Here is a 72089-nt window from a genome sequence, read left to right as displayed (position 1 = left end):
CGGTTAGGCAAGTGAAAAACCCTAGGGGGTGGTAACCCTAGGTCATAGGGGGTAGTAACCCTATGCGGAAAGTCTTGGCGGGTCGAGAACTTCAGGCAAAAGTTCTAGGGGGTAACCCTAGGTGGAAAGTCCTGGTGTCGCGAACCAGGTGAAAGACTGGACTAGCCGGGAAGCGGAAGTCCAATAGAAAGTCCGGAAGCTTCGAACGCTGAGCAAAAGTCCAGTCGATCTGGAGGATCGCACTAGCAATAGGTAAATCTTCTGAGTGGAGTAAGTGAGGATGTGTTCCCCGTAGAGGGAACAGTAGGCGTCGGGTCAACCTAGGGTTTCCGGTTGGAAATCCGAAGTCAGACCCGGACAGTCCGGTGACTGTCACTTATATCTATCATATTGTATCTATGCTAACTTTTTTTTGTAGGGTTTGTGTTTGGGACTAACACATTTTGCAAGAATAAAGAAGCACACTTAGCCTCGGATGAATAGTGTCTGAGGCGCCTCCATGGGGCTTGGAGGTGCCTCGAGTGCTAGCCGAAGCCAGCTGTCTAGAGAAGCTGGAGGTGCCTCGGAGGAAGCTGGAGGCGCCTTGGAGCAGCTTGGAGGCGCCTTCAATGGGATAAGGTGCGACCGGATCAGAGCTGATCCACACGTGCGACTCAGCGGCCTGGAGGCGCCTCGGACAGGCTTGGAGGCGCCTCCATCACAATTTATAAGGAGGGTTCGAGTAGCACAAAATTCAAGAATTCACAAGCGATCCTTCTGCGTTCAACTGCTAACAAGTTCATCCCAAAGTACTGCAGCAACCTTCCGACGACCCGGAGCTCCACTGTTTTAGAATCTGTCATTCGGTATGATTTACATTCTTTCACTCATTTTAAATCTTAATTTGTACTATTGTTTCGAGCTTATAGTTGTTGCCCACCGGAAGTGATCAACGATCGCGGGCCTTGGAGTAGGAGTCGCCACAGGCTCCGAACCAAGTAACTCCTCATGTCCTTGTGTATTGTTTTGTCCCCTTTTTCTTTATTCCGCTGCTTAAACTCGTACAATTTACGAATTCGAAAATAGTGAAAGCCACGAGCGCTATTCACCCCCCCCCCTCTAGCGCTTTCGATCCAACAGATGTTTGATAAGTAAGTGGAGATAAGAATTGGAAGAGAGATCTAGTGAGGGTACATTCCTAGTTGGGAGAACAATAGGTGTCGGTCCGACCTAGGATTTCAGTGAAACCTAAAGTCAGGACAGAACAGTCCTGCAACCGTTAAAATATTAATACTTAATTTTCATATTATTGCTTGTTGTGCTAACTTTGTGGTGTAGGAAAGTGAAAGCTGAAAAAAGGGCTTCTAGACACCCAGGTAGAGTCCAGGCGTCCAGAGGTCCGAGCACTCCAAGTGGGTCTAAGCGCCTGGATTGGCCCGAAGCCAACCACTTGTATAGATGAGCTGGCACATTCAGATTGGCCGACACACGTCTGCGTCTAGGTGCCCAGGAGTGGTCTACATACCTGGGAGTGGATAGAGGTTACTGGATAAATGTTCACAAAGGTGCAGCCACATCAGCGATCCAGGCACTCGAAGATGGTCTAGGCACCTAGAGATGGTCCAGCTGCTCGAAGGTAGATAATCTGAATGAAGTAGGATTGAATAGACCTTAGTCCAAATGCTCGGGAGAGGTCGAGGTGCCCGAAAATGCCTAGCAAGATCTTCGGACAATAGCCTCAGACAACAATTTCTACTATGCTTCAAGCTCCGTTACGCTTCCAAAATGATGATACTCTGTCACATTCAAGCCTCAACGATGCAAGGATGACACGACGCCACTTCATACTCAAATGAGCCTAGACTTGAGTAATATATAGTTATTATTTTATATTACACTCACTTTCTTTCTACATATTATATTATAAGGCTGGTAGTCTTGTTACCAACCTATCTTTTATAAAGAAGTAATTTGATAGTGAATTACTCATTAGAAAGGTCCAAAAGACCTGAGTCTTAGAGTAAGAGTTACCAAAAGCTCCAAACTAAGTAAAATTGAACATGTGTTATTTTCTTTCTTATTCTATTTTCTTTCGCTACACATTTGTTTTTAAAAGTTTGAAAAAAGATATGTTTTTAAAATCACGTGATTCACCCTCCTCTCACGTGCCTATGATCCTTTAGTTTAAAAAAAGAAATTCTCTAAAAAATGTTACAATTGTGACTGAGTTAGTCATAAATATTCGAAGTGTAAAAAGTCAAAGAATAAGCAAGAGGCTAACCTAAATGAGGAACCATACATGGACCTCTGTGTCGTGGTCTCTGAAGTAAACCTGATAGGTTCAAACCGGTAATGGAGGATTGATACTGGTGCCACTAGATATGCTTTCTATAATAAGAAGCTGCCCTAAAGCTTTGAAGAAGTCAAAGATGAAGACAAGCTATTCATGGGGAATTAAGTAGCCTCAGAGATAAAGGGCCAAGGAAAAGTGGTGTTGAAGATGACCTCAGGCAAAGAGCTAACTTTGAACAAGGTGTTGTATGAGATTCGAATGAATCTGATATCTTGATCGCTTCTTAGTAATCATGGATTCTAGATTGTTTTTGAGTCAAATAGGATTATGTTGTCTAAATATTGAATGTTTATAGGAATAGACTATGTAAATAACCTTAATGTGAAGGTCAATTGGCCTAAGATAAATAAAATTGAAAGCTCTTCTATGTATAGCTTGAGTCTTCTAGGTTATGGCATGGTAGACTAGAAATGTTAACTATGATATATTGTGTTGGTGCAATAGACTCCAGGATTTTGATGTTTATTTAACAATATATTTAATGGAATCTAGTCAATTCAAGGTTGACCAGATGACTAGCAGGAGTGAGAAGTCTACCAAGGGAAGTCCTAATTATGATTAGGCAAGGGAAGTCATAGTTATAGCTAGGCAAGGGAAATCTATGCAAATCGTGGAAACCATGTAGGAATTGATAGGTCAGGAGGGCCCGATGCTGAATCCCTAGTAGGCCAATTCGATTCTGAGTCTTGGTGAGTGAAGCCAGGTGGTGAAAACCCTAGGAGGAGGTAACCCTAGGTCCTGGTGAGTGATACCAGGTCGTGAAAATTCTAGGGGAAAGTAACCCTAGGTCTTGGTGAGTAAAGCTAGGTGGAGAAAACCCAAGAGGGAGGTAACCTTAGGTAACGAGAAGTCTTGGAGGAGTAAACTCTAAGCAAGGTTGATCGAAAGATTTTCGGATGACCGTGTGTGGTTGACCTGACCAACGGATCTTGGTAAATCTAATTTTATTTTTACCATAGTATTTTGCATTACTATTTTTGTTGTTGGATAATTTAGTATTGCAGGAAAAGTCTTAGTGGATCAGGTGATCAGACATTGAGCAAAGAAAGTCCAAACAGGTCTGGAGGACCAAATGTTTAGTAGGTAAGTTGAGGTAAGCAACTGAAGTGGAGTGACAGGGAGATCATGTTCCCCTGAAAAGAGACAAACCCTAGGTCACTGATCCAACCGAAGAAACTGAAAGGTTTCAAGTTGAGATCAAGACAGATCCTACTATCTTTTCTTACTCATGCAGCATTATACTACTGTGCCAACTTTGTGTTGTAGGGATATTTTTTTACTGTGGAACTAACTTTGTTTTACAGAAACTAAAGGGATTGGTCAACCGAACCAAGCTGATGTGGCAGGGTTCAGATCCACAAAGAAAAGATAGAATTCAAGTGGATTGATTGACCGAACTTAGGGATTAATCGACTGAACCTATTTTGGTATATATAGTGGTAGATTCGGATCACAACAAAGAAGGAAGTTTCAGGGATCGATCGACTGATCAAGTGATCAATCGACCGAACATTAAATGGCATTAATGACATGAAGATTGGATCTCGGTGATGAAGGAAAGCTGGTGGATCAGTCAATCAATAGATGGATCAGTCGATCGAATAACTTTTTGGTCGACCGAACATGGCTTATAAAAGGACCTTAAGATCTGAGCCGATAATAACTTTTTCTAAGCAACATTCTCATTCTCTCTATTCGTGCTACTACTATGCTTTAACTACATGTGCAAGTAAATCTTTTTGTCTCGTACTTATTTTTATGAATTGCGATTTTGTTTATTAAAGTATTTTTCTAATCTAAAGTCAGAACTTCAGGAAAGGGTATATTTGTATTTTTAGGGCAATTCACCCAATCTTGCTAGCCATACAGGACCAACAAGTGGTATCAAAGTGAGGACGCTTCAGAAGGACTAATCGTCGACCGAAGTAAAGAAATGGATGGCCAGACCAAACCTTAATCCGCCAAAATTCAAGGGAGAGTTCATACACTAAAAACGCCGAGTGAAGGTATTTCTAAGAACAGATTTTGAAATTCTTTTAATAATGAAGTACAATTTTGTAATTCCTAAGGATCAACAAGGAGAAGAGAAAGAAGAAAATCAATGGAGGAAGAAGGAACAAAGTAATTTTGTAGCCAACAGCATAGCAGAATACTGCTTGCTAAGTGTATTGCTACCTCAAGAAGTCAACCGCATCAGAAGTTACACCTCGACTAAAGAACTCCAGGAGAAATTCTTAGAACTCTATGAAGGTACATCTGAAGTAAAACTTGCGCGGTGAAATATTCTTCGGAGTAAGCTAACAAACCTCTGTTTAAAAAAACCTGAGATGGTGGTTCAACTACACACAAAGATCAAGGAGCTAATCACTAGACTGATCAACCTCAGTGAAACAGTAACCAACAGGACTTGGTCTACTACGCACTCAACGCCTTGTGGACCTCGATCTTAGAAGCCTAATACGTCTCTAAGGACTTGGAGCTAAGTACCTTAGAAGAACTTTTTTCAACCTTAGAATTACATGAATCCAGATTGCAGGTATAAGAAAAGAGTCAAGCCAAAACCTAGCACTAAGAGCCACCAAGATGGACGAACCCGAGTCAGACTCAGATATTAATACAGACCAAGAAGCTTATATGGTAAAAAAGTTTTAAAAAATTTAAATCAAATAAGTTTAAAGAAATACATACCAAAAAAATCTAAGAAACAAAAGAAAGGTTTGATGCTACAATTGTCAAAAAGAATGGCACATAAAGGAGGATTGTCCAGAGCTTAAAAAGGAGAAACACAAAGGGTCAAGGCGAACCAAGCACAAGAATCTAAACTCCACTTGGGATGAAAGTTCTATTAGATCGTGAGCACATAAGAGGGGGGTGAATCACGTATTTTTTTAATTTTAAAAAACTTCTCTTTTTATTTTGAAAAGTGAGTACACCGCAAAATTAAAATACAGGAACAAAAAGTTAAAACACAAGTATACAAGTGGTTTACTTGGTTCGGAGCCTTTATCGACTTCTACTCTAAGACTTAGGTCCCACGAACCTATCAATGTGTAATTTACTAAAGACCTCTTCCAAAACTGTTGGAAGAGGGAGTCGAGTACAATAGAAACAGGACAAGTGTTACATGCTACACTTTCCTTTTTAATAGAAATTAAGTACAGAACTTAAATTATCGTTACCTAACACTTTTCGAGGATGATTGGTGTAGGCTTGGTGTTGAATGTCTCTTTAGCAGTAGTCGGACGTAGCAACTTCGTAGTGGAGCGATAGGGGAAGTCAGAATAGTCAGAACTTCAAACGGACGCGTAGAATCTTGTAGAAGAGTTGATGATGAAGTCTTGGTCGAGCAGCTCCTTTATAAAGTGTGGAAGGGGCCTTCCATAGTGCTGAATGCACCTTCAATGTATAAATCTAATCCTAAATAGTTCGCACCTTATCATCGACGAAGTCTTACTTTAGCTAATGGAAGACGTCTTCCATAAATATTCAAGGCACCTTCAAAACTCCCGAAGGCGCCTCGAGTACTGTTCACCCGAGGCACTTAGTGCTCCTTTTGCCCTATTAAATGTGTTGGTCCAACACAAAAATATTTAACTTGCCAAACAAAGTTAGCACAACAATAATAAGTAGTAATAATTACTTTCTGTCCTTCCACGACCAAGAACTAGTCAATGTCTCAGTTTAAGGATCCAAAATAGATCAAAACTAAACTAGTGCCCTCTCTCCTCGAGTGACTAACTTTCACTTACCAACTTGCAGTCTATTGACTTGCCTCTCGACCCACCAGGTCTTTGTGCTAGTTGTCAGGTCTGTAGACCCAATTAGACTCAGCCAGCTATCAGGCCCTGTGGACCCAATTGACAATTGAACTTCCTGCTAGATATCAGGTTGGCCCTTTGACCTATCTGGGTTTTACACCAACTATCGAATTCTCAAACCTAATTGGGTTTCATCCTAGTGTCAGGTCCCCTAGATCCGGCAATCCCTGCACACTCGATAAATGCATTAGATTATAAAAATATCTAACTTAACTCATTTATCATTCATCAAAATTTGAGTTAAACCATTAGTGTAAATTACACCAACAATCTCCCTCTTTTTTATACAATGACAACCTAAGTTAAAGTTAGGAAACACAAATGTATAAAAATATAGTTAGAGAAAAACAATGCATAGAATAACTTGATATGCATAAGTCTATTCTTTGTTTCTTCTCTTGATCATCTATTCTTTTTCACATTCTTTTTCTAACTTAATCCCCTACTCTCCCCCTTTGGCATTCATCAAAAAAATAAAATGCATAAACAAAATAAGTAAGAAATTTTTCTAAGTGTGCATAAATAAACTTGCAGGTTAATTATAGGGAGGAGTTAAGAAAAATTGCCAATGTATTTTGAAAGAGATTTCAAAATTTTTAGATGGTTTCAAAATTTTGAAAATTGAATTTTGCAAAGCTAAATTATGAATGAAGTTGAGAAACTTATTTTCAAGATAGTTTTCAAAACATGTTCTTTTAAAAAAAATATTGCAAGAATTTTGTAAAACATTTTAAAGTGTTTTCAAAGTGAAAGGATAATTTTTGCAAGAGTTTTCTAAAATTTTCAAAGAATTTTCAAAGTATTTTTAAAAATATCTTTCAAAGTATTTTGAGGCAACTTTCAAGACACTTACATTTGATTTTTCAAATCAGATATTTGAAAAAGTATAACAATTTTCACAAAACAAGTTTTAAAAGGTATTTTTGACAGTATTTTACAAAATATTTTTCACAAAGATTAAGTAAAGTGATTTTAGAGTTTGTTTGTCAATGCAACTTTTGAAAGTAAATGTTTCAAAGCAAATGTTGAAATATCTAACCAAAACATATTTTTTTAAAAAAAAATAAGTTTCAAAATTCTCTTTTTTTTAGTTTTCAAAAAGTAGTAAGAAAGAAAATAAATTATTTTGAAAGTAGTTTTCAAATATCCTCCTCCTGAACCTAACATATTTTAAAAATAATATTCATCTAAAAATTATTTTTAAATATCTAATTGTTAGTTACTAAACTAACTATCAGAAGATAGAGCAGTATTCACTTGGTTAGTCAAGTTAAGTACTAATGTCTAGTAAGAAATTACTTAAAAAGGACTTAACTTGATCAATATGCTATTAGTACCCCAAGGTAGTTTGATGTGATCAACCAAGTCAGATTAGGTCTTGTTATTTTATAACCCCTGTGTCTAAGTGTGCAGGAACTTAGGAGCATAGAAAGTCAAGCAAAAGACGCAACTAGCGAGAAGGACAACATGGAAGAGAGCTGACAGGCTCAGTGCGTCTGAGGGACGAGATGCTGCGGAAGAGTATGCAGGCAGATGAGAAGGAGGTGTGTCATGTTTCCAAGGGATGAGAAGTCGGAACGGAAGATTGCTCGAAGGCCGGAAGTTGGGTTCGGGTGAGCCCTATTCTGGATGGTCGAGATCACCCAAGCGAGAGGAGTCAGAGCGAAAGCCCTAGACCAAGGCGAGCAGAACCTTAGCGGAAGACCGAGATCAAAAGTCAATAGGATATTGACTTTCTTGGTCCGGGTGCCTGGAGCCCTTCTGGGCACCCGGACCAGGATTTTTATCCAGAATGCGTCAAACGAGATCCGTTGCAATAGGGATAAAGTTTTATCCCCCTCCAGGCACCCTGACCAGGGCTATAAATATAGCCCTAGTCCTAGAAGCTATAAACAACACTTGTAATTGATTACTTTTGAGTTTAGCTTTCTATTTGTGAGATTTAATTACTGTAAGAGGTTTCTCCGTCCAGAGTAGATTTTTACTGAGCTTTTCATCTTCCTTGGATTAACAACCTCCCTGGTTGTAACCAAGTAATTCTTTCTGAGCCTCTTCCTTTTTTTAATCTTTTAATACTTTTTATACGAGTGTTTATTTTGATAAAGATATAAGTCGAGGAAGGTCTTTTCGTTTTATTGTGCAAGTTATTCACCCTCCCACTAACCGATTGCCAAGGGACCAACAAGTGGTATCAGAGCCCAACAACTTCAGAAAGACTAACCGTCGAACGAAGCACTCGAGATGGCCAGACCCAGCATCTTCCCACTAAAGTTCAAGGGGGAATTCATGAGCTGGAAGAAAAGGATGGAGGTATTCTTTAAGGCAGATTTTGATTTACTCTTAATAATGGAATTTGGTTTTGTAGCACCCGAAGGAAAAGAAAACTACCAATGGACTAAGAAGGAACAAGTCAACTTCATGGCAAATAGCAAAGCAGAGGTCCATCTGCTAAGCGTCTTACCGCCATAAGAAGTCAACCGGATCGGAGCCTATGAGTCTGCTAAGGAGCTCTAAGAGAAATTCCTAGAAATACACGAAGGAACTTCGAAGGCGAAACTCATGAGATGGGATCTACTCAAAAACCATATCAGCAACATTAAACTATAAGAAGGTGAAACTATTGCACGCCTTCACTCAAGGTTTAAGGAGCTCATCACCAGACTCACGAATCTCAAAGAAAAGGTAAGCAACCAAGATTCGCTAATGTACGCGCTTAACGCATTCCCTAGAAGTACTGAATGGGCATCATTAGTAGATGCTTATTATATATCTAAGGATTTAGAATAACTACTTTAGAAGAATTATTTTCAATATTTGAAGTTCATGAAACAAGATGTGCAGATCTGAAGAAGGAGCAAAGCTCAACATTGTCTTAAAGGTAAAGATGGATGAATGAGATTCTGAATCGTCTCTCGATGATGATGAAACACATGGTAAGAAAATTTTAAAAAATATTTAAATCTAATAAATTTAATCAGGTGTAGGGTAAAAAAAAGGAAAGTAAGATGCTACCACTGCAATGAAGAAGGACATGTTAAATATAATTGCCCAAAGTTGAAGAGTAAGGACAAGGACAAGGACAAGGAAAAGAACAAGAAGCCAGTCCAACCAAAGTTTAATCTAAAGACAACGTGGGATGACACGTCATCCAAATCGGAGATAGAAGCCCTTGCCAGACTTGCGCTAGTAGCAAGTCACCAAGAAGATGAAGACGAAGCAAGCTCGTCTGAAATGAGCATTGAAAGCATCGATGAAAGGGAAGCGACATCGAAAGAAAGTAGTACTTCAGGGGGAGCTTCAGATTATGGAATCGACAAGGTAAGTCAGGTATGATCTCTACCTCAAGATAAAATGTTTGTATTTATAAAATTGATATGGGTTATAAGGAGCGGATCCCATGCAATAATGTGAAAAGGGATATAAGGAGAAGAAAGAAGAAATAGGGAGGCTTAGAAAAAATAAATACGCTTGGTAAGCAAATCCCGGCCGAGCATGGAGTACCGGTCGAACCGAAATAGGTGAAGTATTAACACGCGCACATATGCCCAGCAGGCAAGCCTCGGTCGAGCATGAAATCCCGACCGAGAATATAAGCTCGGTCGAGAATATAAGCTCGACTGAACTAAAACAGACAAAGTACTAGCACGTTTAGATGCGCTCAGTAGTCGAGTTCTGACCGAGCATAAAGTGTTGGTCCCTTTGGAGGCCGGCAAGAGGGGAGGGGTGAATTTCCCTACAAAAATAAACCACAAACCTTTCTCGGATATTCAATTAATTAACAGACACTTGTAATAATAAAAAGAAGAGACTAAATGAAAAGAGCAGACACAAGAGATTTACTTGGTTTGCAATCAGGGGATTACTAATCCAAGAAAAGTAAGCGCACTATTTGATGATCTCCTTCGGGCGGAATAGCCTCTTTACAGCGTTGACAGCACAAATAAAAAGAACAGAAATGAAAGTACAGAGAAAACTGATTACAAGTGAGTTGATTTAACTGTGCAGATCAGTGTTATATTTATAGCACTAGTCGGGGCGCCCCGAAGGGGTTCCGGGCACCCTAGGGGGGATAAAATTTTATCTCCCAATGATCAGATCCCGTTTGACGCAATCCTGGTCAAAATCCAGGTCCGGGCGCCCGGAATGGTTCCGGGCGCCCAGACCAGGAAAGTCAACAGAGTTGACTTTTCTCGGTCCGGGACCTCTGCTCTGGTTCAGCTCGTCTCAGTTCGGGTCTTTCGCTCCAGCTCCGCTAGCTTGGGTGATCTCGGCCATCCGGAATAGGGCTCACCCGAACCCAAGTTCTGGCCTTCTCCTCGAGCAGCCTTCCTTCCCGATTTCTCGTCCCTCGAACGCCGCGCACGTTCTTCTCATCCACCGGTGTACTATTCCGCTGTCACCTCGTCCCTCGGACGCACCGAGCCCGTCGGCTCTCTCCCGTGCTGTCCTTCTCGCTAGTCGTGTCTTCCGCTCGACTTCCTGTATTCCTAAGCTCCTACACACTTAGACACAAGGGTTAGACAACGCAGGACCTAACTTAGCTTGTTTGATCACATCAAAACACCTTGGGGTTCCAACAATCTCTCCCTTTTTGATGTGAACAACCCAAGTTAAGTTAGGGAAAACATATGCAATAAAAACAATTTATTTGCAATTAAGTCCAAAGATATTTTAATTTAAAAAATTATATACCTCCCCCTAGACTTAACATCTGTCTCCTGTTGGGTTTTTCGGGCCGCGAAAACCGCTTTTCGCGTCGCAGAAACCCCGAATCACCCAAGCCACGGATCTCGTGCAAGGTAAAATTTTCGAAAACACAAGTACGAGTTATAAACAACGATCTACAGTAGATCTACAAAGGGAAAAACCATTTTACCTTCGAAGCGTGCCCTCGCAAATCCCGCTTGTCCAAGGTACGCCGGATCTCGAGAGTGTCAACGTAGACACTCCTCTAATGATATCCACACGAATAAGGAGTGTCTCCTACACTCAAAGGATGGAGAAGAGAGACCCCAAGTGTGCTAGCACTCTCTCTAGGGCTCTCGGATGGGAAATAGAAAGGAAGGAAAAAGAGGAGATGCAAAAGAATCTCATACACTTACTAGTGGTAACCTCCTTTGTGACCTTCACCCTTCCTTTTTGTTGGAACCCACTCAAAACATCTTCTCCTCACCATGGATGTCACGGCAACCTCAAGAGGGAGAGGAGGAAGAAGCAAGGAGAGGAAGATGGAATGAATGCACACCAAATCAAAAAACCCCCTTCACTAATGTGTGGCCCCGGCCACACAATGTAACCCCCACATTTAATGTGGCCGGCCACATTAAGTGGTATGAGTGTGTAACCTCCATGAGGTGGCACACCATTATGAGGTGGTGATGATGTGGCAAGGATGTGTCATGCCATGTAAGATGAGTCAACCTACATGATGTGGCAATGCATCAAGTCAAACTTGATGTTTCAACTTCCATTTGGTCAAGTCAAAATTGAGCAATTTCTTCCTTGTTGAGTTAAATCCAACCTTTGATTCAAGTCAATTTCAATTTAATGAATCTCAATTCATTAATATAAATTGACTCAATGAATCAAATTTAAATTAGACTCATTCAACAATTGAATCTAATTGAGTCTAACTCAATAAGTCTAATTCAAATCCAATCTTTGGTGCATCATATGAACCTAATCCAATTGGTTCATCATATGAACCCAATCTCCATCCACTTGTTCTTTGTGTGTGACCCAATAGGTTCTTGTAACGTTGGCAATGTTTCTAAACTCCTTTAGAAACATAAGCAATGAGCGGCATCTAGTAATACATCATTGCTACCCAAGTTACAAGAAATGTTGAGATCCAACATCACCTTGTGACTACTAATTGTGACTCCTCACAATATATGACAAGTGCCCTTCTATCCTAGACATCTAGATTGATCAATGTGAGGCATAGACCGTGTCATCCTCTGACCAATCTAAATCTTGAACTCCAAGTAGACTCACTCAATCAAATGAGCTCAATATCTCATATTGACTCATTTGGGTATGGCCATACACTTCGTGGTCTTACTCTATCAAGAATATCGATGTCGCTCCCATCATATGGGAGGGATAGATCCCATCTACATCACTCACATCCCTCTGCATAATTCGTTACATACCCAGTAATCGCCTTTATAGTCCACCCAGTTACGGGTGACGTTTGACGAAACCAAAGTACATGACTCCTTATGTAGGGATCCATGGTGACTTCAGGTCTAAGGACTAATAGTCATACTAATAGCCACATGAGAAAGTATATGACACTCATATAACGATCCATGATACTTTCTCATGGCGGGTCATTCAGTATACATTCTCTAATGCATACCCATGTGTCAGCTTGATATCTCTATATCCATGACTTGTGAGATCAAGTCATCGAGCTGACCTACATGCTAGTCTTATTGTATTAACATTGTCCCTGAATGTTAATACTCGACTAGGAATGATTTAGAGCAGTGTTCCCTATATCATCTCACTATCAATTCAACTAATCGATTGATATAGGTATGAACCTTTCTACTCAAGGACGCTATTATACTTAGTCTATTTGGCACTAATACAAATAAGTATAATAACCAAACAAATGCCTGTATTAATATACAAGAATATTATATACATGAGTCCATACAATCATCAAATGATTGGCTCTAGGGCTCTAACTAACATCTCCCCCTTTGATCACATAAAAAATCGGGTTTCTTTTAACAAGTCTAAGGTAAATTCTAACTTAAAAAAATCTTAAGTGTGAAAAAGTTTAAGCAAAATGTCTAAGTAAAGACACTCTTCAGAATTTTTCTTTCGAGAAAAATTTAAGTAAAACATTTTTCAGAAAAAATAATCATAAGTGTTAACAAAAATTTCTTAAAATTTAAGTTTGAAACTTATTTCAACATTTCCTTAAAAAAAATTCCATAAGAAAAAAATTCTAAGGCAATTTTTTTAAAAAAAAAAATCTAAGGCAATAATTAAAAAAAATTCTAAGATAAAAACATGAAAAAAAAATTAATTTCTAAAACAAACATTTTCGAAGTTTAAACAAAATTTTCAAAATAAATGTTTAACAACTTTTAAGCATTATTTAATTCTTACTTTAATATTTTTTCCAGAAAGTTAATTAAACATTTGATTTCAGTATTTTGACTTTCAGGTCGTGGCGAGGCACTAGACCTTCTTGGTTATTGGAGCAACAACCACTTCCTTAGACAAAGTCTCATAAAGAAATTATCTGTTTAACTTTCTTGCTGAAAGATGCTAAGTTTAATTTAAAATTCAAGTTAAACATGTTTTCGGAACCCAAAAGAGGTTCCTACCTACAGGATTAACCAAGTATTTCATAGGTATATAGACTTTTGATATATTTCTAATTTGACTTTGATGAAATCTATAATACCAATTTAAACCTCTATAATTTCTAAAAGTATAAATATTTGAACCATTAGATTTTTTCAATCTTTCTATTTCTTCTTTTAGTTTTTCATTTTCAATTTTCAATTTATCAAAATCCTCTATAAGACATGATTTTGCCAAGATTCTTTTTGTTTCTAAAATTTCATTTTCTAATTTGGTATTTTTATTTTCTAATTTATACATGGATTTAGTCATTGCCTTAATACCAAAGTAAAGTTGATCAGAGGGTAAGAGGCATACCTCACTTACCATATCAGACTTGAAGCCTTAATCTCCCCCTGCTTCGCTACTTTCATCTGAGGTTGCTCCCCCTTCATCGATGTTGGGTTCTGATGTACTTTGTCCTTCGTAGCTTGCCATCAGTGCTATCCCGGCATATTCTTGAATCTCGGACTCAAATGAAGAAGTGTCATCCCAAGTAGCTTTTAGGTTCTTGTGCTTCTTGGGAATCTTGCCTTTGTCCTTCTTTAGTTCTGGGCAATCTTCTTTTAGGTGTCCTTCCTTTTGACACTGGTAGCAATGCATCCTTCTTCTATTTCTTGGATTCTTTTTACTCTGCATTTCTTTAAATTTATTAGATCTAAAAAACTTTTTAAAGTTTCTTACCATGTACGCTTCCTGATCATCTTCTGAGTCTGACTCGGGTTCATCCCTTTTGGTTGCATTTAGTGAGATCATCTGGCTTGACTCCTTTGTTCCTGTACACCTAGTTTCATGCAATTCAAGAGTGGAGAACAGTTCTTCTAAAGTACTTACCTCCAAGTCTTTCGAAATGTAGTAGGCGTCGACGATTAATGTCCATTCTGAAGTTCTGGGAAATGCGTTGAGTGCGTAGCGTATTGTGTCCCGATTTGTTACCGTTTCTCCGAGGTTCTCGAGACTAGTAATTAGTTCTTTTACCTTAGCGTGTAAATTGGCTACCTTCTCACCTTTTTCTAGACGTATGTTCATCAGCTTATTCCGGAGGATGTCTCTTCTAGCGAGCTTCGCTTCGGACATGCCTTCGTGGAGTTCCAGGTGTTGGAGCAATCCCGATGGTCCACGGGACCATGTGTTTTGGTGTTTGGGCAAAGGGTTTAAGTTAGGTTCACCCTTGTATTTGATATGTGTATTTGAGTTGTGCAGGTTTGCAGGATACACATGTTACTCAGGTTGATGGCTTCGGGTCCGGTGAAGGATGGAGCATCCGAGGGACCGTGGACAAGACAGCGAGGACAAGAGCCAAGGGAAGCGACTTCGAGGCATACGCGAAGGATGGCATTGGGGACGAGCCGCGGGCTTGAATGCATCCGAGGGACGAGAGCCAAAGGAAGTAGGCTTGAAGGCAAAAGGTCAAAGCTGCAAAGGAAGAATCAAGTGAGTCATAAGGGTGAGGGTACGAGTGCACGAGAGATTGTACTCGGAGTAAAATCCTAGTTTTTAGGGTTTTACTGTAGCAGTACTGTAGCGCTACTGTAGCAGTACTGTAGCAGTCGACTGCATGTTTTAGCAGTCGACTGCTGCAGTCAAGTTTTAGCAGTCGAATGGAATCGAGCCGTTGGGATGTAACGGTCGAATTTCCACAGAGGGCAGTCGACTGGTAGGCGGGGTTTTCCAACCCGTGGCCTATAAAACCAAAGCTTGGGAGCTTGGTTTGAGTTGACGAAATTAGTGGTGGGTAACCTCTAATTAGTAGTCAACTAGTGCCCTAGCAATCCAAGTGCTCTTGATCGAGTTGTGGTGAGGTTTCTCCACCGACAAGGAGGATTGTGCTAGCCGGAGTTTCCGGGGATTAATCCACCGACGGATTGAGGGATCGTCCACCTTACGGACAGCCGTGGAGTAGGAGCTTTATCTCCGAACCACGTAAATCGACGTGTGTTGGTTTGTTTGCTCTTTCTTATTCTTGTCTTTAGTTTAGCTTGTTTGTTTTGTATTTCCGCTGCGCAAGCTAACATCGTAGGAGAAGCGAGTATTTGGGGGCGCCGTCTATCCAACCCCCCTTCAAGCCGGCCACCGATCCCCTACAAGTGGTATCAGAGCAAGGGCGCACTTCATCGGACTAACCACCGAGAAGAGCAACGCATAAGAAGATGGCCGGGTTGATTGTCCCTCCAAAGTTTGAAGGAGGAAGCCTTGTGGACATCACATTTTGGATGATGAAGATGGAAGTCTTCTTCAACACGGATTGGGACACCATGATGGTGGTAAAAGAGTCATTCAAAGTCCCAAAGGACAAGAAAGAAAAGAAGCTCCGAACACGACATTGGACGGAGGAGCAAACCTCACGATCGGAGGCAAACTCAAAGGTAATAGCAATTTTAATTGATTTATTGCCTCCTAATGTGATAAGTGGTGTAGGTAAATATGAGAATGCCCATGAATTGTGGAGCAAAGTGAAGAAATTACCATGGGAGGAATTTTTGCCTACACAAGAAGATGAAAAATCCGAAGAAAGTGATGAAGTGGTCCAAGAGGAGAAGAAGGACCAATCGGATGTGGAGAGCAATTCAACATCAAAAGAAGAAGAACCCAAGGAGATGGGTTTAATTGCTCAAGTTGAGGAGGAGGAAAATGAAGATGAGGCATTATCTACATCCTCAAGAATTGAAGAAAATTCCAAGGCAAGTGAAGAAGAAGAAGAGGTCTTGGAAGTGGTCAATCTAGCCAGCACCTCCACCGAAGTGAAGTCAAAGGACCACATAATTTGCTTCGGGTGTAATAAGAAGGGACACTACAAGAGTAGATGTCCTTTGGGTAAGAAAGAGGTAACTCCTAAACTCAATTCAATTCATTTTGAATCTAATTTGAGTTGTAGGAAGAAGAACGAGAAGAAGCACATTAGATGCTTCACTTGTGGTGAAATAGGGCACTACCACACCAAATGCCCAAGGAAGAGAGAGCTCAAAAGGTTGGGGCATTTAAGGATGTGGGAAAAGAAGTGGAGGAAGAATGGAGGCTCATGTCAAGGGGGAGCTCCAAAGGTAAAGGGTAAGGTAAACCCTAATTTAAATTTGAAGTCAAATTTAAATTCTTCCATGCATGTTAGGAAAAATAATGTTAATCATTATATACCCATGCAAAATTTTGGTTTTAAATATCATGATAGGAGTAGGGTAATTGTAGATCAAACCCTTAGGAGACCCTTTCATGATAAACCTAGAAATGGTAGACCTAAGGAGACCCAAGGCATTAATCCCAAGAAGGGGAGACACATGCCTAAAAAGGGTAGGTCTAGGAATGTCCAAGGTGGACATGTTGACTCTAGGATTAGGAACTTAGAAAGGGAAAATCAAGCTTTGAAGTCAAAGCTTGATAATTTGGAGAAATTCCTTAAGAGATTCACTATTGGATCTAAGGGATTAAATATGGTGTTGGGTAGTCAAAGACCCAACAATGATAGATCGGGCTTGGGATACCGATCTAGTCCCTCCAAGGTTAAAAGAAGACCATGTGCTAGGGTGGCACATGATAAGTGCAAGGGAGAGTCATCCAAGGCCAATAAAAATAAATATGCTAGGGTTGCATATGATTATGGCAAGGATGATATGTCCAAGGTCAAGAAGATAAGGAGATCTTCTAAGGGACATCATTGTGGTTTGGTCACAATAGATGAGTCACCTAGGGAGGTGACTAAGGTAAAGAGCTCTAGGGGGAGCTCCAAGAGTCAATTTGGGACCCATGGCCAATGGATCTCAGGTGGGTTCTACTTGGGGGTCTAGAGGAGCCATGGAGTGTGCCAAGTGGTTTAGAGACGGACTTGAGTCTCAAACCTGGGGAATTGGCACACATGGTTTGTATTTCATGCAAGAAATATGACAATTGGGGTCATATAGCATGATAATTGGTTTTGATGTATAGATGCCATATAAATCAATGCTAGGGATGCATTATGGGTTAGTATGGGCAAATACATCAAGAGGAAGTCAAAACTAGGACTTTAGGTCAAGGTTCAATTGAACTTTTTAGCTAGTTTTGTGTTTTGTGTCAATCTTGGGATTGGTGATAGATATATTTTTATATATATTTTTCCCAAGTAGATATTGATAAAATAGACCTCTCCACAAAATTTGGGGATTTTTGGAGGTCTGTGGAATTTCTGGCGCATTTCTGAAGTTGGCTAGAAAAGGCTGATTTTTTCATGAATAGTGTACCAGTCGACTGGTACAGTTACCAGTCGACTGGTAACACTGTTCACGAGCACAGAATGTCTCTGTAAGCTCGTTTTCATGGGGGCAGTCGACTGGTACTTCTTGCAGTCGACTGATACCAGTCTGAAAGTGTTTTCAGCACTAGATTTTGACCGGGTCAGCTCATATAGATGTATGGGATCCATGAGTGATACATACATGAGTTTAGGGTCATTTGGATGACAAGTTTTCAATAATTGGGATATTGTTGGAGAACTTTTTGGATGTTAGGCAAAGGGGGAGAAGTAAGGTTTAGTTAGGAAAACCTGAAAGTACCTTTGTGTAGGGGGAGCCTTGGGATAGGTTCTTAAAAAGCCCGTTGTAAAAATCCTAGCTCAATGGAGAGCTTAGGTAAAGGGGGAGCCTTGGGATAGGTCCTTCAAAAGCCTTATGTGGAAAATCCTAGCTCAATGGGAGCTTAGGTGTAGGGGGAGCCTTGGGATAGGTTCTTAAAAAGCCCTGTGCATTGTTTCGGCGGTTGCCAAGTGTGTAGCCTTGGCAACGTAAGTCCATTCGGCATTGTAAGTCCAAGTGTGTAGCCTTGGCATCGTAAGTCCATTCGGCAGTGTAAGTCCAAGTGTGTAGCTTTGGCAACGTAAGTCCATTCGGCGGAGTAAGTCCAAGTGTGTAGCCTTGGCATCGTAAGTCCATTGTATTAGCATGTTTACTTGCTATTTGTTTTTCCTAACTTAAACGTATTGCCAAACACCAAAAAGGGGGAGATTGTTGGAGCAATCCCGATGGTCCACGGGACCATGTGTTTTGGTGTTTGGGCAAAGGGTTTAAGTTAGGTTCACCCTTGTATTTGATATGTGTATTTGAGTTGTGCAGGTTTGCAGGATACACATGTTACTCAGGTTGATGGCTTCGGGTCCGGTGAAGGATGGAGCATCCGAGGGACCGTGGACAAGACAGCGAGGACAAGAGCCAAGGGAAGCGACTTCGAGGCATACGCGAAGGATGGCATTGGGGACGAGCCACGGGCTTGAATGCATCCGAGGGACGAGAGCCAAAGGAAGTAGGCTTGAAGGCAAAAGGTCAAAGCTGCAAAGGAAGAATCAAGTGAGTCATAAGGGTGAGGGTACGAGTGCACGAGAGATTGTACTCGGAGTAAAATCCTAGTTTTTAGGGTTTACTGTAGCAGTACTGTAGCGCTACTGTAGCAGTACTGTAGCAGTCGACTGCATGTTTTAGCAGTCGACTGGTGCAGTCGACTGCCCCAGTCGACTGGCAGCGAACAGAATGTGTGGAATCGAGCCGTTGGGATGTAACGGTCGAATTTCCACAGAGGGCAGTCGACTGCATGTTTTAGCAGTCGACTGGTAGGCGGGGTTTTCCAACCCGTGGCCTATAAAACCAAAGCTTGGGAGCTTGGTTTGAGTTGACGAAATTAGTGGTGGGTAACCTCTAATTAGTAGTCAACTAGTGCCCTAGCAATCCAAGTGCTCTTGATCGAGTTGTGGTGAGGTTTCTCCACCGACAAGGAGGATTGTGCTAGCCGGAGTTTCCGGGGATTAATCCACCGACGGATTGAGGGATCGTCCACCTTACGGACAGCCGTGGAGTAGGAGCTTTATCTCCGAACCACGTAAATCGACGTGTGTTGGTTTGTTTGCTCTTTCTTATTCTTGTCTTTAGTTTAGCTTGTTTGTTTTGTATTTCCGCTGCGCAAGCTAACATCGTAGGAGAAGCGAGTATTTGGGGGCGCCGTCTATCCAACCCCCCTTCAAGCCGGCCACCGATCCCCTACACCAGGAACTTCTCCCAGAGTTCTTTAGTAGATGAATAGCTTTCGATGCGGTTGACCTCTTGAGGTGGCAATACTCTCAGCAGGTGATATTCCGCACGGCTGTTTGTTACAGATTCATTCTGCTCCTTCTTTGTCCAATGACTTTCTTCTTTTTCTTCTCCATCTTGATTCATCGGAGCTACAAAACCATACTTCATAATAAACTAAATTTTGAAATCAGTTTTTAGGAATACCTCCATATGTCGCTTCCAGTCTGCGAAGTCCCCCTCGAATTTTGGTGGAACGATGTTTGGTCCGGCCATCTTGCTGCTTCGATCGGCGATTAGTCCTCCTGAAGCGCCTTGCTCTGATACCACTTGTTGGACCCTTTGGAGGCCGGCAAGAGGGGAGGGGTGAATTGCCCTACAAAAATAAAACCACAAACCTTTCTCGGATATTCAACTAATTAACAGACACTTGTAATAATAAAAAGAAGAGACTAAATGAAAAGAGCAGACACAAGAGATTTACTTGGTTTACAATCAGGGGATTGCTAATCCAAGGAAAGTAAGCGTACTATCTGATGATCTCCTTCGGGCAGAGTAGCCTCTTTACAGCGTTGACAGCACAAATAAAAAGAACAGAAATGAAAGCACAGAGAAAATTGATTACAAGTGAGTTGATTTAATTGTGCAGATCAGTGCAATATTTATAGCACTAGTCGAGGCACCCCGAAGGGGTTTCGGGCGCCCTGGGGGGGATAAAATTTTATCCCCCAATGATCAGATCGCGTTTGACGTGATCCTAGTCAAAATCTGGGTTCGGGCGCCCAAAATGGTTCCGGGCGCCCGGAATGGTTCCAGGCTCCCGGACCAAGAAAGTCAACAGAGTTGACTTTTCTCGGTCCGGGACCTCTGCTCTGGTTCAGCTCGTCTCGATCTGGGTCTTTCGCTCCAGCTCCACTAGCTTGGGTGATCTCGGCCATCCGGAATAGGGCTCACCCGAACCCAAGTTCCGGCCTTCTCCTCAAGCAGCCTTCCTTCCCAATTTCTTGTCCCTCGAACGCCGCGCACGTTCTTCTCGTCCACCGGTGTAATCTTCCGCGGTCACCTCGTCCCTCGGACACACCGAGCCTGTCGGCTCTCTCCCGTACCATCCTTCTCACTAGCCGCGTCTTCCGCTCGACTTCCTGTGTTCCTAAGCTCCTGCACACTTAGACACAAGGGTTAGACAACGCAGGACCTAACTTAGCTTGTTTGATCACATCAAAACACCTTGGGGTTCCAACATAAAGTACTGGTCCAACTAAAGCAACATAGTGCCAATGAACCTAGGAGCGCTTGGCAGGCCAAGCTTGGCCGAGCTTAAAAGGCATTTAGGCTTAAGTAATCTCTAGCATATAATCGACTAAATGAAGGCTGACTGAACATAACAAGGCTCAAACATGCTGGGCAGGCAAAGCCCGGTTGAGTATAAATACAATATAAATATAACACACTTGGTAGTAGAAGCCTGGCCGATCATGAACATAACGCACTTGGTAATATAACTTCGAGCGGGTGAGCAGACATATAACTTACTAAGGTTATCAGAATGGGCTTGGCTTGGAAATATCCGTCCGAGCATAGGCATAATACGCTCGATAATAGAATCCTGGGCCGACATATAGACACGCACTTTTCTAAGGCTATTAGTATAAGATCGACCTGGCAAAACCTGGGTGGGCATAAACAACCTTGTTACATCCTTTACATATACCTAACCAAAATTAGCTTAACAGAAAATATTCTTAGTATACAAATACATCTGTTATATTAATGATATATGAACAATATGTGATTATATGATAGCCTATTTCATTTGGCAGGAAATATTCTCTAGAGACTTCTGTAGGTGAACTAAATGACAAAGAAGGTACATCTAGGGTACAAAAAAGATTCCTTGAACTATTATTGCAGATGACATCATCTTCTAACAAACTCTAATGAATCGAGGTCCACCTCATGACTATGGAGGTTATATGAGGTGGTATAAAAAGGAAAATTCTCTCCAAGGGCAAGGCATCTCACAGGATCATCGAGGGATCAGTAAGAAAACTCTAGAAAAAAACTCTCTTACTGTTCTTCTTCTTCTTTTATCTTTCAAGGAGAGAACTGAATGGAGCGTCGGAGGGCCTAGCCAGGGATTTCCACCCCGGTCCTAGGCCACTAACGCTTTGTTGGCGGGTCTCATGGTGTGCAGGCGAGGTCTCCTCTAGCAGATCTACTTCGTCAGAGTTCTTCTTCATCGGATTTACTTCGCCAGACTTCATCTTCTTCAAATCTACTTCATTGGAGGTTTCATTCTTCAAATCCACAGCATTGGGATCTTCCTCATCAGTCGTCCTAGTCACCCCTCGGCGTCTCGCCGGAGATCCACTACACCAGAGCTTCTTTAGATTCTCGAGACTCATCTTCTTCACCCTCTTCATCCACTGGAACACCAGCGCTTCATCTCATCGAATTTAAACAGGATAAAAAACTATTATAAAAAAATTATTGTAAATTAGAGAAAGAAAATAAGGATTTAAAATCAACCTTAGTTGGTTCTTGTCAATTAGAAGATTTTGATAAAGTAAACTTAGAAAATGAAAAATTGAAAAAGGAAATAGAAAATTTGAAAAGTCATACATGCTCAAACTTTATTCCTTCTAATTTTAGAAATTATTCAAGACTTAATTGGTATCTCAAAAATCATAATGGTCAAATTAGAAAATTATCTAGAAAGTATATTCTTTGAAAAATTTTAATTAACCCAGTAGAAAGGAACATATATTGGATACCAAAAACATACTTAAGTTGATTATTTTTTGGACTTAGGGCTTTCAGAGAGCAAATTAAATATCTAATTTCTTTAAAAGAATTTATCTAGAAAGTGGTTGTTGTTCCACTATCCAAGAAGACCTAGTATCTCGCCACAGCCTGAAAGTTAATTATTGAAATAAGTATTTAATTGACTAATGTTAAGCATTTAGTAGTTATAAAAATACTTTAAATTGTTTGTCAAAATTTTTGATCCTTAAAAATTTACTTAATAAAAATCATACTTGTTAGATTTACTTTAGCAAATTTTTTTTTATATGAAATCTTATCTAAACATTTTTTCCTTTTAAAAATTTTCCGTTAGAAAACCTTTTCAAAAAGCAAAATTCTTGAAATTTTACTTAAGAGTTTTTTATTTCCCTTAGACTTTAAATTTAGATTTTTTTTCCATAATCATTTTAAAAGTATCCTATTTAATGTGATCAAAGGGGGAGAAGGGAAGATTAAATCTAGGGGAAGGGTAATTTAATTTTTTTGCAAATCTTATGTTGTAAATTTATTATCTTCTTATTTCTTTATGTTTATTTGCCCTAACTTAACTTGGGTTTAATCACATCAAAAAGGGAGAGATTGTTAGTATCCCAAGATAGTTTTGATATGATCAACCAAGTCAGGTTAGGTCATGTTGGTTTTTAACCCCTGTGTCTAAGTGTGCAAGAACTTAGAAGTACAGGAAGTCAAGCAAAAGACGTAGCTAGCAAGAAGAATGACACGGAAGAGAGCTAACGGGCTCGATGTGTCTGAGTGACGAGGTGCTACGGAAGAGAACGTGAGCGGACAAGAAGGAGGCACTCAGCATTTCTAAGGGACGAGAAGCCAGAGCGAAAGATTGCTCGAAGGCCGGAAGTTGGATTCGGGTGAGCCCTATTCCGGATGGCCGAGATTAACCAAGTGAGCGGAGACAGAGCGAAAGACCCAAACCAAGGCGAGCGAAACCGGAACGAAAGATCGGGACTGAAAGTCAATAGGATGTTGACTTTCTTGGTACGAGCACTCGAACCTAGTCTGGGTGCCCAGACTCGCCGGACTCCGGGCGCCCGGCCCTTCCGAGTGCCCGGACTAGGATTTTTATCTGGAACGCATCAAACGCGATTCGTTACGACCGGGATAAAGTTTTATCCCCTTTCAGGCTCCTAGAACCCTTTCAGGCGCCCCCAACCAGGGCTTTAAATACAGCCCTGATCCTAGAAGCTATAAACAACACTTATAATCGATTACTTTTGAGTTTAACTTTCTAGCTGTGAGATTTAATTGTTGTAAGAGGATTCTCTGCCCAAAGGAGATTTTTACTAAGTTTTTCATCTTCCTTGGATTAACAACCTCCCTGGTTGTAACCAAGTAATTCTTTCTAAGCCTCTTCCTTTTTTTAGTCTTTTAATAATTTTTATGTGAGTGTTTATTTTGATAAAGCTATAAGTCGAGGAAGGTCTTTTCATTTTATTGTGCAGGCTATTCGCCCTCCCTCTAGTCGATCGCCAAGGGACCAACATATACTATTGTATTTATCACCTAGACTTATGTTGATGCACTGATATAAGCATCTGAAGTCCAGGTAAAAGGCCCATGCATCTCACATCATTCTAGATTTGTTAAATACACAATCAAAGTAGACTTAATGTGTTTGTGAGATGCTCGTTACCTAGATCTATAGGATCATGCTTTTTAGGGGATTATCCTAGACTAAGTCCAAAATAAATTTTGAAATACTAGGGAAATAGGAATTTTTAGAAAACATAATGAATTTTCCTAGAATTTGTAAACCATTTGAAGATTGTTTTAAGGAAAACTATATGCTACTCTAAAAAGTAATTTTCTAGATTATCCAAATAAAGTGGTCAAAAAGTAGCTGAATATATAGATCAAGTCAAGCAGATACACAATAATAATTTTATTTTATTAAGTAGATGAATTTTAAGTTAATTTATTTTATTTTATTTTATTTTATTTTAATTGAACTTGTTTTAATTTATTTTAATTTGATTTGATTTGATTTATTTTAATTTATTTTAATTATTTTATTTTATTTTAATTTAATCTGTATTCATCTCATCCGATCTATATTTTCAATTAGAGAATCCTGTAATTTTGTGAAATAAGTTAATTTAAATATCAGGGTTTAGTTTAAGTTGTGTTAGATTAAAATTTAGCTTTAGGTTCAACAAGCAGACATTCTTTGGATAAACGTCTAAGCTGTGGTAAGTCACCTGGACATCATTAAAGTAACCATGCTTTCAAAAAATTTTAAATAGTCCTGTTCACTGAACTTACTATAAAACTTTAGTCTAATCAGGTAGGATTAATAAGGGGTAGTTTCAGTTAGTTCCACTAAGCCAATGCACCAGGTCAGAACTATATCTTCCTATATGCATAAACAAAGCTTTCTTAACCTACTATTATCCAAAACTTCTCTAATACTATTTGTCAAGTTAAGTTTTTCTCCCTAATTAAGATAGTCCTAATTAACCAGTTAGGTAAATTATTGTTACATTTGGAGGTGCCAACTAATTTGGAGTATCCCCTGAATTATTGAACTTTGGATTTTAAGTTTTAGGTTTATGTCAATTTACTTTATAGTTTTAATCGACTTGATTATATTTTGAGTTTAGATTAATTTCGTATTTATTTAGTTTAAGTTTAGTTTTTGATTTATTTGAATTATTTTTATTTTTTAGGTTTGAATTTAGTTTTGAATGTTGAATTTTTTAGATTAAGGTTGAGTTATTTAGTTTCTTCTGATTTGATTAGGTAGTATATTTTATTTTTAGATACATAATATTGATTTGGTCCTACTTGCGTGGTTAGGCACACTTTCATAACCTAGTCTTTGGTTTAATTTTTATTTTGGGTGACTAAGACATAAAGGTTTTGTTAGTCGAGCTAGGCTTGTCTCCAAGTCAAGACTTATTGTACATAACTCTTTATGATCCAAATATCATATCAAGGTACTTGGATCTAATTGTAAATTTTTCTAGAAGTTATTTTAGTTCAATTACTTCGCCTTTGAATCTAGAATTGTCCTCCTCAAGTTTTGTAACTTTAGTTGGGATTCTAACTTGAATCAGCTCAGTCATTGAGGTTAATTTTAGTTGTTCGTTAAGTGTTTTTATTTTCTATACTTAGTTCATTTATTTAATTTTTAGAAATAGTAAATTTCCTATGTAAACATGCAATTATTTTAAAAAACTTGTTGCTTAAAATAGATTGTACCTCATGGCAACCTTCGGAAATGAGTACGAACTCGTGGCTTGATTCGGATTCGGACTCATCTTCCGATTCACTTTTTGATTCTGGTCCATATGCCATTAGCGCGAGATAGTTGGTGTGCTTCAGTTTGTTATTGTCCGATTCTTCAATAGACAATTTGACCCAAGTCACCTTGAGAGATTTCTTCTTTTTGAGATTTGAGCAATCGTGCTTGTAGTGTTTCTTCTTGTTGCATCCAAAGTACGTGGCATTTGCCTTATTATTGGGAGTGGACTTGATCTTCTGCAGATCCTTTTTGGTGAAGTCTTTATTTCTCCTAGTGAATATTTTTCTTACCAAATTCACTAGGTGTTCATCATCATCTGAGTCTGGGTCAGACTCATCTTCTGGTTTAGTTTTGGACTTTTCTTTGGACGATCCTGCAATGAGAGCAATAACCTTCTCGACTAGTTTGGCGTTAGTTTGTTCATGTAGTTCTAGTTCACAGAAAAGTTCATCTAATTTTAATTTAAATAGATTCCTCAAAATTTTATAGGCATCCATGATGAATGCCCACAGTGTATTTCAAGGAAATGCGTTTAGAGCATACCTTATTAGATCTCGGTTCTCCATCTGGTGGTCGATTGTGTGGAGCCAGTTGAGGAATCCCTTGATCCTTGCGTGCAATTGATTTGCAATCTCTCCTTCCTGTATTTTGATATTAAATAGCCTATTTAAAAATAGGTCTCTTTTAGTTACCTTTACGTCGTTGGTCCCTTCATGTAGTTCTATGAGCTTGTCTCACAAATCCTTTGTGTTCTTGTATAGTTCGACACGGTTCAGCTCCTCCTTCATTAGACCACATTGAATTGTGTTCAGGGCCTTAAAGTTGATCTGGGCTTTCTTCTTCATCTCTGAATTCCAATTTTCCATATCAATTAGAGTTTCAGTATTGTAGTCGACTGGCACCTTGTATCCTTTAGTGACGTTGAATCACTGGTCGAAGCCGGTCTTTAGGTATATTTCCATTTATCTCTTCTAGTAAGGGAAGTCGTCTCCTTTAAATAGCAGGGGACAAACGGTGCTAGATCCCTCGGTTTGGGCCATTAATTTTCTAAAAGGAGAACTTAAGATAAATATCAAGACTTGGTCTTGGGGTAAGTAGTGTGGGGAAAAGATAGAGATTGTAGGGGGGGGGATCACGTTTTTTTTTTTAAAGAAACTTCTCTTTTTATTTCGAAAAGTGAGTACACAGCGAAATTAAAATATAGAAACAAAAAGTCAAAATACAAGTACGCAAGTGGTTTACTTGGTTCGGAGTCTTCAACAACTCCTACTCCAAGACCCAGGTCCCATGAACCTATCGATGGGTAATTCACTAAAGACCTCTTCTGGAATCACTGGAAGAGGGAGTCGAGTACAAAAAAAATAGGACAAGTGTTATGCTACACTTTCCTTTTTAGCAGAAATTAAGTACAGAATTTAAATTATCGTTACCCAACACTTTTCGAGGATGATTGAAAAAAACTTCTCTTTTTGTTTTGAAAATTGAGTACGCAACGAAATTAAAATATAGAAACAAAAAGTCAAAACACAAGTACGTAAGTGGTTTGCTTGGTTCAGAGTCTTTGACGACTCCTACTCCAAGACCTAGGGCCCGTGAACCTATCGATGGGTAATTCACTAAAGACCTCTTCCGGAACCACCGGAAGAGGGAGTCGAGTATAAAAAAAACAGGACAAGTGTTACATGCTACACTTTCTTTTTCAACAGAAATTAAGTACAGAATTTAAATTATCATTACCCAACACTTTTTTAGGATGATTGGCTTAGGCTCAGTGTTGAATGACTCTTCACTAGTAGTCGGACACAGCAACATCATAGCAGAGCAATAGCGGGAAGCCAGAGTAGTTAGAACTTCAAATGGACACGTAGAAGCTTGTAGAAGAGTTGATGATGAAGCCTTGGTTGAACAGCTCCTTTATAGAGTGTAGAAGGAGCCTTCTATTACGCTGAAGGTGCCTTCAATGCATAAATTCTAATCCTGAACAATTCGCACCTTATCGTCGATGAAGTCTAATTTTATCTTATGGAAGGCTCCTTCCAATCCTTCGAAGATGCCTTCCATAAACAATATTCAAGGCACCTTCAAAGCTCCTGAAGATGCCTCGGATACTGTTCACCCAAGGTACTTTGTGCTCCTTTTGCCCTGCAAAATGTGTTAGTTCAACATAAAAATATCTAACCTACAAAACAAAGTTAGCACAATAATAATAAGCAGTAATAATTACTTCCTGTCCTTCCAGAACCAAGAACTAGTTAAGGTCTTAGTTTAGGGATCCAAAATAGATCTAAATTGGACCAACGCCTAAAGTCCAAACTTGGACTCATCCTCATCGAAACTCTCTCCTCCGGTGACTTGCCTTCACTTACCAACTTATAGTCTATTGATTAGCCTCTCAATCCACCAGGTCTTCGTGCCAGTTGTCAGGTCCACAGACCTAACTGAACTTCAGCCAACTGTCAGGCCCCGCAAACCAGCCAGACTTCCCGCTCTAGGATCGAAAGCGCTAGAGGGGGGTGAATAGAGCTTGTGGCTTTCACGTCATTTTTTAAAAAAACTATCGAGTAATATGTAGCGGAAATAAAAGAAACAATGCAAACATCAAGATTTACTTGGTTCGGAGCCTATGATGACTCTTACTCCAAGGCCCACGATTGTTAATCGCTTTCGGTGGGCAATCACTATAAGTTCATAAATTCTTTACAATTTGAAGTACAATATTTAAACAGTCATAAAAATTATACCGACAATGGAAAATAGTAAACTTGAAGCTTCTGGTCGTCGAAGTCTTTTTACAGCTTTGTCGGATCATTCTTTGAGCAGAGCATGGAAGGAAGATTGCGATTTCGAGTTGTCTCCTTGCTGCTGCTCGAACCAACCTTAAGTAGGTCATTGAGGGTGCCTCTAACAGCATGGAGGGCACCTCCAAGGCCCGGGTCAGTCGCGTGTGGATGAGCTCCGCACTGCTCGCAGCTTATCCGCCTGAGGGCGACTCCAACCTCCAAGGAGGGTGCCTCCAGCTCAGTGTCCAGGGCACCTCCAAGCTCCATGGAGGGTGCCCTCCATCCAGTGTCCAAGGCTCCTCCAAGCTCCATGGAGGGTGCCCTCGGCTTGCTTCCTGTGCTGCTTCGGCCAAGACACCTGAGGCGCCTCCGAGCTCCATGGAGGGCGCCTCGGACACTGTTCATCCGGGCTTTTAGTTCTTTTTCACTCCTTGCAAGATACGTTAGTACAAAATACAAAACATATCCTACAAAAAAGAGTTAAGCACAATAAAATAAGATTAAGATAAATATTTGACAGTCACTGGACTGTCCGGTTTTGACTTTGGATTTCCATCCGGAAACCTTAGGTCGAACCAACGTCTACTATTCCCTCACTGGGGAATGCATCCTCACCTACTCCACTCAGGAGAGTTTACCTGTTGTCAGTCCGGTCCTCCAGACCAACTGGACTTTTGCTTAGCACCCGAGGCTTTCGGTTTTCATGTTGGATGTCCACTCCACGACCTGCCCAGACTTCCACCCGGTCTGCGACCACCAAGATTTCAACCTAGAGTCCCCAACTCTAGGATTTTTACCCCAATCACTCGACCTGCCAAGACTTTCCACCTAGGATTACCACCCTCTAGTACCTAGGGTTACTGCCCCTAGGAGTTTCCACCTGCCTAATCGCAGCTAGGACTTTTCTTCACTTAGGGTTACCACCTCTAGGGTTTTCCACCTGCCTAGAATCCACTAGAACTTTTGCCTAAGACAACTTAGAACTTTCCCGCGAGCTCAATCAAACTTGTTAGATCATAAGACAACTTAATTTTGAACTCTTTGGCATAATCAAAACTCAAGTTCAATTATCTGGTGCTCCCTGCACCAACACCTGCCAGATATCAGGTTGGTCCTTTGACCTATCTAGGCTTCACGCCAACTATCGGATACTCAGACCTAGTTGAATTTCATCCTGGTGTCACGTTCCCTAGACCCGTCAATCCCTACATGCTCGGTGAATACATTAGCTTATAAAATATCTAACTTAATTTCCTTGTCATTCATCAAGACCTGAGTTAGACTGTTGTGCAAATTGCATCAATAAGTTCGTCATTCGAGTCCAAAATAGAAGCGTATGCTAGACTAGTACTAATGGCTAATCACGATGAACTAAGCAACTCGGAAGCAAGCATCGATGAAGAGGGAACCACATTAAAAGAAAGCAACTGTGAAGAAGAAGAATCCAACTTTATATCAGATGTGGTAGGTGATGTATGTCTCTTACCTCCTGATCAATTAGACTTTGGAATAAAATTCATGTCTAAGTCTATGTGTAAATTGAAAATAAAAAAGCAAAAATTGGAAAAAAAGAATATCAAGAAATAAAAATAATTTTTGAAAAATCATGTTTATTAGAGGACCTCGATAAATTGAAAATTGAAAAATGCTAAGTTGAAAGAACAAATAGAAAATTTTAAAAATTTTACATGTTCAAATTTTACTACTTAAAATTTAAGAAATTATCAAGGACTAAATTGGTATTATAGATTTTATAAGGGTCAAATCAGAAAAGTAAAAAGAAAATGCATTCTAAGAAAATTTCTAATTAATTCAGTAGGTAGGAACCTATATTGAGTTCCAAAATCATACTTGGATTAAATCTTTATGCATGTTTTAATTTTAATTTATTTTAAATATTTTCGTTGCATGTTGAAAATTATCTAACTTTTTTAAATAAATTGTTTCATATTTCTTCTGTTTGAAATTAATTAGATCATAATTTTTCTGAAAAAGGATTTTATTATTTATCTATTAAAAAATTAGAATTTTTTTACCTTTAATTAATTTTCTATGAATTTTTTTTACCAAAATTTTAATTTTTAATATTAAAATTATCAAAAATTCAATCTTCAAAAATTTAATTTTTTTAAAGATATAATTTCTATTTTATGTATAAAAATAATTACAAGAAATTTTGAGCTCAAAATATATTTATTAATATTTTTTAAAATACATCTCTATGTATAGAATAATTTATTACTACTTATATTAATATTTTTATTCATGAATATTTTATTACTATTTTGAATAACTATGTTTAATCATTATAAAAATTTTCAAAATCTTTCAATGATTAAAATTATTTCTTTTCAAACTGACTTTTAAATCACAAAAAAATCAATTTTTCAAAAAATAATTCTCATGATTTTTCTAAGTGTTAGTCACTAATTGTGTAACCCTTAGTATTTTTACCCCTATTTTTAATATAATCAAGAGGGGAGAATTATAGCTTAACTCTAAGGGGGGTTCATTTTACTTTGCATATTTAACGATTTAGATTGCATATTCATTTACTTTACTATTTTACTTTACCCTAACTTAACTTGGGTTGATTCACATCGAAAAGGAAGAGATTGTAAGTACCCCGTGGTAGTTTTGGTATAATCAACAAAGTTATGTCCTGCGTATTTGATCCTTGTGTCAAAGTGTGTACACTACTAAAAAAAGCCCTTTAACGATAGGATTTTCCGTCGTTAAAGGGGCAATTCCCGTCGTTAAAATTCATTAACGACGGGATTAAATACCATAGGAAGTTGTAGCTAAAAGTACCCGTCGGGAATTGATTAGCGATGGGAAACAAAATACCGTCGTTAATATCTTTTAACAACGGTATTCACTACCGTCGTTAATAATAGTAACGATGGATTTATATACCGTCGTTAATGGCAAAAACGACGGTCATAAGAATTGTCGTCAATGGTAATAATGATGGTTAACAATTGTTAAAGCTATAACAACAGTCAGAAATACCGTCGTTATAGATATTTATTTCATCATTATTACATATATGCAATTTATTTTTTCAAATCTGTCAAAATATTAATTAAAGATGAATACATATATTAATGAATGCTAATAAAAATCAAAGCACAATATATTAAAAATAAAAACACCATATATATTAAAATATCATGTATTAGTTCATGATAATTGTATGTACACCATTAAACTTGTAAAATTCACATCCATTTACATCAAAACTATTCATTTCTCTAAAGTCTTCGTATGCAAAAATGTCATCATGCGCAAGAGCTCCAAAAGGCTTATTTCACATCAAACCTCCAGTACCTATAACAAATATACAAAAAAATTAGTATCATAATAAGATTTTTAAAATAATTAAGAAATATAGATATACAAAACACTAAACTTACAATTTAATTTCAATAAACAGGAGAGATAATAAGAACAATAGATGAATAGTAAATATTAAACAACATTTAGCACAAATATTTCTTGGCATGTATAAAGTTTGCAAAATAAAAGTCCCTGTAAGCACAAATATTTCTTGAAATTTATGCAATGGTTCAAAATAGGTCATTGTTTACAAAAGAAATCCCAGTTTGGTAAATTAAATGACAAAAAATGATATCAACTATTGAAACAAACAAAACTTGATACCTGAGTTTCTTTTAGTAAGTGTCAGACATAACATGTTCATGATTATTTGCAACAACAAACATGCTTTCATCCCACATCACAGTCAAACTGAAACCTGCAACCATGTAATATGGGAGAGTGAATTTGAGTCATATCTAAAGTCAACATCTAAATACTTTTGTTTTCAATTAGATCTCAGAACAAAACAAATGTACCTACTAACTCACAGCTGCATGAATTTGTAGCAAGATCTCATACTCTATTGTTACCGTTTTGATCACTAGATATTGGTTACATTCCTTCTGCAAGATAGTTAAACTTGATAGTTTGTAAAATAGTGCCCCAAAATTGGTAGGAGCATCTGTTACAAACTAATTGAACCTTCAATTGAACAAAAAGTATTGACAATTCTAAGCATTTGATTTCCAAGAATAATGAATAATGAAAAATGGAACCTGGTTGATTAAAAGAGTTGCTCATCCACTTCACTAGTAGATTAATGAGTAACAATATGGAGCTACAACAAAATACAGGCGATTAATAATGGTGGTATAAAATAAAAATTACATTTTTAGAAGGAAAAAAAGACTTTTATATTGCATCCATCATGAATATGTGCAGAACAGTATTAAAAAAACAAAATTATAAAAACAAATACTTGATTTGGGTGTAGAGCGACTGTATTCACAGCTGCACGGCTTACATATTCTAGTTGATAAGTTGCAATTTTGAAGCATCAACAAGAGTTATAAATAAATTACAAATGAAGCTTAGATATCAGTATACAAATTAAGTATAATATAACACTTGATCAAAGAGCCTAGAAATAATTCACTAGAAAGCAATAGGTCATTCCATGGTTTGGTAAATTGACCAAACAACATCAAAAGGGGAACAATGATCTAGAACGCTCTCAAAAAAGATGATCAATCTACTTGGAGGTAGTCAAAATTACGTTCCTAATCTGTCTACAAAATACATCCTAATAAGCTCCAAATCTTCCTGAGTGACGCTGACACGATTAAAAGAAACCCTAGATCGAAATGAAAAAATGCATGAGAAGCTAAAATTTGCATCTTTATGTAGTTCGACCAAGGACAAGCAAAATACCAGTTTCGTCAGTCATCAAATACTCAACTTCAATTAAAACATAAGATGAATCTGGTCGGCGGTGATGGAAGAGGTGCTAGTGGCATCGCGGATGGAGGACGAGGCATTCGCTGGCAGATCCTTAGCTGGCTATAGGTTGGGTTAAAGATGAAGATCAGAGCCTCTCCTCTTCGAACCCGAAGAGGGGAGGAGCTCTGGCGGTGGCAGAGTGGCTGGATGGCGAGGAAGCTGTTGTTGGTGTGCGTTGGCGTCGGCTGTGGATGAAATGAAGGTGGAAGAGGGAGAGGGGAGAGATATGGCCGACCGGCGGCGGCGAAGAGGAAGGTGGCCGCTGGTCGTTGGGTGTCGCCGATGGAAGAGGGGGAAGTGGCGTCGGGCAAGAAGTCTCAGGCTCTCTTTATTTTGGGAGAGTAGAAGTCTTACAGCCTGTTTGGAATGATGTGGAATTCAATTCCTTTTAGAATTGGAATTGAATTTCATGTTTTGGAATGATTTTTTAGTTAAGAATTGATATGAAATTCAATTCCAATTCCATCAAACAAGGCAAAAGTAAATCACACCTCTTTATGTGTGATTTAGATAGGGAATTCAATTCTCCATATTATGTCTATTGTGCCCTCATTCTCTCTTCTTTGTAAAAAAAGAAAAGATAAAAGAGAGAAGGATAAAATGGTAAAATATAAGAATTCCATAACTTAAGTTCCAATTCATTCCAAACATGAGAATTGAATTCAATTCCTTATGGAATTCAATTCATAATGGAATTCAATTCAATTCCATTACTTAAGTTATTTCCAAACAGGGTGTTAGGCTTTCTTTATTTTGGGAGAGTGGAAAGTAAAATTAAGGAAAAGTTTCTACGGTGGAAAAGTTTTCGTCGTTTACTTCATTAAAATTTTGCGAAGGAAAAATAATGTAATCCATCCGCGGATAATTTTGGAGCCAAAATCAATCATCTCAAAATCGGACGGAAAACAACGGATGGAAAAAAAAATGACACATGTACCCCTTTTGTATTCACAAAATTACACCATATACCAAAAAAAATGACGCATGTACCCTTTTTAAATCACAAAATTACACTGTACCCAAAAAAATAACGCATGCACCCTTTTTTATTTACAAAATTACATCATAAGTATTCACCTTCCTCTATCAAGATAAACAAGTGTGCAAAGGAAAAGATTTCTTCACCCTTTCTTTTCTCTTCCTCCAAAGACAACTTTCTATCGTTGATTCCTTTACTTTCCTCATCCACCCTCTAGAGTATACATAGCCTTAGGGCTTGGTGGTCTGGATGGCGTCGGGGAGAAGAATTGCGTGAAGATTCATCCCGCTTAAGGGTGAGGAGCATATAAGAGGTAATTCCTAAGATCTCCCACCCTTCATTTTGCCAAGTGGATTTTGAACCCTTAGATTAAGGGTTGTTGAACCAATCTAAATAGAACCCACGTCAATTGAACATGGATCAAGCTGAACCGGACTTCATTTGATTTAAATCACATCCAGTTAAACCGAACCAGCTTTCCTAATAGGGTATTTATAATTACATTTTAAAATAGTATCATTAAGAAAATATCATTGAAGGTTAATGAAAAATTAGAAAAGTAACAACGACGGGAGAAAAAACTCATCGTTGAAATTCTTGCAATAACGATGGGAGAAAATCTCGTCGTTAAATGCATGACATTAACGACCAAAATAAAAAATACCGTCGTTGATACCAAAGCATCAACGACGGGATAAAATACCATCGTTAATGCGTGTATACATAACGACGGACACTAAATCCCGTCGTTGTTGAACCACTAATAACGACGGTATTTGATATCGTCGTTAATATTCGTCGTTATAAATAGGTTTTCTAGTAGTGGTAGGAGTTTAGGAATTAAATAGAGTTAGTTGTCAACTCATCATAAAGAATGAGCTTAGTGTCAATGTCAACTATAGGTGTAAAGAAAACTCAACCTATGCGGACTAGAAATCCTAAGAATTATGTTCAATGAGACAGTCTAACTACACCGAAAGGCAATCACTATGGGGAATGACCCGATAATCAGTGACAAGATGAAGGGCAAGCATTCTTGCTTTTAATGATCATAATGGAATAATGAAAAATACTTTTGAGAATCATCCATGTGAGAAAGAAGTGGGGTTGTTTCGAAGAGAATTGGATGCATGATTTTTAGTACTTCTCACAGAACTAAGCGTGTTCATGGCCATGAACATACTTATAAAATCTGAATTATATCAGGGAGAGTTCTGGGTAAGATTTGCTCATACTTACACAAATGACATAACAATTCAAAGACATCACGTCCAATAAGCAAATAAATTTTCACAAAAGGAATATTTAAAGAATATGCATACCTATCTTATACACAATTCAACTACCAAAAATTATCACATACATTTATATTCAAGTGAGAGAGTTTAAGAAAATTGTGAATGGAAATAAATGAGGCATTAGTTATATATTAAAAGCGAGTGACATTTGAGAATCATATATAATACGAAAGAGGATATGAATCTATCAATCTAAGATCCGTATTACACACATTCAAATAACCCAAATAGCTCTTTTGTGTACGGCACTGTACGTTATCAGATCGATCTGGACCTGATATTCCATAAGAATCAGACAATATTTGTTGGCTTTGTTCTACATGCACGCTAGATGACTGGCTTTGCATGCATGCCGCTTGCCTTTCCATGCAAACATGCCACAAGGTATGACACGTGTTAAAATATCTCCATCAGTTTCACTTTTTACTATACATTATATTAAATATTTTAAAATTTTCATCCTTCTTAATTTTTTATTATTTTCTTCTCTTTTTTTTATTTTTTATTATTATATTTATAAAATGAGTGGAAGAAGAAAGATGAAAGGAAAGAAGAGAGATTAAAAAAAAATATTATTTTATTTTTAGAGTAGAGATTTCATTCCCTACATTTAGAAAATTATTATTCATCAAATTTAAATTTAGGAAATTGATAGGGTAACTGATATAGAAAATTTTTAGTTAACTTATCTAAAATTTAAAATAAAATTTTTATATAGAATAATTAATATGGACGTTCTTATTGTATATGGTGTTTCAAGTGGCACAAGTTGATGCATGTTGCTCAAGAAGCTCATCTATAGGAGGAGTTTTGATCATCATGAACGCAAAAACACGAGCATAACCAAAAGAAGCACGAGCAGAAGAAAGCAAGAGAAAATTTCAAAAAAGAGAAAAAAAAAAAAAATAGAGAACAGATGTCTCTGCTCCGTTAATTCTCTCGTTTCTTTCTCCTTCGCTCTGCCGTGTAATTTTTCACTCGATGAATACATTTGATAGTGTGACCTCTTAGTATCGTGAATGAGACGAATTCGTTTATAGGAGATCTGTCTTGTTACAGGAGTCAGCATCATAACTTAGCCTCGAGTGATGTTCCTTACGTAATCTACTCGGACACAGGTTCCGAATTTATTCGGCATCCATTCCGAACCTTTAGCATCGACTTCACCGACTCGAAACACTCAACTCTCGGCAGTACTTCCTAGCTCTGCATCCACTAGAACAAAGTTGACGATTACCCTATTCAATCAGACTAACAATTTAAGATAATCAACTCAAGTCATCCTAATAAATAAACAAATACTCTCTGTCCTACAATAAATTATGAAAAATAGTAATCCAAAATCTTCTTTATACTTTTTTTTTATTATTAGTAGAGCCGTCAATTTAGATTAGGTCCATCGAGTTGGTCCACCTCGCCAAATAATTTAAGCGGATTGGGATAGAATTTTATCAATCCAAGTCCGCCGCGGGCCGCGCGCGGATCAGCCCGCGATGGGCTTGGGTTGACCTGCGGGTTGAGAAACACATGTAAACAGTTTATATCAGTAGTTAATGCTGCAACTGCGAGAGTACTATGGGTTAAATTGTAGCATTTCATTATCTTCTTCGTTGAGAGGAATACTAATTAGGAAAAGCTCATATTTGTAAAGTTGAGTGTGATAGACAAAAGTTACAGAAATATATATGCACACAAAGTCGATTAATCTTAAGAGTAGATGACCTTCTTATTTGATTCATTTATGAGATAAATCTGAAACATACATTATGCACAATGGAGAGCTTGATGTGTGTACCCAAATTAGATGGCCTTCTTAAAAGTAGATGATCTTCTTATTTGATTCGTTTACGCACGCACAATCAGGGTACCACTGATCTAAACTGCTCGATACATAGCCAGGAGTCCTAATTACTATTCCTCTTCATTGCACAATTTTATACCAATTTATTATCTTTTTTGTTATAATTTTAAAATAAAATTAGTACTTTTAACCCAACATAAGTACTTGTTTATATCCATTTATATTTAAAATACTTATTTATGAATACATTTAATTGATAAAATATTTTCGAAGTAAAACATTGAAGATATGAATTATTTTTTTTAATTTTTTTTTTAAAATTTGATAGGCCCGCGGGTTGGCCCGCCAAACTCGTGACCCGCCTTAGATTGAGTTGGGTTGAAAATTTTCTAACCCGCCAAATTGACGGCCCGCCCTGCCCTGTCCCGTCAAATGGTTGGCCCGCCACGGGCCGATCCGTCTCGTCATGGATTGACCCATCTGACTCTAATTATTAGTGATCCTTAGTGTTTAAAAATTTTAAATAATGTATTTTGGGAATTTATGAATCAATTGAATATCCTTTCATGATCAAGAAGGTATGATCTTTGACCTTGACTCATGAGTCTTGTAAGGAATCCTCAACTAGATTTGAAGCTCACTTGAATAATTTTTTTCTCTCCATTTCATTGTCATTTTTTTGGTAATTTAAGTACCCAAACCTTTCTCTCTCTCTCAGTTTGCAGATCGAATAAATCTAGAAGCGGGTGACAGTGTCATCCAATAGCCAATTTTGTCCGGTAATTCGATCACGACGGGTGTATTCCTTGCCTGAGATACAGAAGACAAACCATTTGCATTATAATATTTGGCATTCTCAACATATATCTAACACAGTCAAATTGGATGGATTATCTGTGGCAAAAATAATAACGCTCATCCTAACATCGATCCCCTAGCTAGATATACATGGATAAATCACAAAGGACTTCGTCCAGCAATAGTGACATATATAGGGAGTGAGGTAACTCATAGAGCTTCCACATTTGCTGAAAATCAACCCAAATTTATCTATAACAAAACCGTTGCATGAACTATTTGTGCCAGTTTGTGGGGGCCAAATTGGGTGGATTAGGGAGCCAAATTGGGTGGATTATGTTTGATGGCTCACTGGTCTGTAACAAGGTGGATTTGGAATTGATCAACGAAGGATGAATTGGATCATTTATGGATTGAAAATCCCCAGTGAAGTGCACTTTCAAGATGAACAAAGATTTGATAGTGTGACGGGCTCTTGTAAAGGGTGCTGAGCACCAAATATGTTGTAGAATGGAGTAAGAGCAAAATAGTCAAATCATGTTTATATAGACATGTTAATGTTGTTCTATTTTATTTTTGTTGCACATATAGTCTTTTCATGATCAACCAAATAAACACACACTTGCTCTACTATCTGTGCTCTACTATTTGTTGATCCCCGTGGTTATTTTGATGTGATCAATCAAGTTGATTAGATCCTGCTTTGTATTTGATCCCTGTGTCTGAGTATGCAAGAGTTTAGGAGCACAGGAAGTCGAACGGAAGACGCAGCTAGCGAGAAAGACGGCACGGGAAGGGAGCCGACGGGCTCGGTGCGTCCGAAGGACGAGAGAGCTGCGGAAGAGTACTCCGGTGGACGAGAAGAACGTGCACGGCGTTCGAGGGACGAGAAGCCGAACGGAAGCCTACTCGAGGAAAAAGCCGGAAATTGGGTTCGGGTGAGCCATATTTCGATTGGCCGCAATCACCCAATCAATCGGAGCTTCGGAAGGAGAAAGGAAGCCAAAAGGAGCTGAAGAAGCTAGCCAGAGGTGCCTCAAACCAATGCTGAAGGCGCCTCAGCTGCCTCCACTATATGAGGCGCCTTAGACAGCTTGGAGGCACCTCCAAGGTTGTTTAAGGCGCCTCGGACCCAGTCAAAAGTGTCGTTTGCAACCGGATAGAGTTTTATCCGGTCAAACCTTATGGAGGCGCCTTGAACCCTCTTAGAGGCGCCTTCAACACTCGGGATAGAGTTTCCAGGAGCTATATAAATGCTCTTGGAGCTAGGAAATAATCATTCGATTCAGTGTTCAACTCTGTAAGCAATTCCTAGCAATAGTTCTGAGTTGTTAGTGTGTAAAAGGTTTCTCCGCCTTCAGCAAAGGAGATCTTCTACTGCGCTTTTCTTACTGCTCTGGATTAACAACCCTCTTGGTTGTAACCAGGTTAAATTCCTGTCTCTTGTTTCTTTATTCCTTTATTACTTTATTTACTATTGCACTATTTGAGTTGAAAGTACGAGGAGGGTATAATTTTAATCTTTTCAAAAGCAATTCATCCCCCCTCTTGTAGGCCTCTGCTGCACCTACAATTGGTATCAGAGCCAGATCGCCTTAGAAGGACTAATCGCCTACTGAAGCACTACAATCAAGACGATGGTCGGAGCGAATATTCATCCCCCGAAGTTCGACGGAGACTTCGCGACATGGAAACGCCGGATGGAGGTATTCTTTAAAACCGACTTCGATATTTTACTAACTATGAAATATGGTTTTGAAATTCCGAAAGACAAAGAAGAGCATCAGTGGAGCAAGAAGGAGCAGGCCGAGTTTGCTGCCAACGGAAAGGCAGAATTTCACCTGCTGAGCGTGCTGCCACCACAAGAGATAAGTCGAATCGGGAGCTACTCCTCCGCGAAAGACCTCTGGGAAAAACTCCTGGAGTTTCACGAAGGTACCTCGGATGCTAAGCTAGTGAAGCGCGACATCCTCCGGACCTAGTTAACGAACCTGCGGATGAACCAAGGCGAGAAGGTAGCGCAACTCCAAGCAAGGATCAAAGAGCTAATCACGCAACTAACCAATCTTGGAGAAGAAGTAACGAACCGGGACTCGATCTGGTACGCGCTCAACGCCTTCTCGAGAACTCCCGAGTGGGCCTCCTTAGTAGATGCGTACTACATCTCTAAGGACTTCGAGGTAAGTACTCTAGAACATTTGTTTTCTACCTTTGAACTTCACGAATCTCGAGTTGCAGAGCCCAATAGAGTAGAGAAGACTAGTCAGAACATTGCCTTAAAGGCAAGAATAAACGGTTCTGACTCCGAAGCCTCGGTCGACGAATCCGAAGCGGCACTACTGGTAAGACGCTTCAATAATTTTTTTAAATCTAATAAATTTAGATCGCAGACAAAGAGGCATCAGCAAAGAAAAAGGACAGTTCGTTACTACAACTGCAACGAAGAAGGGCACATCAAAGATAACTGCCCGGACTTGAAGAAAAAAGGGAAAGAGAAGGAAAAGACAAAGTACAAGAAACCAGAATCATCCAAGCACAAGAACCTGAAGGCAACTTGGTCAGATTCGTCTTCTTCCGAATCAGACGTCGAAGCCTTCTCCGGGTTAGCGATGATGGCTAACCATCTTCCCGAAGATGACTCAAGCTCCGAGATGAGCATAGATGAAGGGGGAGGAACATCAGAAGAAGAAAGCTGCAGTGAAGGGGGAGCATCACCGAGTCAGGTAAGTAAGGTGCTTAATCTAACCCCTACTAAGTCATTTCTATTTATCAAGTCTCTTTCTAAAGAGTTAGATCAATTAGAAAAAGAAAATGAACATTTGAAATTAGATAATACAAAATTGAAAAATGAAATTGAAAAATTGAAATCTGTTGCATGTTCAAATGTTTTTCAAAAATCTAAATTAAAATTTTTTTTGGTAAATTAAACTGGTATATTAGAAAGCATCAAGGTCAACTTAGGAAAATTCCTAAAACTTATGTACCCCCTAGATTTTTAATTAACCCAGTAGGAAGGAATCTATACTGGATTCCAAAGTCTTTGATAAATTAGAACTATTGAAGTTAAAGCTTACAGCGAGTAAATTAAACAATGAATTTCTTTATGAAGTTTTGTCTAACGAAGTGGTTGTTGCTCCAATAACCAAGAAGGCCTAGTGTCTCGCCACGACCTGGAAGCCGAAATATCGAAATAAAAATGTTTAATTAAGTTTCTGATATAAGCATTAAAATTAGAATTAAATAATGCCTTGAAAAGTTTTTAAACATTTCCTTAGAAATTCTTTACAATTTTTTTCTAGAAAATTGTCTCTTGAAAAGTTTTACTTAAAAAAAAATTTCCTTATAAATTATCTTCAAAATTAATTTTGACTTAGAAATTGAAAATTCTAAAAATTAATTTTGACTTAGAAATATTTTTACCCCATTTTTGCTGTGATCAAAGGGGGAGAGAGAGGTACAAGTTTAGGGGGAAAGTATTTTTAGAAATTAAAAAATATTTTTTTGGTTAACTCTTAATTTAGTAGTTGTAATTTTATTTATTGCAAATTGATGTTTAACATGTTAGTTTAGTAATTTTCTTTTAAAATTACTTTTCTGTCTATTTTAACCCTAACTTGAACTTGGGTTGATGCACATCAAAAAGGGGGAGATTGTTGGTCCCCGTGGGTGTTTTGATGTGATCAACCAAGTTGGTTAGGCCATGCTTGTTGGTGCAACCTTAGGTCAAGGTTGACCTGGTTGACCAGACTCGAGTTGTCTTGACTCGAGTTGTGTTTTGATGTTTGACGAGTTATGTTTGACAATGTTTGACGTGAACAGAAAAGTTGTATCTTGATGTTTGACAAGGATACAAGCTTGGGAGATTGTGGGTGCAACTCGTGGTCAAGGTTGACCTGGTTGACCCGAGGTGAGTTGACCTGACTCGGAAAAGTCCAAGCAGGGAGCTTGGCATGGGAAAAGTCCAAGCAGGGAGCTTGGCATGGGAAAAGTCCAAGCAGGGAGTTTGGCATGGTGAAAAGTCCAAGCAGGGAGCTTGACACGGGAAAAGTCCAAGTATGGAGACTTGGCACGGAGAAGTCCAAGTATGGAAGCTTGGCACATGGGAAGTCGGAGAGGGCTCGGTAGCTCGTTCTCCGGACTGTGGTCAGAGAGGGCTCAGCAGCTCGTTCTCTGGACCGGATGGAAGTCGGAGAGGGCTCGGTAGCTCGTTCTCCGAACTGTGGTCAGAGAGGGCTCGGTAGCTCGTTCTCTGGACCGGATATGGAAAATCCTGGTGAGTGAAGCAAGGTGAAAATCCTGGTGAGTGAAGCCAGGTGAAAGTCCTGGTGAGTGAAGCCATGCAGATGGAAAGTCCTGGTGAGTGAAGCCAGGCAGACGGAAAAGTCCTGGTGAGTGAAGCCAGGCAGATTGGAAATCCTGGTGAGTGAAGCCAGGTGAAAACCCTAGTGAGTGAAGCTAGGTGAAAGTGAAAGTCCTGGTGAGTGAAGCCAGGCAGTTGGTGAAAGTCCTGGTGAGTGAAGCCAGGCAGTTGGGAAGTCCTGGTGAGTGAAGCCGGGCAAGGAAAAATCCAGATGGATCAAGGCTGATCGGACATCTGGTGTTGAGAAGGTCAAGTACGTCAAGGGAGTGACCGGATACTTGACACGAAGAGAAAAGTCCAAGTGGGTCAAAGGGATTGACCGGACACTTGGTGGGGAGTCTTAGCAGGTCAAGGGAGTGACAGGATGCTAAGCATGATGTACCAAGAGGTCGAGGTTGACCGGATATTGGTTTGGACTTGGTTTGGGCAAAAACCAAGACCTGGATCGGTCTGGAGACCGATTAGAAAGCGAACAGAAGGCAAAGAGAAAAGGAGGGTATCGGTCTGTGGACCGATCCACATGCACCCTGATCGGTCCACAGACCGATCAGGAGACGATCAGAGAGTTGGGCGAAGAGTGCTGATCGGTCTGGGGACCGATCAGCGTAGGTCCTGATCGGTCACCAAGACCGATCAGGGACGGTGTGGACCGATCAGGTTGGAGCCTGATCGGTCCAGGACTAGCCGTTGCGAGTGACAACGGCTAGATCTCGGTCTTCTGTGTCTTCTTCTGCCTTCACAGGTTTGCAGGTTCAGCTATATAAAGAGTCGAGCGACTCTACAGGACCTTCTTCTTGCTTCTGCAAGTTCTTCCTGGTTCCTTCTGCGAGCTTTGCTGAGCTCCGAAGCTTCGTGTGAGCTTCTTTGACTGAGTTGCTTGTTGGCATTCGTCCGTGAAGTTGGTACTTCATCCGGGACTTCAGTCGACGAGAAGGCAAGCGAGTATTCGTACATTCATTGTGTATTTTGTTCTTGCTCTTCTTTGTATTTCCATATTGCTGTTGCAAGCTATTGTGGCGAGGTTTCTCCACCCACAAGGAGTATTTATTAGCCGGTTTTCCGGGGACTCATCCACCGACGGATTGATAGGCTTCGTCCACCTTACGGACACGCCGAGGAGTAGGAGTTTCATCTCCGAACCTCGTTACATCGTCGAGTTCGAGTTTGAGGTTTGATCTTTCCTTTTTGCGTTTCTATTTAGTTATTTCCACTGCGCTAACCCTAATCGTAGGAAGAAACGAGCAATTTGGGGTCGGCTATTCACACCCCCCTCTCTAGCCGCGACCATCGATCCTAACAAGTGGTATCAGAGCGAGGTCGCTCTTCGTTGGATCAACACCCGGGGGAGCACGAGTTAGAGAATGGAGTTATTTGGAGAAGACGTCACAATTCCACCTTTCTACGATCGCGACGACTTCGCGTTTTGGAAGGTAAGAATGAAGTACTTTCTTATGACTAACCTTGAAAATTGGAGTTGTGTTCAATTAGGTTTCAAGCCTCCAATGGACAAGAAAGGAGAACCCCTAGAGAAGAAGGAGTGGACCAAGGAACAAGTCCATCAATCCCTAGTCAACGATGAGGTATTGAAAATTTTTGAATTTTCTTTACCTAATGATGTTTTGTGTAGGATAGGTGGATATAACGATGCCAAGGAGTTGTGGAACAACTTGACAAAGTTCCATGAGGAGAACTCCACTTCAAGTCATGAAGAGGAGTCAAGTGAGCCAAGTAGCTCACTTCATGGAGGAATGGATTTAGAAGTTGAGGGCCACTCAACATCTAAAGAAGAAGAGGAGGAGAGTTCTTCTTCAAGTTCGGAGCAAGAAGAAGAAGCTTCTACCTCCGGAAGGGATGAAGGAGAGAGCGTTCATCCATCCTCAACTCTAGGTAACTCAAGTCATTTAGTTTCTAGCAAATTACACATAATGTGCTTTGAGTGTAGGGAATTTGGACATTACAAGAGTAAATGTCCAAAGAGGGTTAGAAAGACTCCACCGGCGCCAAAGGTCAAGGAAGCTGGAGTCCCAACACGCAAGGGCAAGGAGCACGTGGTGTGCTTCCAATGCAAGTAAAGGGGACACTATAGGAGTCAATGTCCGAGGGGGAGGCAACCTCACAAGGACAAGAGACCGAGCACGTCAATAGGGGGAGCGAAGGCAAACCCTAAGGTAACATTTAAGTCTCACTCTTGCAATAAGACACATGCTAGTAGTTTTGTTGCAATTGTTAATAATGATAAGCATGTTAACTTTAGGAACCAATATATGTGCTTAGGTGCTAAACATGTTAGCCTAGGTAAGGACAATTCTAGAAATGTCAATCCTAGGATTAACTCATCTAAGGTTAGGGAGAACCTAGGTAGAAATCTCAAATCAACTAGACACATGCCTAGGAATACCTCAAAGAAAAATGATAAATTAAAGCTTGAGGTATTAGAGAAAGAAAATCAAGTCTTGAGGTCAAGACTTGACTCTCTAGAAAAGGCTCTTGAGAAGTCAACTCTAGGGTCTAATGGTCAAAAACCAAAGACAAAGGACAAGAGAGGTTTGGGTCACAAACCTAAGTCCCAAATGGTCAAGCCCACTTATCACAATGTTCCATTCGATTATGAAACAAAATCTAGGGCTAGGAAGACCATCACCAAGGTCACAAGGGGAGTCACCCCTAGAGTTGATCTTGTTGAGTCCCGAATGACTAAGGCTTTAAAGCCTAGGAGGGTCATTAGGAGGGTTGCTAGGGAAGTCATCCCTAGTGAATACTTAGTGAACCCAATGAGCTCAAATAGGTATTGGGTTCTTAGGAGCGTGATTCCATCATGCTAGATGAGTTAGGGTGTGCCAACCTTACTCGACTAGGTAGTTAACCTAATCATGGCAAAAGGTGGCACTTTAGGAATTTTCAAGGTGTAATCAAGCCTTGAAAATGAAATGGAAAATTATTCCTAAGGTGATTAGGATGTGCCAATCTCATTTGAGGAGTTTTCTAGAGTCAATCTAATTGGCACATAGTGATCTAAAAATCTTTTGTATTTGATTTTAGGTCTATTACACTTAGGAATATAGAATTTATGGCAAAATGATCAAAATTATCAAAAATGACAACTAAGGCTAGAATTAGGTATTTTCTATACCTTTATATGCTATTTGCCATGTATTGTTTGCCATATGCCATGTCATGACATCATATTTAATTAATGATCATTTGAAATGTCATGATAATGCTTAGGTTAGTTAAATGTCATGATTTATTTAAGTTTCATACTTTATGCCATGACATCATGACATTGGCACATATTTCCATTTATGATACAATTATATGTCATGTCATCATCTTGTGCATTAACGATCAATTAACTTGATTTAAGGATAAGAAACACAATTTGATATGGAGATCAAATTGTTGTTTAGAAAAATGCATGAGAACTTAGAATAAGCTAACCTAAATCCATATCTCACATCAAAATTGACTTGGATGTGTTTTTGATACACCTTAGATGTGTGTGAGATATTAGGATGATGAGTTAGGATCAAGGTGCATAGTTCTTGTACCTAGATGAGCCTAATTCGAAATTGAGGATCATAGGGAAAGCTTGTGTACAAGTCATGTACATTTAGCCCTAAGATTGTGGTCCAAAATTGAATTGGTTTAAAATCATTTCAAAATTGATTTGAAAAACCTTGATGAAGATTTTCTAGTGATAGCATTCATCATTGAGTAAGTTGATACAAAGATTGATTAACTTTGAGTTATTTCAAAATCTTTTGAACTTTGTATCAAGATTTGAAAATGGAAGTTATTTTCATAGAAAACTATTTTTTCTTGATAGTATATGTTATGAGGAATGTATCCTCAAAGTTTTACAATTTTTGGAATTTTCTAGGAGTTTCTGAATTTCAGGAGGAAAATCAGAAATTCTGATATCAGACTTGTGGACCGATCAGAGAGGATTCTGATCGGTCCAGGAAAGTGTGGATCGGTCACTAGGACCGATCCAGGGGATGCTGGATCGGTCACTGGACCGATCCAGTGAAGGCTGATCGGTCTGGTGACCGATCAGAGCTTGCCAAATGTTGATTTTTCGACTGTTGACTGAAATTTTAGCTATGGAAGTTGGTGTTTTGGATTTCTAAAGGCTTGAAACTCTCCAAGACATTGTTGGTGCAATGGTCAAGGGGGAGTTGACCTTTAGGGGGAGTTTTACCTATTAGTCAAGGGGGAGTTGACTTTTAGGGGGAGTTTTTACTCCTAAAGACTTGAGTGATATGGGATTATCACTAAGTTAATTGTTGACCTTAGTATCAAGGGGAAAATTAAGGGTTTCAATGAAAGGTATGGGACCTTCATTAGAAAGGAACTCTTGACCTTGATTCACTCTTTTTGATGTGTGTCAAAAAGGGGGAGAGTGTAGGTTTGAGGAGAATGAAGAATGTCTAGAGAATGTTCAGGGAAGAACATTAGAAAACCTAAGTTAGGTTATCGGGTTAACCTAACTTGATTATGGGTTTGATTATGGGTTTTGTCAAACATCAAAAAGGGGGAGATTGTTGGTACAACCTTAGGTCAAGGTTGACCTGGTTGACCAGACTCGAGTTGACTTGACTCGAGTTGTGTTTTGATGTTTGACGAGTTATGTTTGACAATGTTTGACGTGAACAGAAAAGTTGTATCTTGATGTTTGACAAAGATACAAGCTTGGGAGATTGTGGGTGCAACCCGTGGTTAAGGTTGACCTGGTTGACCCGAGGTGAGTTGACCTGACTCGGAAAAGTCCAAGCAGGGAGCTTGGCACGGGAAAAGTCCAAGCAGGGAGCTTGGCATGGGAAAAGTCCAAGCAGGGAGTTTGGCATGGTGAAAAGTCCAAGCAGGGAGCTTGGCACGGGAAAAGTCCAAGTATGGAGACTTGGCACGGAGAAGTCCAAGTATGGAAGCTTGGCACATGGGAAGTCGGAGAGGGCTCGGTACCTCGTTCTCCGGACTGTGGTCAGAGAGGGCTCAGGAGCTCGTTCTCTGGACCGGATGGAAGTCGGAGAGGGCTCGGTAGCTCGTTCTCCGAACTGTGGTCAGAGAGGGCTCGGTAGCTCGTTCTCTGGACCGGATATGGAAAATCCTGGTGAGTGAAGCCAGGTGAAAATCCTGGTGAGTGAAGCCAGGTGAAAGTCCTGGTGAGTGAAGCCATGCAGATGGAAAGTCCTGGTGAGTGAAGCGGGGCAAGTCCGGTGAGTGAAGGCAGGCAGATTGGAAATCCTGGTGAGTGAAGCGGTGAAAACCCTAGTGAGTGAAGCTAGGTGAAAGTGAAAGTCCCGGTGAGTGAAGCCCGGCTAGTGAGTAAAGCTAGGTAGAAGGAAAGTCCTGTGAGTGAAGTGGGAAGTCCTGGTGAGTGAAGCCGGGCAAGAAAAAATCCAGATGGATCAAGGCTGATCGGACATCTGGTGTTGAGAAGGTCAAGTACGTCAAGGGAGTGACCGGATACTTGACACGAAGAGAAAAGTCCAAGTGGGTCAAAGGGATTGACCAGACACTTGGTAGGGAGTCTTAGCAGGTCAAGGGAGTGACCGGATGCTAAGTATGATGTACCAAGAGGTCAAGGTTGACCGGATATTGGTTTGGACTTGGTTTGGGCAAAAACCAAGACCTGGATCGGTCTGGAGACCGATCAGAAAGCGAACAGAAGGCAAAGAGAAAAGGAGGGGATCGGTCTGTGGACCGATCCACATGCACCCTGATCGGTCCACAGACCGATCAGGAGACGATCAGAGAGTTGGGCGAAGAGTGCTGATCGGTCTGGGGACCGATCAGCGTAGGTCCTGATCAGTCACCAAGACCGATCAGGGACAGTGTGGACCGATCAGGTTGGAGCCTGATCGGTCCAGGACTAGCCATTGCGAGTGACAACGGTTAGATCTCGGTCTTCTGTGTCTTCTTCTGCCTTCACAGGTTTGCAGGTTCAGCTATATAAAGAGTCGAGCGACTCTACAGGACCTTTTCTTGCTTCTGCAAGTTCTTCCTGGTTCCTTCTGCGAGCTTTGCTGAGCTCCGAAGCTTCGTGTGAGCTTCTTTGACTGAGTTGCTTGTTGGCATTCGTCCGTGAAGTTGGTACTTCATCCGGGACTTCAGTCGACGAGAAGGCAAGCGAGTATTCGTACATTCATTATGTATTTTGTTCTTGCTCTTCTTTGTATTTCCATATTGCTGTTGCAAGCTATTGTGGCGAGGTTTCTCCACCCACAAGGAGTATTTATTAGCCGATTTTCCGGGGACTCATCCACCGATGGATTGATAGGCTTCGTCCACCTTACGGACACGCCGAGGAGTAGGAGTTTCATCTCCGAACCTCGTTACATCGTCGAGTTCGAGTTTGAGGTTTGATCTTTCCTTTTTGCGTTTCTATTTAGTTATTTCCGCTGCGCTAACCCTAATCGTAGGAAGAAACGAGCAATTTGGAGTCGGCTATTCACACCCCCCTCTCTAGCCGCGACCATCGATCCTAACACTGCTTTGTATTTAATCCCTATGCCTGAGTGTGCAGGAGCTTAGGAGCACAGGAAGTCGAGCGGAAGATGCAGCTAGCGAGAAGGATGGCACGGGAAGAGAGCCGACGGACTCGGTGCGTCCGAAGGACGAGAGAGCCGCGGAAGAGTACTCCGGTAGATGAGAAGAACGTGCGCGGCGTTCGAGGGACGAGAAGCCGGACGAAAGCCTGCTCGAGGAAAAGGCCGGAAATTGGATTCGGGTGAGTCCTATTTCGGTTGGCCGTAATCACCCAATCAATCGGACCTTCGGAAGGATAAAGGAAGCTAAAAGGAGCTGAAGAAGCTAGCTAGAGGTGCCTCAGCTGCCTCCACTGTCTGAGGCACCTCAGACAGCTTGGAGGTGCCTCAGACCCAGTCTGAGGCGCCTCCAAGGTTGTTTAAGGCGCCTCGGACCCAGCCAAAAATGTCGTTTGCAACCGGATAGAGTTTTATCCGGTCAAATCTTATGGAGGCGCCTTCAACACTCGGGATAGAGTTTCCAGGAACTATATAAAGGCTCCTGGAGCTAGGAAATAGTCATTCGATTCAGTGTTCAACTCTGTAAGTAATGCCTAGCAATAGTTCTGAGCCGTTAGTGTGTAAAAGGCTTCTCCGCCTTCAACAAAGGAGATCTTCTACTGCGCTTTTCTTACTGCCCTGGATTAACAACCCTCTTAGTTGTAACCAGGTTAAATTCCTGTCTCTTGTTTCTTTATTGCTTTATTACTTTATTTACTATTGCACTATTTAAGTTGAAAGTACGAGGAGGGTATACTTTTAATCTTTTCAGAAGCAATTCACCCCCTCTTGCCGGCCTATGCTATACCTACACTATCCTTTTAAGTTGGGTGTGTTGTCTAATTGCCCTCCCCATCTAGCCCAACTGAAGTCTAGCATTCATCATTTGTCGTGCATAACCTTGTGCGATGACTATATTCCTCCGGCTCAGCACTATAAGAGATCTAGTTGGACAATGTGGTAAAAAAGCTCATCTCATCTTAATACTGACCTTAACAGAACTAATGTAATTTGGAGCAAACACCCCCATCCACTCTTCTCAATTTCAAAGAAACCAAACTCAGAATGTCACCAGAGTCAGTGAATTTCCCTGTTTTTTTTTTCTCATACCAGACATTAGTACCATTTTGCTAGAAGAGCATTCTTCAATATATCACTCTAAATAAATCACTTCAAATTTACAACATTCAATTGAAAAACCTGGAATTGCCATTTAGTGATCCTGGTTAGATAATATGCACCCTATAAAATACTTAGGAACCACATCTGGCTATTCTCATGAATAATTTCAAGCATTCTCCTCTTCCTCATTCATTAGACCGTTTGGCATCTATTACCATTGATTGAATAGAAACAGAGCTTCAATTCTTTCCAGGTAAGGATGATGCGGTGAAAGAGATAAATGATGTTTAGGAAATGCCAATGACCTTCAACTGTGCATATACCAAGTGAAAACAAAAGGTCAGCACAATCTATAGCAATGGAAGGGTTTAATGGTTGGGTTTTATTTACTTACTATATTGTTCTCAGGCTCCCTCAAGTAGAATCCTTGGGCAAATAAAGGGAAGATGTTGCAACCTAATAGAATGTAGACCATCAATGCATGCGTCCCTAGCCATTCCATGACCAAGGTTGGCTTCCTGTAGCCATAGATGTCAACCAGCACATAAACCCCAGTGAACATGACCCCAGCAGTCCCAGCAGTGATGCAGGTATAACTTGGTGTGTATAAAGCCTTGTTCATATGCATGCCTACACCAAAGATTACCAACTCCAATTGGTTGGGAATATCTGAGCAACACAAAAATCAAATCGACACAATAGGAAGACAGACAATGTCGTGGGTACCGTAGAAGTCCAATGAAAAAGCTAATGCTAATAGACAAAAGGAAGCAATCATCCACTGCACAATCCTCTCCTTGTGATCCTGTAGTTTCCTCAACAGTCTGACGTATGCGAACAACACTAGTGGCAAATTAAAGATCCAATTTCCTGTACTTTACCTTAAAGTGTATGATGACGTGCCCGAATTGCAATCCAATCAAGCAGGTAACAATTGCCATCATAGAACTGCAACGCCAACTAGTTTACATTTAGCTTCACACACATGGTAAATATCACAGAGATACATATGGTATTAACAGGTGGAAGAGGAACCTGAGAAGTCCTTCGGGATCAAAAGGAGCTTGGCACCATGAAGGAGCATCAGGTGGAAGTGGGCCAGTAGCTGGTGAGTTAACACTGCATTGCTGAAGAAAGAGTAAGCCAATAGGTTATGTAGCACAAAATTGAGGGATCAGTTAATAAAAAAAAACCAGTGTATACAGTACCTCTATTCTTCCATACGCAGGATGTCTGTGTAGATGTTGGATGCCAAAGACTCTGCGGTCAATCATGCCAGCAGCATTACAAGCAGGTCCTGTGTCACCTCTCACAGCACATTTAACCTAGAGTGGGTGTTAGAAATTCATCAACGAAATTACTATAGGTATGGCTTAAGTAATTAAGCATGATCAAGTAGATATGATATGAAACACATTGACTTACTGAGAAGGTCCTCAGTGTGATTCCTGGCACTGGTACCTGATACTCCCAATCAGGAACATGTAAACCATATAGAAGAACCATGTAAATTGTTGTAAGTGCAAGACCCACCAACCTATGTGGAAACACGCCAACATCAGAATGATATGTATATAAGAAACTATAATTTGCTACATGCAAAAAAAGAACTCTCTCTTTCGTTTGAGTGCCGATTCTTTAAATTTATGAAACATACAGTTGAATTAGTCACTATGAAGTTAGAGGATCTAAGATTGATCATACACATTTCAGAACAATAGCCACAAAGAAGAGATATATTTACAGCTGCAATCGGTGTCGTTGGACCAAGGAATATCCAGAATGAACATCCTGATCTCCTTTAAGCCAGATTTCACATATCGCAGCCAACAGATAGGCTATTGCAATTCTCTGCAGGAAGAAAAAAACACGCTGATTAACTAACCTCTTAAGGCAGTACAGTTAAGTTGGAAACAATTAACTCAATATTGTTTTTTATGTGGTTGATGTGATCTTTAGCATAATGTTAGCAAGTAGGTTGCTGAATTGTCTCAGATTATGATATTGATGGTTGTACCCTGTGGCATCTTCCGCACCAAGATGATGGGAGCATAGATGCTGTAGGTGGTAGGTTGCTGAAGTCAGATTATGATATTGATGATTGTACCCTGTGGCATCCTCAGCACTAAGATGATGGGAGTATGGACACTTAGATTTATGCTATCTATCTATTTATCTATACACATATATGTATAGCGGCTTGGCTCTAAATTATATAGGATCAACACAATAGGACCATAGGATATAATATAGTGAAGTAGATGCATATCATTTATCAATGCAAAAGACTGCATTTATCATAGTAATTCAATGATCCCTTATAGATGATTATTGGAATCAGGATACAATGGAAAACATACTAATGTTTGGAGTTTACATGTGCATGCATTCGTAGTTTCTAGATTTTTAAAATATGACTATCTTGTTCCATTTATATAACAGAAGGGACATCATAGATGAATTCATCTTCTCTAATAGATTATCCACTAGTTGTTCATGTCTATTTTTTCTTGCTTCACTTTGCTTCTATGAATTGTCCAACATATATATCAACATAATAGTAGCTACCTGTAGGACACCCATCCATCGTATTCTCAAAATATTGACTCCATATGTTAAATCATAAAGACCATGGAAATAGCCACCTGACACAATAATAAGTTAGGAAGTAAGATGAGAACAGAACAGTTTCCTCAAATAAATGAATTTAACCATCCTTTATTTCAAAGTAGTAAAAAATATAAAATTACATACCTTGAACTACAAGACCTACTACAAAAAGCTTCGTTGCTCGAAGTATCACTTTTTGAGTTGCTATGGCTTTATTTGTGACTCTCTAAGCAGGAAGTATAAAAAGAGTCATCCTTTTGTACTAAACTCAACAGGTGCATCTCATTATAATCCAAAGCATAGTTTGAACTGAAGAAATTCAATCGCCATACCTTACAGGTAACTGCAAGAGCCACTCCAACAATAAATAAGAAAAATGGCATCACAAAATCAGCAAGGGTTACACCATCCCAAGGAGAGTGGTTAATAGCAGGGAAATATGATCCAGCATTGTCTACAAAGATCATGAGCTACAAGATACACAAAATGTTTTAGAGAAAAAAATTTTACATCGCTAAGAATCATATCCCAATTTCACTCCAAAGAAAACAAGCAAAAAGTATATGTGATTTTCATTAACATAAACAAGCTTTTGATCAAATGCAAAATAAATGTTCATTGGCAGCATTAATGGGATCAATTTACATCCAATTACTTAATCGTCTAATATGCTCTGATGGTTTATTTGCTTTGATTTACCAAAAAAACAGAAACAACAGGTTTAGTATATTCCATCGCAATGAATCCACATAAAGATTAACGTTGAGTATTGATCTGAAAATTTAGTTTGTTTCCATCTTTTGAGCTCAGAATGTTCAGAATCAACAAAAAAAAAATGGTTCCCTTGTCAATCAAAACTCATTTAAAATAAAAATAATATTGTCCAATCATTTTGGGTTCTCTTGTATGACTAGGAGATGGATCAGAAATTCTAGATACAGGTTCTTTTAGACGTTGACTTGACTGTACTTTATTAGTTTCCTGAAATGAGTTATGTGTCAAGTTTCATGGTTAAGCCTAAAAGTCTTTAGCTATCCACTTTATAGTTATATCTTTGTAGAATTAGGGACCTATTGGTAGAAAACCAACGCCTGATGTATAGTTGGATATACTGACACATGCAATTGAAGTAGATATGTTGTTAAATTCCAACTTACATCCATGGCAATCTATTAGACTTGCTCTGCATTAGTTTAACATGTCAAAATATGGAAATTGTCAAAACCTAACTTGAATCTGCCCAACTTAGGCTTCCAACCCGACTTGGAAGACCAGCGACCAATGTTAAAAAAAACCAAAAAAAAAATTGTGTTCGAAATCCCATCTCAGGTACACCAATTTTAGAAAAAGTCCTTTTCTATAGAACATCCAAAACAAGACCACGCTTTGAACTGAGCCTCCCACCGGTTTCCAATTATTTTTTTGCCATTTGAATCGGCATACAATTCTGTTCAACTGGAATGACTCAACTAATTTAATAAGACTGGGATTAACCTTCTTGTTTTCAAGTTAACCAGTTGAACTTATTGACTTCCTGTAATTGAGAATACATTGATTTGTAAATGCTATTATTATTTTTTTGTCAAATATTACACTTATAATTGCATAGTCTAGCCATAAGTAAGTTAGATATGGAGAATTGCTCATCAAAGGCCGGGGCTTCAAATCTATAACGACACTACTATTAGAGCAAGCTAAAGTTGGAGAACTTTCTGCCAAAGGTTGATGGTTCTAACCCATAAAAGCAACAATATCTATTAGATTAGACAAACAACGAGTGAAAAGAAGCAAAGAGTAACGATCTAAATTTAATACATTGCCTTTTGCGAATTGTGCACCAGAAGTCCCAAACATCCAATCAAAAGATAGAAAAGAAGAGAAAGAAGAAACTTAGGTGGGGGAAGCACCAACCTTGACAACTATACATGGCATAGTCGTGTGGGTCACTCCACGCATCTACTGCTATTTTTGTTAGCCAAACACAAATTGAATATTATTTAGGAAAACACACTGTCAAACACCTAACGTGGAATGCAGTGCAAGAAAATTAGTCAAGGGTTCACAGGCTTGACAATAAATGGCACCATGACTGCCATAGGGACAGAGATTCTTTAAAATCGGTCCTTAGGTGCTCATGACCTACTTCTCTACTCTACTGCTCTGCTCACCAACCTATCTGTGACAGGAACTTGATTCACTCACTCAACTCAATCTGTAATTGCTCTGCCCCAGGAATTGGAGCTGCCAGAAATTACCTGTCTCGTGAGAGAAGTGAAGTCACTAGTCACGGCTGTTGTTCCATTCCGTAGGCTCCAAAAAAGAGAATGCTGACAAGGGTGTTCAAGTTTTGTTTCGATGGGAGAAATTGATGGTTTTGCATTTTGAGAGGAGGGTTTATGTGATATATGGAATTGTGTGCAGTGTCTGGATCATCTAGTAGTAGATCTATCTTGTGCCAACATAATATAAAAGACAAAAGAAGAAGAATGCAAGCATTTGTCCACATTAACTGGCAACAAGAGTAAGCTGAGCCCTTTATTTCCAGGGAAAGCAATGAATTCAAAATCACGCAACGGAGAGCAGGATGTTTTGACAAGTCAACAAAAATCCACCCATTTGCAGCACTCATACTGCATATATTCTTCAATTAAGAAGAACACAAGTAATGGCGAATTGGCGACGGATTCAATGACGCAGAGTAACCGGAAAAAGAAAAACCAGATCGATGGCATTGTTAAATAAGAAGAGAAATAAATAAGAATCTTTCGCGATCGCGATGGCGAATGGCGATCGGAACAAGTCCGGCAAATCAAAGTGAAAGCCGGAAGCGAAACGTACGTACCGCGACGGTGAGGCCTCGGAAAACATCGAGCGAGACGAGGCGCGGAGCGCGCTTCAGGGGGGCGAACTCTGCCTTGTCCAGCGGCGCGATGCTTTTACCGGAGCCCCTTTCGAGGTCTCTGTGCGCAGGCAGATGCTCGCCCTCGTTGCTATCGGCGACGACGGAGAAGGCTTCGTGGTTCGGATCTGCGGCGGCGGTGCTGCCGTCGTCGGCAGCCGCGATGAGCTCATACACCGCCATGTTTTGGATCTAATTCCGGTGCTAAGTAACGCGAGTGGGTCGGGTGTGGCGAACCGCTCGTTTTAATTGTTTCTTTCCAGATGGCTTCCCTCCATCGGCTGCCGCACCTCCGCCCGCCTTTTATAAGGAAAGGAAGCTTGCGCAGTGCAGTATTTTTTTACAATTTTAATGGACAAAAATTAAAATTATTAGAATGATCAAAATAGTTTTTTTAAAAAAATATATATTTATCATTAAAATATTTTATCGCTTCTGAATTTATTTTAAATTTTAAAAATTATATAATATTATTAAAATTAAATATATATTTTAATATAATATTAGGTGACGTTGGATTTAAGGATTTGGGAATGAGGGATTCTCAAATTTTGTGTTTGATTGATGGAAATGTAATTAAAATTTTGAAAGAAAATCTAAAAACTTGGGTATTGATGAAACTTATCTCCTCGTTTAGGTTTTGATGGAAATGTAAATAAAAGTTAAGTTTTAGACGAAAATACCCTTAATATATTTGCTCAATTTTCTTTTCATATCACTTCCACCATATTTTCTCCTTCCTCATTTTATTATCATATTTTCTCTCTCATCGATCTGTTCTATCATACGCGCTCTCTTCTCATTTTATCTCATTACAAGCACTTTCTCTTTCCTCATATTTTCTCTCCCATCACACTCACTTTCTTTATTTTTTCCCATGACACTTTCTCTCTCATCGTACTTTTTCTCTCCTCAATATCTTCCATCACACACTCTCTTTTCTTATTTCTCTCATCACACTTTCTCTCTCTCATCACATTTTCTCTTTCCTCATGTTCTCTCATCATACTTTCTCTCCCCTCACACTCTTTTTCCTCATTTTTACTCATCATACTTTCTTTTTCACCATACTTTCTCTCTCCTTAATCTCTCTCATCACACATTCTCTCTCTTCATTTTCTCTCATCGTACTTTATCTCTCTTCATTCTCTCCCATCAAATTTTCTCTCATTATCTTCTCACTCTCTCTCATCACTCTCTTTTCTTATTTTTTTCATCAACTTTCCCTCTCTTTATTTTCTCTTGTCGCTTTTTTTCCCTTATCACACTTTCTCTCACATTAACTTTCTTTTACATCTTATTTTCTTCTGAGGATAAAAAAGAAAATTTTAATTTATTCCACTAAAAAATATTCAACTAACCAAATATTATTTTTAAAAGTGATATACAAGCTCATACTCATTTCCATTCCATAGTATTTCCTATTTTAATTCTTAAAAAAAAATCAAACATCACCTTAATATATATTCATTACCATAATAACAATTAAGCTTATCCTAATAAATACTATTAATGATAGATGTATAAAAGTATTTTGAGGTATTATTTTAATGATAAATTTAAAAATATCATTTTAACCTTTTTAATAAAAAAATACTTTTAATTTTTATCCAAATTTAATTAAGCAATAAAAAAATTAAAATAGGATGAATTTTATAGTTATTTGAAAACTCTTAATATATTTTTTATATAAAATATATATAAAATAATTGGCAGGCATCTAACTTTTTTTGACCAAAACTTTCTCGAATACCGTAAAGTTTTTTTTTTTTAAAAAAAAAAATCTTTCATAAAAAGGCATGCATCTTATATTCTTAAAAATTATATAATATGTTTTTGGCATCATACACTTTATCAAAAAATTAATAATACATAATTAAATTTTAATTCATATTTAATGTTAATACATAATTAGATGTCTACCATTATTAAAAATTTAATATTTAACTCAATATTTTAGAAAAGTTGCTGGTTAATAATTTACTTATATTGCTTTTAAATATTAATACAATTGGAAAATATATCATAAATTATTAAATTCAATACGAGTCAATACCATACTTACAATCTCTAGGGGATATATATATATATATATATATATATATATATATATATATATATATATATATATATATAGAAAGAGAGAGAGAGAGAAATGTTCTCCTGCGGTGTAATTCTTGCGGTTTGGTACGGTAGAGATGATTTGGCATTCCACGTCAAAGCCACAGCGCTGCCGATTCTTTTCTGATCGGTCTACAGATCGATCAGGAGGTTCCTTGATCGGTCCAGAGACCGATCAGGAGGTTCCCTGATCGGACTGGTGACCGATCAGGAAGCATGTCCGCAGCGGTTCGCACGGCTTTGTCCGCAGCGTCCGGTCGCGACCGGATTCCGGCCGGATCGCGACTGGATTCCGGCCGGATCGCGGCCAGAATCGGCAGCGCTGTGTCTACTAGCGTTGCGGCAGATTTTGGCCACGAAACGGCCGGATTCCGGCTGCCATCTGGCCGGAATCCGGCCGCGATCCGACCGACGGTGGGCGGGCGTCCAGTGGAAGGTCAGCAGTCGGTGGTTTGGCGAGGTCGGCGAAGAAGATGAGAAGAGAGATGATGCCGCGTTTTTTTTTTTTTTTTGACATGGAATACCAAATCATCTATATATATATATATATATATATATATATATATATATATATATATATATATATATATATATATATATAGTTAAAGATCAAAATTTCTACACAATTCGAAATTTTAAACTTTGACCTTAATTAACCTATATTATTCCGTTCAGTCTTTTAAAAAAAATTTCCCTAGCGATGGAAAAGACGTTTTGATGATCATATCATTAGCAAAGTAACAGACGTAATTTTTCTTTCCAGGGATGGAGAAATAGAGAACTTTAAAAAAGGACCAAACTTAACTTGCGCTAAAGAACCTTGTGCTTTTTGCATTGATCGATGGAAAGAGGAATATATGCAATGTGGAAAGACAAATAGATAGATGAGCAAATAAAACGAGCAAAACATGGTGATCACTAATTAAACACACGCGCATTGCATTTCGTTCGAGTGTACTCGTAAAAAATAAAAATAGTCGACAAGGTAACATCTAATTGGGATTCGATTCCCTACCAATTTTCCACGGGTCGTCAAAATAAATTAAAAATATTTACAACAGACGGTCCAAAGTCTAGTATCCCATAGTTATATATTTCATTTAGAAATTTTTTTTTTATAAATATGTCGTTGCTAGGATCGAATCGTAAGTATTTAAGTGATAATTTGATGGAACAAAAATGATTAACTAGGTAATACCGAACCTAGGGCGACCGACCTAACCCACAAAAGTTTTTCAACCGTCACCAAATTAAATCAAGAAGCACTCGAGGTCGGCAGTCCAAAAGTCCAATATTCCATGATTGTGCATTCTATTTGGAGAAAAAATCTTTATAAATATATTGTAATTGGGAATAGAACCTTGGATATTTAAATAATAACGAGACGCTCTTTGTCTACATCACGTCTATATCACAGCTCCGAGAATAGAGTGTACTCGTACTAAAAGGTGAAATTTATTACTCTAAGGGTCTGTTTGGGAGGAGGTGAGGGAAGGGGAAGGAAGGGGAAATAAGGGGAAGGGAAACTTTGAACCTCGTTTGGGAAGGAGTGAGGAAAGGGAAGGAAAGGTAAGGAAGGGTATGCTTTAACCTTCGTTACCCATGGAAAGAGAGATTTTCTTACACCCCGAATTGGGGTGTAAGGAAGGGGAAGGGAAAACAAAATATTTTTTATTCCAATTCTATCCCTGTTCTTAAAAGTTTAAGAAATATTTCAATTTCTAATTTTACTATATCGCCGGAGTTCAATTTCCTCGCCTTCTTCACAGCTCGCTTGCTACCAAATTATTAGAGGAGGGGATCCGACACGTCTTCTAACTGAATTGAAGGGAGAAACTAATTTTGTCGTCAAAATTTAAGAGAATATCTACTATTTTTTAATTTTTTCATCAAAATTTAATAAGTTTTTAAAAAATAGGAATTCTCGTTACCAGCGTTATCTTTCAAATCTTTTTATTTAAAATTTCTAAAATCATTATTTTCATTATTTCTCATTTAATTACTTGATTATCGGTAATTCATTGTTTTATTATGAATAGTATAAAAAATTAATTTTTTATTAAAAAAATAGCTAATTTAAATGATAATATAAAAAATTAATTTTATTATTAAAAATATCTAATTTATATTTATAAAATAAATATTAATATTATGAAAATTTTCTAATTTAAAAAGTAAGGGTATTTTTGTAACTTTATCTATTTAACCTTCATTCCCCTTCCTTTCCTCCCAAACAAAGTAACACATGTTACGTTAATGAACCTTCTCTCCCTCCCAAACAAGGAGAAGTTAAATACTTTACTTCCCCTTCCTTCCCCTCCCTTCCCCTTCTATTAATGAATCTTCCCTAACTCTATCCAAACAGAGGGTAACGGTTCTCTCATATTATTGAGAAAGAATATATTAGGAAATTAAAATTAGTCATGGAAAAAAGATAATTCGTTAGTTTGATCAAAATTAGTACTTATTTTTATAAATTTATCATGTAATAATGTACCCTTAACTGGTAGGGATGGAAGTCGTCGTTCGATATTGGAATAGATTCTGTTCGTCATCAAATTTAAAACTTATGGGTCAATAGGCTATTATTATAAGGCTGGTCTGGGCTTCCAGGAAACCACAAAAAGAGTATCGTCTTTTTAAATATATGTTTTCGGCAGTCTGCTGCTCGTCAGTAGCATGAAACGGATGTGGATCAAGAGATGTTATCTCTGTTTCTCGTATATCGATCATAATGATATTTGAGAGTATAACTTTCTCCCAGTAATTACCTTTCTTTTAGTAGTTTTTTCATAATCTTTTCCGTGTAATGATATGGTTGATGGATTTAGGAATGAAGGAATGGAATGATAGTAAAAGATAGTATTTGAATTGTGGATTAAAAATGATAATTTGAGAATGATTTCTATATTTATGGGAATCAACAAAACTCGTATAACTAGATAAATTTCATTCTTATTTTCATTCCATCTTACTATCCAACTCATACCCATAATCATTTCATCATTTAACCAAACGTCACATTAAATTCTTCCATTCCAATGGCCGTCATTCCTTATTACTCTTCTGTTCCACTATGCCCTGGCTATCTTCTCACATGGTAACGCTCTATTAGTAATGAACATTAATCCTCATCATTTATTATTACAACCATAGTTATCAAAAGCGCGAGGCGCAAAAAAACGCTCAAGGGTCTTGGGGCTTAAAGCGCAAAGCGCAAGGCGAAGCGTAGGCTTTACAGAAAAAAGTGTAATAAACAATAGGACTCTTATATTTATTAAAAATCTTTCAAAATGTCTTTGAAAATCCAAATAACCATAAACAAATATTCTTTGATGAAGTTGTAGATTATTGAAAATTACAAGTCTTTGAAAATATAATAGAGGAAATATCAAATATCAAAATAATCATCTTCTTCATCTTCATTGTCCAAATCTACGTCATCAGCTCCATCACTTGATTTGTATCCATCAGTATCCTCTTCTTCAGTTTCATCATCAAGATTAATTTCTTCTTCATTAACAAGACTAGTTTGAGCTGAAGATAGTTTCATTTTTGTTGATGCAGATAATGATGTCCCTTTTGAAGAAGATGCATTTCGAGATCGAAAGTCATATGCACTTTCACCAACCCCAGATGCTCGTGCTACATCACTCCAACGCAAATCTTCACCTTCGTAGACAAAATCATTATCATTGTCTTTATCACTGTCATCCAATTTACCCAACAACCATTCATTACTATCATCTATCTCTGACAAAGTAATAGGATCAATTTTGTCTCGCATGTCATATCTTCTCCTCAAAGCTCTATTGTACTTGATATATACTAAATCATTCAATCGTTGTTGAAACAACCTATTTCTTTTCTTAGAATGTATCTACAAAACAAAATTAAAAAGTAAAAGGTTAAGTTCATAATATAAATTTTTATATGTATAAAAAAAATTCCAACTTACATGTTCAAAAACACTCCAATTACGTTCACAGCCTGAAGAAGAGCATGTGAGGTTTAAAATCTTCATTGCAAATGTTTTTAATTCAGGAGTTGATGCACCATAAGAAGACCACCAATCAGCTTAAAATACAAAAACATATAAATTATAAGATTAACTTTATTACCATCCAATATTAATATTGCATAATCTATTATTTATAAATTTACCTGGTGATTTTAAAGTTCTTTGTCGGATAGCCATTGGCAAACCAAAAAGTCCTTCTGCTTTCTTGTATTTTTCCAATTGATTCGTGATCTTATCTTGTAAATCCTCACCTCTCACTAATCTAGATATGCACTTGTACAAACCCTCCATCACTTCTGTATCATTTTCTATATCAGAGTTTGAGTAAAAACACTCTGGATTCAAGAAATATCCAACTGCGTGCAAAGGTCGATGGAGTTGAATGTTCCATCTTTTGTCAATGAGTTCAAAAATGCTACGATATTTCTCTTCATTATTGTTAAATGACGCAGCGATAGCTTCTTTGGCCCTGTCCATTGACTCATAGATATAACCCATAGGAGACCTTTTTTCACCATCTACCAGCCTTAATACTTTCACCAATGGGCCACCAACCTTTAATGCAAAAACCATATTTTTCCAAAAAGAAGGCATCAATATCACTTCTGCTACACGTTTTCCTGCAACCTCCTTAGAAAATCGACTATTTGCCCACTTTTCAGATGTAAACATCTTTCTCAGATTTGCTTGTTGTACATGAAATCGCTTTAATGTTAAAAAAGCGGTTGCGAAACGTGTCTTTGCGGTTCTTACCATGTCTCTCTGTCCAGTAAACTCTCTCATCATGCTCAATACTTGTGGTCTGTTGTAAATATAACCATTAACCATCAACGCTCGTTCATGCAATTTTCTGAGATGAGGAATTTTGAATATATCCTCGAGCAACAAATCTAAACAATGAGCTGCACAGGGTGTCCAGTACAAGTGTGGAAATCGGTTTTCCAAAAGACGACCTGAAAAACAAATAAATTTCATAAAAATATAATTCAATTATAATTGAAACTTGAAAGTAACAAAAATTTAAAATATTACCTGCACTGACATTGCAGCTTGCATTATCTGTTACAATTTGAACCACATTTTTTTCTCCAATGCGATACACAAATTTAGAGAGTAACTCAAACATCTTGTCCGCTGTGTTAGAATAGCCTGAAGCATCAACTGATTCGACAAATACACTTCCTTTGGGACCATTCACCAAAAAATTTATAAGAGTCCTACCATTTTTATCGATCCATCCATCTGCCATGATTGTGCACCCAAACTTAGCATGATCTTCTTCATGGGATTTGAGAAGCGAGTTCGTATTTGCCAACTCCTTCTTCAAATACTTAACCCTCACTTCATGATATGATGGAGGTTTCATCCCCGATCCAAATTGTTCAATAGCTTCAATACAAGGCTCAAAAGAATCATATTTTACAGCATTGAAGAGAATTCCAGTATCATACATCCATCTTGCAAATTTCTCAACTGCAATATCTCTTAACTTCTTTTTATTTTCATCAAATTGTCCTTTATTTTTTGCACGTCTTTGCTTGACAATTTCATCGACATCTTTCATAAAATAAAGGTTAATAGGTCCAGTTTGTTTACACTTTTTACCTTAGACCGTAGGATGGTTGCTTGAATCAGATATTGGTCGTTTCCCTTTCACTTTAGTTTGATGATCATCTTCTTCATGTTCTTCCAAATCTTCCAAATTATCAACATCATCAGAATGAGGAATTTCATCCATTTGATTCTTCAAATTAGTCTTTTTTTGCATGCACTCTCTAATTTCTTCTTTAACATGCTCGGGACATTTCGGACAAGCTTTTACATTTCTATTGCCTCCAACTAAATGTAGCTTGTGTCGATAAATTCTACCATTTGTTATTTTACCATAGAAAATACAACCAACAACATTTGGGTTTTTAGGATCCGAACATGTTGCATAATTCCAAGCAATATCCTTTCGAGAATCAATACTGCTGAAAATGAAAACAATAATAATGATCAATCAATAAATAAAATAAATAACAGGAAAAAAATTAATTATAGAATATATGATTTAAAAAATTTAGTAGTTTTTTAAATTTAAAATTTATTTTTTATATATTTAAAATTTTAAATCTAATTAATACAATTTATCAAATTTGTTTATTTTAAATATATTTTTTATGTATTTAAATTTTAATTCTGATTTACTGATTTATTTGAAATTTGAATTAATATTTTTTTTATTTTAAATAAAATTTGCATATATTTAAATCTGATTTATATAAATTAATTAGATTTTTTATATTTAAAATATATTTTTTATATATTTAAATCTAATTAATAAAATCTATCAGATTTTTATATTTTAATTTTTTAAAAAAATTTTATGTATTTAAATTTTAAAACTAATTTACTGATTTATTTGAATTAATAAAATTTTTTAATATATTTTTTATATATTTAAATATGATTTATATAAATTAATTAGTTTTTTTATATTTTAAATATATTTTTTATAAATTTTAAATCTGATTTATATTAATTAATAAACTTTATTAGTTTTTATATTTTAAATATATTTTTAATACTTTTTAAATCTGATTTATATTAAGTAATAAAAATTATTAGATTTTTTTAATTTAAATATAATTATATATATTTTATTAGGATAATTTAATTAGGCTTTATAAAACCTATTCGAAATACCCTATTTAAGTGAGGAGTTCTTTAATTTAATTAAATCTAAAAAAAATAAAAAACAAAAAAAAATTTGACGCTGCGCTACAGGGCTCACGCCCGACCGCGACACCGTCGCGGCACCGGAACCATCGCAAGACGCTGCCGGCGACGCCGGAGGCGTCCGGCAACGATGCCGGAGCCGTCGGAGGAGTCCGACGATGCTTCCGGCGCCGCCGGAGGCGTCCAGAGCCACCGGAGGCATCGCGGGTCGCTGCCGTTGGTGCCGCTGGAATCGTCCCGCGGTGCTGGAAGCTTCGCCGGATGCCTCCGATGGCGCCGGAAGCGTCGCCGGACGCCGGAGAAGCTTCCGACGGCAGGATTTCACCGAAGAAGCTTTTAATTTTCACAGGAAGAAACGAAGCAAGGAAAAGACGACGAAGCTTACCTGGAAGGGACGATCGCGACGTGAGGAAGACGAAGAGGCAGCAACGATTTGAAGCAGAATAGCATATGAACATTAATGAGGTTGTTTAGGGCTTTAAACTTATAAACAAAACAAATCAAAAAAAAAAAAAGGAAAGTAGAGAAAGTTTCGCGACGCGGAGCGAAGTGTCGTGACGCGCAGGGAAGCACCGTGACGTGCAACGAAGCGCACGCTTCTCGGAAGACTTGCGCTTCCGAGTTCACAGAAGTGAGCCGCCTTCGCCTCGCTGCGCCTCGCGCTTAAGCGAGTGAAGCGACCGCTTTTTACAACTATGATTACAACTAATGTTCGTTTAGAATTTTGCTTCTTTCCTAAATTATGATACGGCCAGTCTTTTGTTCCAAGCTAATTTCTCGAGTATTGGTTTTTATGGTTGAGTGTCATGGGTCCGGATTGAATTCCCGATCACCTTATGATTCCAAACCCTATTCCCGAACGTTATAACCAAACACCAAATCCAATATCGTTCTATAGAACAAAAATAAATGAAAAAAAATTATCAGGTTAGATAACATCGAATTGAGATGAGATTCTCTGTCCCGAAAATGACATGTCCCCGTATTTTTCATCGATCAAACGACTATGACATTCTTGTGATGTACACTGCATCCTTGAAATGTCATTTAGTTCGTCCGATCGACGAGGGGACACAAGGACACGCCATTTTCGGGACATAGGATCTCATCTCCATCGAGCCTGGGGTGATTGATCCGATCCCACGAAAGTTTTCCACCGACTATCAGGATAAATCGGGAAGTACTCGAAGCGGGCAGTGCAGGAACCCAACATCCTTTATTTAAATACCCCATTTGAAGGAAAAATTCTTACAAATTCGTCATAGTTGGGACTCGAATCGCGGGTAACTGAATGACAATCCGAATACTCTACTATTGTACCATAGCCCCGGAGACCCGATATCCCTCTATGGCAACTTAACCCAGAAGATCCATTTTCTATAATTAAAGATTATTATGGAGTATCATTAGTTACCCCGACTGAGTCGGACGGTGCGTTAATAAATTGAGTGAATCTGATCATGCATTTCTAATGGCTATATAATTATTGAACGATTCCGAGTCAAAATCTGAATCCAATTAAAATATAAACAGTCGCACCTTCATCGCCGGAAGCCGAATTCGATTGAAACCAAAATAGTTGCGTGTTTAGGAGAAGTAATCCAATCAAACTGCGGCTTGCTTTATTACTATAAATCTTCACCATTCAATAAACTCGATATTCATGCACGCTGTTTGCCAGGGGCGGAACCAGAAAAAAATTTTCAAGGGGGCTAAATTGTACAGATATTTTTTTTACGACTAAATAAAAATATTTAATAATTAAAGTTTTACATCAACTCTTGCATAATATACGATACTACAGTCTACAGAAACTATACACATAAAGTCTGAAATCTAACGAACAAAGGAGTTAAGCTCTAGACTCTAGTCTATTCATTTCCACTGTGTTGATCCCTCCAAGGCTCCAACTCTTGCATAATATAGGTTGCTGCAGAAACTGCAGCCAAATAAACATGAACATCACTCATATAAATCATAATATGCATGGAATTCTTATGAGATATAGTGTAGAACAGAGCAAAAAAAAAAGAAGTTCAGAATTTTGAGGAATCAATGATGAACAAAGAACACTTTAATAGCAAATGTTTCTGTCAATACAGAAGCAATAAGAAATAGGTCTACATCTCATTTTGCAACCCACTTGATAACTAACAACAGGAAACACTCTCCATGCAAAAGCTATTAGCCATTTAGCCTATTAAGTTAATCACAACCAAATAACCAATTGATCTTATTGAACACTTAGGATTCTCATTTAAATCATATAACAGGCTGCAATACTAATACTTGCAATATCTGATTGAAATGATATTGTTAGAGTTTACCAAGAGTCCAAGAGACTAGAACTCGAGAGCCTTTCCCTTGTCCCACTTAATACTAGACCGATTCTCCATAACCTGATAAATTAACATTGAGAACATTTAATCTAACTTGCAAGAGAAAAAAACTAGAAGTTTAGGAAAGATTAGTCTACCTTTCTTCCATAGGTGAGCTTCATTTCTGGGTTGGCACAGAAGTCTGCGACGACTGACGAGTCGGTACAAGAGGAGGCAATTGGATTCTACGAGACTGCATTTGTTGAAAATGTTGTAATATTTGCTCATTTTCAATTGTAGAAAAAAATATCCTTTTCAATGTATACAACTAGACTGTCATTCATCCATTCATCTCCCATTATATTACGTAAATCAGTCTTCACAATCTTCATTGCAGAAAACACTCGTTCAACTGAAGCAGTTGCAACTGGTAAAACTAATGCCAACTCTATCATACGATAAACCAATGAGAACCCCAAATGTTTTTCAGTCTCAACCAATTTCTGAGCAAGAATTCCCAAGTCATCAATTGAAGAAAAGTAAGGATCATCCCGCAGATTATAAAAGTAACTCATAAGTTGTTGTTCCAAAAATAAATAATCAGTACCACAGAAGTCCTCGGGATAAAAATCAGCAAGATGGATGAATTTGTGAACATCAAATTGAGAGAAAGAATTTCTTGGATGAAGACATGATATGCAACCAAGCAATTCTGTACTAACTTCTGAAAAATAATTATTCATCTCTTGTATAATTAAATCAACAACCTATCATTCAAATTTGCAACCATGATAACATTAATAATCAATGAAATATCTTTAACAAAAAAAAATAGATTTTTAGAAATAATACCTGACAAAAAATCTCCACACGATAATGATGAAAATTGGTGATGAGCTGCCCTCTACGCCTACCATGACCACGAGTTAGCATGTTGTCCTCCATATCAAGTATTGGAATCATATTCAATTCACAAAATGTGTTAACTTGTTCCAAAATTATCTGCCATCCATCTTCCCTGAAGTCTTGTAGTCGACATTTCACACTTCTAACCAAGGACATGGCTTGAACAATATTTTGATCCCCTTGTTGTAAGGAAAGTGATAACTCATTTGTAATTCCCAATATATAATTCATCAAATGTAACACAAAAAAAAATTGATAACTCTCCATCTTCTCAATTAAACCTCCGGCAACACCTTTATTTGCAGAATAAGAGGCGTCATCATATACATTTCCTAACACTTCTATCACTGAAGACCACATAGAGCATAAACGAAGTAATGTTAAGTAGTGTGATCCCCAATGAGTATCTCCAGGTCTTGCTAAACTAGTTTCTTGATTTTTTTCCTTTTCCACTAGTAATTTCTCCACTTTCCAATTCATCAATTATTTTATCATGTTGAATCTTTCTAAGTTGATCTCTCCTCTTACAAGATGCTCCAGATATATTCACAATCATAGTGATATACCCAAAAAATTCACTCACAGTAAAATTATCATGGGCAACAGCAACAAGAACTAATTGGAGATGGTGAGAGAAACAGTGAACATACATTACAAATGGATTTTCTTGTAGTATCAGAGATTTCAATCCATTGAACTCACCACGCATATTTGAAGCTCCATCATATCCTTGGCCTCTCAATCTAGATAATGATAAACCATGTTGCACAAATAAAGCATCAATAGCCATTTTCAAAGAATGAGAACTGGTGTCAGGCACATGCACAACTGCAAGAAATCGTTCAATCACACATCCTTTTTTATTCACATACCTCAAAACAACTCCCATATGCTCCTTCACTGAATTGTCCCTAGCCTCATCAACCATCAAAGAAAAGAATTTATCTCCAATATCATTGATTATAGCAAGTGTAATCTCTGAAGCACAAGCACGTGTTAAATCCTTTTGAATTTTTGGAGAAGTCAATTGATTGTTTGCAGGAGCATTTTGTTTTATAACTTTAGAAACCTCTTCATTTCGTTGACTATACCATTCAAGCAACTCAAGAAAATTACCTCTATTTGAAGAACTAGTTGACTCATCGTGTCCACGAAAGGGCAATCCTTGCTTCAATAGAAAGCGTGTCACATCCAACATTGCTGTTAAACGAGTCCGATAATCAATTTCCATATCGCGACTATGTACTCGTAAAATATTCCCCACACTATGCCTTTGATCTTGAAAAGCCTCAAATTGTATTCTAGCTTCATTGTGACTGTAACGCCCGAAAAATTCTCAAAACTATTTTAGAAATATTCTATGATTTTTCTGGAATTTTAGAATATTTTTATGGAATTTTTAGAGTAGCGGAAGTAGCAAAAATAAATAGAAAATGAAAACGGCCTAAGCGGGAATTGAACCCGAGACCTATGGTTTACGGATAATTTTAGTAACCAGTTGAACCCAGCAGGGCCGTGCTGAAAGGAAAGGGATTCAATGATATTTAAGTTAGAGTTGGGTGAATTAATTCCTAAATATAAATAGGGATTTAAGTGAGGGTTATTTTTAGTTTCCACCGAGAACTTCCTCTCCCTCAAACCCTCACTGCCGCCCACCTCTCCTTTTCCCCTCTCTCTCGGCGCACCAAACCAAGGGTTCTAGGAATATCTCCCGGCAACACAAAGGATACGAGGACGCTCCTCTCCGCGAGAGGAACGCATAGACGCAAGGAGATCGTCGAAGGGATCTTCTCCACCGGGAAACTAGCGATTAGAATCGTAAGAAACTTTGAGCACGAGGTAAGAAACCCCTCACCTGCAGTATAAGTAGCTTTCGTTTGATTGCATGCCTTTAGTTTAGCTATATGCAGATTTTTCGGCACTCAGGGTGTGTTTAAACCCTCCTCGCAGATTAGGGATCTAGTTGAGCACCTCTAGATGGGCCAGACACGTTGTTCTCCTTCAGTTGGAGGCTCTAGACGTTGTCGGGTGCCTAGAGGTGGTCTCCCTATTAGAGGGGAGAGTTGGAGCACACCAAGTGTTCGACAAAATGATTAGTGTAGCTAAATACTACCTCAGATATTTTTAACAGCTCAGTTAAATGCATTAGTAGCATTTAAATCAGTATATCAGTCTAGTTTCAGCTAACATGGGACTACGATCGAATGGGTGGGCTCCCACAGTCGCCTCTAGGTTTAGATAACCTAGCTCTAGGTTCAGATAACCTAGAAACAGCAAAATAAACAATTAGTAGCTATATTCAGTATTTTATTTTTAGTGGCACTGTACAGGATTAGATATCCATTGGGCTGGGCTCCCATAATCGGTCTCTAGGTTTAGATAACCTAGTAAACCCTACTAAATGTGGGACTTGCAAACCCGGGTCTAGCTAGGGATGCGCGCACAGCAAGTACGGTTGCCTGGCCCAAACAGCAGCATGATTACTATTTTCACTTATTATGATAATAGCTTTCAAACTCGTAATCTAGTTATGTGAATAGAGTGTTAGCTCAGTTTTAGTTTCAGTTTCAGTTTAGTTCCCCTAGTTGATACCATGAAATAGCTCCATGCTTAGATTTTATTATGCATGCCATGTTTCAGTATTTATACCATGTGATTTCAGTATGCCATGTGTTAACAAGTTCATCATATGTTTGATAGCATGTTTTTAAAAGCATATTGCATCGAATGCATGTTTTAGTGAGGTAGATGGTTTCTTACTAAGCGAAAGCTTATAGATACTTTCTTTTCCTTATACTGCAGATAAAGGTAAAGGAAAGATGGACTAGCAGAGGAAGCTGGAGGTCAATGCAGAGATGGTGTGTGTGGCAGGAACCTGGAATGAAGATCCTTAGGAAGTTTAGCAAATTAAGAACTTAGCTTCTTTTCTTAAGACACTTTTATGCATTTCTAGTGGTTTAAATGCTATGAATTAATAAACCTTGCACTATGTTATGTTAGAATGCTAGTTAGTGGATATTAGAATGTTTTACATGCATTGTATAATTATTGTGTGAGGTTTTGGCACGAACTAGTGCTGAAATCAGAGTTTCGGTGTGAAATCAGAAACTCAGATCGATCTACGGATCGATCAGAAATGGGGTAGTGCCACTGGATCGGTCAGCTGACCGATCCAGTCGCGAATAGAGAGTTTATGGATCGGTCATCCGACCGATCCAGATGCGAACAGAGAAGTACAAAGCTCATTGATCGGTCAGCCGACCGATCAGTGAGCTCATCGATCAGCCGACCGATCGGTGTACTCCTGGATCCGTCGGTAGACCGATCCAGCCGCATACAGAAGCAATGTAGCTTATGGATCGGTCAGCCGACCGATCCAGAACTTTTCTCCGTGCCGGTATCAAGCTGGATCGATCACTGGATCGATCCGACAGCCCAATCGATTCATGGATCGATTGAAATGCCTGATTACAGCTAGCAGGACATCCGAGAGGCATAGATTATCTTCCCTAGCATGTGTACAACTCCTAGGTACACCTAGAATATTAAGTTCAGATTTTACAGAAATCAGTTTAGTAAAATTTTAATCAATCCAGATTTTCGCAATAGTAATTTAGCACAGCATAATGTAGCGATCGGCCTCACAGCCTAGTCAGTAGAAGGCGGGTCGTTACAGAGTGGTATCAGAGCAGTTTCCATACTTCCTACACACACATCAGCATTGTACCTGCAGCTTCTAAGTAAGAAACGTCTCTCACTTTATTATGTTCTTTCTTTCATGTTTATATAAACTGTAGCATGTTGATAGATGATAACACCTAACATGATAATGATAGTAGATATATAAACATGATTGCCTTAGTTATGTATGTCCTCTATGTCTTTAGAAATGACACGAGGACGCCCAGCTAGAAGGGCACCAGCCACTGAGCCCCAGCATGAGGCAGACAGTTCAGTGCCTCCCCCATACCTTACAGCACTAGTGGCTCAGTTACAGCAGCAGCTAGCTGAACAGCCACCTTAAAGGCTAGTCAGCAGAACACTCCCACTGTCACCCCGGAGCCTAACTTAGCGACACCAGTGGTCTTAGAGGTTCCACCAGTCCAGCCTACGGCACCAGTAGCCCCAGCAGCAGGAACGCAGAGAGAAGCCTATCTGATCCAGTGGCAGAGAGTCAAGCCAGAGAATTTCTCAGGCAGCAATGAACCATGGGATGCTCAGGCATGGTTCAAAACACTGGAAAGTACGATGGAGCTTCTGGACTGGCCAGAACATGAGAAGGTGAAGTGCGCCTCCTTCTGTCTGACAGGAGATGCACGTATGTGGTGGGAGATAATCAGAGCGAAGCGCCCAGTGAACCAGATGACATGGGCTGACTTCGAGAAGGAATTCTTTGAGGAGT

General features: G+C 38.6%; 2 protein-coding genes and 1 long non-coding RNA gene across 4 annotated transcripts; all 3 read right to left on the bottom strand.

The window, feature by feature from the left end:
• Window positions 1–31524: 31524 nt before the first annotated feature.
• LOC121984310 lies at window positions 31525–33584 on the bottom strand. Of its 2 annotated transcripts, XR_006112840.1 has the most exons (5): window positions 33138–33578; window positions 32483–32544; window positions 32243–32329; window positions 32049–32142; window positions 31525–31715 (listed from the first exon to the last, which is right to left on the bottom strand). It is a non-coding gene; the product is annotated as an uncharacterized LOC121984310 (long non-coding RNA). The 2 variants fall into 2 exon arrangements; XR_006112841.1 differs by having other exon boundaries at window positions 32243–32408; window positions 32483–33584.
• A 16478-nt stretch (window positions 33585–50062) lies between these two features.
• Window positions 50063–55870, bottom strand: LOC121987318 (heparan-alpha-glucosaminide N-acetyltransferase-like). The gene is made up of 12 exons (XM_042541176.1): window positions 55544–55870; window positions 53034–53171; window positions 52846–52927; window positions 52660–52736; window positions 51836–51942; window positions 51517–51628; window positions 51300–51416; window positions 51127–51218; window positions 50973–51039; window positions 50818–50896; window positions 50486–50721; window positions 50063–50402 (listed from the first exon to the last, which is right to left on the bottom strand). Exons 1-12 carry the CDS (start codon window positions 55781–55783, stop codon window positions 50379–50381), a joined length of 1371 nt encoding a protein of 456 aa, XP_042397110.1. The 5' UTR covers window positions 55784–55870; the 3' UTR covers window positions 50063–50378.
• Window positions 55871–66805: 10935 nt separating this feature from the next.
• On the bottom strand, window positions 66806–68918 carry LOC121986586. Its single transcript, XM_042540545.1, has 8 exons — window positions 68804–68918; window positions 68560–68665; window positions 68390–68493; window positions 67969–68034; window positions 67634–67866; window positions 67108–67548; window positions 66940–67026; window positions 66806–66862 (listed from the first exon to the last, which is right to left on the bottom strand). The coding sequence occupies exons 1-8, from the start codon at window positions 68916–68918 to the stop codon at window positions 66806–66808; spliced, it is 1209 nt and encodes a 402-aa protein (XP_042396479.1).
• Window positions 68919–72089: the final 3171 nt, after the last annotated feature.

The sequence above is a fragment of the Zingiber officinale genome, chromosome 5B (genome assembly GCF_018446385.1).
Source record: "Zingiber officinale cultivar Zhangliang chromosome 5B, Zo_v1.1, whole genome shotgun sequence".
Lineage (NCBI taxonomy): Eukaryota > Viridiplantae > Streptophyta > Magnoliopsida > Zingiberales > Zingiberaceae > Zingiber > Zingiber officinale.
Note: the sequence above shows the minus strand (reverse complement) of the source record. Positions and strands in the feature narration are given on the sequence as shown.

Excerpts from the sequence above, each read along its gene's own strand:
- LOC121987318 (XM_042541176.1), bottom strand. The coding sequence starts at position 55,783 with ATGGCGGTGTATGAGCTCATCGCGGCTGCCGACGACGGCAGCACCGCC. Across the intron at positions 52,737-52,845 it reads AGTAGGTCTTGTAGTTCAAG|GTGGCTATTTCCATGGTCTT; the intron begins GTATGTAATTTT and ends TTATTGTGTCAG. Across the intron at positions 51,219-51,299 it reads CTGCGTATGGAAGAATAGAG|CAATGCAGTGTTAACTCACC; the intron begins GTACTGTATACA and ends CTCTTTCTTCAG.
- LOC121986586 (XM_042540545.1), bottom strand. The coding sequence starts at position 68,918 with ATGGAAATTGATTATCGGACTCGTTTAACAGCAATGTTGGATGTGACA. Across the intron at positions 67,549-67,633 it reads GTGTGGAGATTTTTTGTCAG|GTTGTTGATTTAATTATACA; the intron begins GTATTATTTCTA and ends TTTGAATGATAG. Across the intron at positions 67,027-67,107 it reads GGATGAATGACAGTCTAGTT|AATCCAATTGCCTCCTCTTG; the intron begins GTATACATTGAA and ends GCAGTCTCGTAG.